Source organism: Mya arenaria, chromosome 1 (genome assembly GCF_026914265.1).
Source record: "Mya arenaria isolate MELC-2E11 chromosome 1, ASM2691426v1".
In the NCBI taxonomy this organism is placed as follows: Eukaryota; Metazoa; Mollusca; class Bivalvia; order Myida; family Myidae; genus Mya; species Mya arenaria.
In genome coordinates this window covers 8,064,220-8,122,560 of record NC_069122.1, presented here as the reverse complement: position 1 = coordinate 8,122,560, position 58,341 = coordinate 8,064,220, and the positions used below count along the sequence as shown (strand labels likewise).

General features: G+C 34.4%; 1 protein-coding gene and 1 pseudogene across 2 annotated transcripts; one reads left to right on the top strand and one right to left on the bottom strand.

Annotated features, from left to right (window-relative positions):
* Positions 1–6,656: 6,656 nt before the first annotated feature.
* On the bottom strand, positions 6,657–28,868 carry LOC128231674 (uncharacterized). Of its 2 annotated transcripts, XM_052944738.1 has the most exons (28): positions 28,689–28,868; positions 26,027–26,134; positions 25,496–25,593; positions 25,011–25,106; positions 24,319–24,426; positions 23,992–24,133; positions 23,393–23,544; positions 22,962–23,103; positions 22,136–22,250; positions 20,861–20,959; positions 20,438–20,643; positions 17,387–17,556; positions 16,555–16,696; positions 15,831–16,184; positions 15,506–15,629; positions 14,696–14,881; positions 14,383–14,419; positions 13,893–14,017; positions 13,395–13,560; positions 13,082–13,141; positions 12,039–12,229; positions 10,724–10,895; positions 10,319–10,438; positions 9,504–9,658; positions 9,090–9,215; positions 8,355–8,469; positions 8,060–8,150; positions 6,657–7,800 (listed from the first exon to the last, which is right to left on the bottom strand). In XM_052944738.1, the coding sequence occupies exons 1-28, from the start codon at positions 28,769–28,771 to the stop codon at positions 7,668–7,670; spliced, it is 3,816 nt and encodes a 1,271-aa protein (XP_052800698.1). In that variant the 5' UTR covers positions 28,772–28,868; the 3' UTR covers positions 6,657–7,667. The 2 variants fall into 2 exon arrangements, with proteins under 2 accessions (XP_052800698.1, XP_052800709.1); XM_052944749.1 differs by lacking the exons at positions 25,011–25,106; positions 25,496–25,593; positions 26,027–26,134 and having other exon boundaries at positions 28,689–28,802.
* A 13,706-nt stretch (positions 28,869–42,574) lies between these two features.
* LOC128236198 (uncharacterized) lies at positions 42,575–56,927 on the top strand (annotated as a pseudogene).
* Positions 56,928–58,341: the final 1,414 nt, after the last annotated feature.

Below are 58,341 nucleotides of genomic sequence, written 5' to 3'. Positions count from 1 at the left end.
ATACTTTTTTATTTCAATTTTAAAGTTAGATACTTTTTGTTTGAAAATGTTTCATAGTTTTCACGTCGACCTGTTTTATATAGGTATTGAGTTACTTAAGATACACAATAGTTAAATTGGTATATCATCGTAGAATTATTTTGTATTAACTCCCATTTAGATATCATAATAAAAGCGTCATTATAATGATACTTAAAATGTAATTCATGCAAAAATAGCTGAATGGTTTTAAGATAAAGATTTAATAGCGATATACCATCGATGTAGGAATCATGTACTAACTCAGCTTTGCATTCTAATGATGGATAGTTTACCTTAAATTGTTTTAATAAATGAACATGTTTCTTAGACAATTTCATGGCGGTCTCCCAAACATTTATTTAAAAAATATTATGATTTTTAAAGATGAAGCATTGTAAAGGCTATACTTTGTTTTTAACTGTTTGGGGTTTGATTAAGATTTAGCCGAACTGAATTGATGGTCTGTTAAGCTGTGTTGAAAATGTGCCACTGCTGCCTGGTGCTGTGGTATCCACGGGTTTTGCGGTATGGCTCTTGTGTCGACTCTCATTTGATTTCTAAACCTGTAAATGCAGCTTGATGAGAATCTTCTTCTCGTTTTACTTTGAGTGTCCAGTTAGTGGTGTTACTCCTCGCGCGACTTGAACTTACCATCTAACGAATGCTCATTTTGTTATATCAGAAAATTCAGAGGCATTGGCCTTGAAGTTAAAACCCGACTTCACTTCCAGTCCAACTTGGTGGTAAGGCAAGGCACCTGTTGTAAAAGGTAAGTTATGGCGATTGTTGTGACTCATATAAATTTGGGTTTTTACGTGATTTCCAATGTTGATAGTAAATGACTTTTGATGTCAGATAACTTAAGGATAATTTGTCGAAAAGAACCTAACATACGAACAAGGCAGTCTCGTTGTTTATTAACGCTCGTTAAACTAATTATCAACACTGTTCAACACAAGTTTGTTTGTTTGTTATATCTATGTTGTTTGTACGTGTATGGGTATATGTAAAGTCAATGTCAACTCCTTAGGCTTAGAATGACATTAACGTAACAATATACCCATACACGAACAGGGGATTCGTGTATTCGTTGACTCCTGGGCTTGTCCCTGTTGCCCCCATTTATGTATTTGTTTAAGGGTCAGATAAATGAGATGGCACCTTTTAACTGAAACAGTAGTTCCCCTTACTTCAAATTATCAGTTACTGTTAGGACAGTCTGGGTTTTTTAGTGACGATATAAATAATAAATTCTTATTCGAATATTTATTTACATCAATGTTTAAATTATTTCATTATCTTGAAAATTGTATTGAGCAGACGCATCAGCGATTTATCTTAAAAAGGAATAATAAGAGTGCAAACAATAATATAATTTACAAAAGCTTAACAATTCTCAATGGTTTATTAAATGTCAAAGTGCACGAAAACAATTTTAAAATAAAACACATGCCAAGCGAGCTGTAAATTGTTAACACAACACGAATATATTTTGCCAGATACTTTACTGAAGACGTTCACTGAATCACATATGAAATCTATTGTGGAAGTTTATTTTCCTCCAAGCATACCGACTCTCTCTTGACACGTGAACACCAGTAATAAATAGGAAAAAAAAGACGAAACAGGCAAAAAGAAATTCCATAGATCGAATAATAAGTAGATGGTTAGATGCATATTCACATGTGTATTCACAAATCAAAAATCTAGAGTGCCCGAATAGGCAACTATACCGAAAAGGCTGTTTCATATCTAGCGACCTGTTGGCAAGTCTGTGGCAAACATACGACGCTCTGATAATCAAATGCAGTTTATGTTTAATATGGCCAGGATATATAAACCTTTTAACTATAATATTACAGACCATTGTGTAAAAAAATAACATTCTCGGTTTGACTGGGACCTTTCATTCACATAAAGCGCGATAAACCTATCTAACTTAAATGATAGTGTGTTGAAACAGTTGTGTACCAGTTCGTACAGCTTATCGTACAATAAAAAGAATGGTCTTAAAATAATACTGTAACACCTTATCTCCACGTTCTAAATTGCACAGGACGAGCTCTGCCTTCTGGTTTCAATTCTTGTAGGATAATAATTAAATAGACGAAAAAACTATAAATTGATGGAACAAGACTTACATGTGGACATACAGTCGTTACATCGACTGGCACATTGAAACCAACAATTTTGTTTGTCTATTAAGATAAAGTTATTTTGGAGTGCAAATCATTATTTGCCAAGGATCAGCAGTAGAGAATGACACTTGTGAAATCAACGATGAAAAGGTTGAACCTTTCATATTTGAACAACGCACAGGGTGCAATAGGAATGTTAATGCGGTCTGCATTAACGCTTAAAATGCTTTATGTATATTTATTTGTTTTATGTTTATTTTCTTGAAAGTGCTTTAACAATTAGTACAATTTTGAAAGAAATACCGGTCAAGCTAGTTTAATTGTCCAATATTCACACAAGGAAAACGTTTTTGCGTCCATTGGCAACCCAAAACCACCAGTTAGTACTGTACATTCATTACGATAATTTTCTTTCAGAGTGCCGAGCATCAACAGTAGAGAACGACACTTGTGAAATCAACGATGAAAGAGTTGCAACTTTCTTATTTGAACAACGTAAAGTGTGCAATAGAAATGTTTTGTATTCTGTATTCACGCTTAAGAATCTGGTTTTGTATATTGCTTGTTTATTTTCAATATTAAGTTTATATGCTAAAACAACTGGTACAATATTGAAAGACAGACCGAGTGTACAATATATACACACATAAAAAGTTGTTGCGTCAACCGGCAACTAGAGACTAACAAATGTGTACATTTATTAAATAATTTTCTTTCAGAGTGCAAAATCATTATTTGCCAAGCGTCAGCAGTAGAGAATGACACTTGTGAAATCAACGATGAAAGTTATGCAACTTTTATATTTGAACAACGTACAGTGTGCAATATGAATGGATTGCATTCTGCATTAACGCTTAATAATTTGTTTTAATTTATTTTTATTTGTTGATATATATTTCTTGAAATTGCTAAAACAATTGGTACAATATTTCCAAACAGACTGGTCTAATTAGTTTGATTGTACAATATGTACACATGGAAAGGTTGTTGCGTTTATTGGCAACTTGAGACCACCAAATTTGTACGTTCATTACGATAATTTTCTTTCAGAGTGCAAAATCATTATTTGCCAAGCGTCAGCAGTAGAGAATGACACTTGTGAAATCAACGATGAAAAAAATGCAATTTTCATAATTATTTGAATAACGCTCTGGCTGCAATATGAATGTTTTGCGTTCTGCATTAACGCCTAAGAATGTTTTTTATATATATATACTTATTTGTTTAATGTTTATTTTCTTGAAATTGCTATAATAATTGGTACAATATTTGAAGAAACACTGGTCAAACTAGGAAAAAGTTTTTGCGTCCATTGGCAACTAGAGACCAACAATTTATACATACATTACGCTAATTTTCTTTCAGAGTGCAAACTTATTATTTGCCAAGCATCAGCCGTAGAGAATGACACTTGAGAAATCATCGATGAAATATTTGCAACTTTTATATTCGGTCAATTTACAGGGTACAATATGAATGTTTTGCAGTTCGCATGTACACTTAGGAATCTGGATTTAAATTTTACTGTTTATACCTATAATTTCAATTAGGTCTGGTACTTGTTTCCGGGCTTTTGAGAATAAATGAAATGACGAAAAAAAATAGCGCTTTCGTATACGGTATACGATATCAAGAAAGACAGGCCTAGCTAGTTTGATTGTACAAGAGTGCACATGGAAAAAGGCCATTGACACACGAGACAACCTAGTTGTTATGTTCTTTAAAGCTTTTGTTTAAAAATCATTATTTGCCAAGCATCAGCAGTAGAGAAAGACACTTGTGAAATCAACGATGAACACGTTGCAACCTTCATATTTGGGCAGGAGGTAATAAGAATGTTTTGTATTTTGCATGTACGGTTAAAATGTGCTTTAACATATATATCATTTTTTATATTTAAAATTTAAAAGCGCTAAATCCAATGGTACAATATATAAGGACCGTTCTAGCTAACTGTTTTGTTATCTATAACATATGAAAAAGAGACGTTGCGTCCACTGGCAACTCGAGACCAAATGAAAAAAAGACGTTGCGTTAACTGGCAACTCGAGACCAAATGAAAAAAGACGTTGCGTCAACTGGCAACTCGAGACCAAATAAAAACAAAACGTTGCGTCCACTGGCAACTCGAGACCAAATGAAAAAAAGACGTTGCGTCAACTGGCAACTCGAGACCAAATGAAAAAAGACGTGGCGTCAACTGGCAACTCGAGACCAAATGAAAAAAAACGTTGCGTCCACTGGCAACTCGAGACCAAATGAAAAAAAGACGTTGCGTCAACTGGCAACTCGAGACCAAATGAAAAAAAGACGTTGCGTCAACTGGCAACTCGAGACAAAATGAAAAAAAAAACGTTGCGTCCACTGGCAACTCGAGACCAAATGAAAAAAGACGTTGCGTCCACTGGCAACTCGATACCAAATGAAAAAAAAGACGTTGCGTCAACTGGCAACTCGAGACCAAATAAAAAAAACGTTGCGTCAACTGGCAACTCGAGACCAAATGAAAAAAAGACGTTGCGTCAACTGGCAACTCGAGACCAAATGAAAAAAAAAAACGTTGCGTCAACTGGCAACTCGAGACCAAATAAAAAAAACGTTGCGTCCACTGGCAACTCGAGACCAAATGAAAAAAAGACGTTGCGTCAACTGGCAACTCGAGACCAAATGAAAAAAAGACGTTGCGTCAACTGGCAACTCGAGACCAAATGAAAAAAAAAAACGTTGCGTCCACTGGCAACTCGAGACCAAATGAAAAAAGACGTTGCGTCAACTGGCAACTCGAGACCAAATGAAAAAAAGACGTTGCGTCCACTGGCAACTCGATACCAAATGAAAAAAAAGACGTTGCGTCCACTGGCAACTCAAGACCAAATGAAAAGAAGACGTTGCGTCAACTGGCAACTCGAGACCAAATGAAAAAAAAAACGTTGCGTCCACTGGCAACTCGAGACCAAATGAAAAAAGACGTTGCGTCAACTGGCAACTCGAGACCAAATGAAAAAAGACGTTGCGTCCACTGGCAACTCGATACCAAATGAAAAAAAAGACGTTGCGTCCACTGGCAACTCAAGACCAAATGAAAAGAAGACGTTGCGTCAACTGGCAACTCGAGACCAAATGAAAAAAAGACGTTGCGTCAACTGGCAACTCCAGACCAAATAAAAAAAAAGACGTTGCGTCAACTGGCAACTCGAGACCAAATAATGTGTATGTTCAATAAAAGAATGAATATTTCGGAGTGCAAAATCAGTATCTGCCAAGCATAAGCAGTAGAAAAAGACACTTGTGAAATCAACGATGAAAACATTCCAACGCTGATATTTGGACAACACACAGGCTGCGATAGTATTTGTGTTGCTTTTTGCATGTACGCTTAAGAATGTGTTCCAAGATGTATGTGATGTTTCATTTGTATTATTAAAAAGTGCCCAAATTCAGATCTTTGAAAATCGAGGCATCACCGAACATGTCACGAACAAAGATAAAATGTTCGATTTACTTGTTTGCAAAAACGTAGGTCAACATTCAGGAAACACTATTAGTCAAGCCTCATAACATATGCATACACTGTTTCAGCTACTATGTTTAAATTAAAACGTTTATGATTAATAATGTCAAATAGTTAATATGATTTGTATATCTTAGTGCTTGAACAAAAACAATAATAACAATGCCTATATAAAAAGGAGAAAGTATTTTAACAACCAGTTAAAACAAGCAATTGTAGTAAAAACCTAAATATTTTGCGTTCATCTTGGTAGTCTGTCAAACAGTTCTTTATACAGAGGCTAAAATTAAATATAAACAATGATATTTCGAAAGAAGTAAGCGCTTTTTGATACGCCAATTAAAGATTAATGTTGCGTGCCATGATAATTTGGACACGGACAACAAAAATACGGACTTGAACTAATAAATAAATAAAAAACATAACGTATTCTATGACCGGGTGAAGAAACCAATGCATAAAAAATCAAGAATCTACGTTAGCTTATAAGAAACAACAACATAAAAACGTTTAACCGGTGCAACTTATCTCAGAGATGATACACTGCGGTTAAAGACTAGCAAAAAAAAAGGAAATGCATTCGAAACTATTCGAGTTCGATGCATTCGATAGTAGAAACGGAATTTATTAGGACATCATCTATAGATACAATACTTATTGTATTGTGAAACCATATGTCTCCCAATAGAACCGAACTTAAAACAGAGGCAAGGATCATGAGGATCAGGAAACTCAATTGTCTGAATCATTTTAGTGCGTTTTCCGCTTTGCAAAGACACCTGTAGCTTCTTCAAAACTTTAACAACTAACCAAACGTGTACAATTCGCCAAACGTTTCACATGTTACGATAAAGGAACGCGTCTAGGATTCACGTTACGAGCAATAAAGGAAACGCATACAACCTTTGACTAAATTGGGATTCACATGATACAAACTAATATGGGACAGGCAAACAAAAAACCACAAAGAAAAAGCATTTTTTTTTTTCAATGTTAAATGATATGTTTAATATAGAAACGAAATGATGGACTGGAATGATTAGATATGAACATGTAAGCAAACTACAAGTCTAACAGTAATCGAACGTTAAGTTATGTTTCTATAAAGGCCCAGGTCGAACTATTGAACAAGATCTAATGAAATTTAAAAAAAAAGCATTCTGTAATATTCAGTATGGCAACGGTTTTAAAGGATACTTACTTTGAAAGTACAACTTATAGAATATATTAAATTAATTCACGCTCTTTGTTATTTATAAAGTAGAATTACTGTTGAGAACGGAATGAATCCGGTTACATACCGCAATTAACTCACAATTAAAATGAGTTTTCACGTAGTGCAGACTGAAGAAAATAAGTAACCCATGTATTGAAATAGAGAGTATTAGCAATGACGCGGTACTATATCAACAAAACCAGTATAATATACAAATATTAACTTCGTCAGGACCATTGGTACATTCGCATTTTGACATTATGCTTTCTAACACTGACATTTTGTTCATAACATAAATATGAAGTAACTTGAGCATGAAATGCTCGTGAACATAGAACAAGATGTATAGTATATAATATTTTTGCAAGTTAGTGTTTGAAGAAGTAAAAGCTATCAAAAGAAGAAGAGACACTTTTTGATCAATAATTATATGCCATCTCTCAACAGAACTTAAATACTTCAGTTTTTTATTCAAAATGCGTTTCATTTTGAGATGGGTGGCGTTTGTAGCTTTAATTCCAAGATTGCTCCAATAATGCAAAGCATATCGATAATTTTAGCGTTTTGAATATAACTGCAGCAGCGACGAGGAATATGATGAATTTGAGTACAGTTAATCGGATGATTAAGCGTTTGTATTCATACATCTTATAGTCTTTCCTACGACTCCCAAGGATTGTAGAGTCTTTCGCGAGATTCAGTGTTTTAAATAATAAATAAAAACGTCTTTTCTTCGACCCTCTAGAAATTATCTTTACAAATGTAGAGTTCTTTGCGTAATCTACCGTTTGTAGTAATAGAAGTCGTCCCCTGGAGAATTCACGAAGAGTACCTCCAGTTGTTCGCGGACTTCAGCAAAGCATGGTCGTTTCTTTGAGTCAAATTCCCAACATTTCTGCATTACTTTGTACCATCTGAAATGTTATATATTATTCAATGACTTAAAGCCTTTATTTCTTTAACGTTTCAGTTGACACCACAAGACCTCAATGTCACTCCCTTTACGAGTGTGTATCAAGTGTGTACCAAGGGAAATGGTATTACCTAGATGTGATTGTATTGCTAACAAAATAAACTAAAGAACCTGCACGTTTTGATTGGACAAAAGGAAAACATGTTTTTTAAGGTAATTATTAATTCTTTATGAAGAGCATTGTAAAGTTTCGAACGTACGTCTCATCACACAGCTCCGGTTTCCCGAGACGTTCACCTTTCTTTAGGCGCTGGGGAAGATCACGGCTTTTACCTGTGTACGGCGTCTCACCTAGACATTGCAGAAGTTTTTCTTCAGTAAAGTATACATTATTTGGCAAATTTATTTAATATCCAGATTTTGGGTGAAATTTGGACCAGCATCGGTTTAAAGCTAAACTTTGCTACAGGCAGTACATTTAAAATTAAATTATGTGATTCTTTTTCGAAAAGTATATTATGTTCGAATCAAATGGCTCAGAATTTCAGTAATTACCGAGCGAGAAGAGTTCCCAAAGAACTACAGCATACGACCAGACATCGCTCCTCTCGTTGGCCTTCTTTGTTGATTCCATACACTCAGGCGCCACCCATTTGATTGGGATACGTTCCTACATAAACAATTAAAATTGAAGCAATCCAAACGAAGTGTATTACAATAATGTACAATAATTCAAAACAAATTATTAATCGTTGATTGAATTTTGCAACGACAATTATATTGCTGTCGTAAAGGTCTAAATTTCATTTCAACTATAAGAAAAATAGCAGGACACTTATCCCTGGAGTTTCCAATGTACTATCAATGTTAGCAAATGTCTGTACGATATACCTTCATTAAATCTGAGTGAAAGAGTAGCACTCCCCTTTAACCACGGTTTGAGTAACTTTACACATCGTTTTCGGAGGCACCAACTAATTACAGCCGGCCAATCCACTTTGGGTGACATTTGGTAATCACGTTTATCTTAACCTTGTTTTGTTGAAACAGATTAAAGTAGGGAGCTTAAAGGTGTTGGAAATAATACATCTATTGACTTCGAAATTGAAAATCACTTACACAACACATCAGCAGTAAGTTTAACCAACTACACACGTATTCTTTGTGCATCTGCTACGGATCGAGCCTGCGACCCCTTGCTTTGCATGCATAATTTCAAAAGTTTATTCAACAGTATAAGGGCCACGATACATGTATATCCAATACCCAAATAGATAATCATAAAATAACCTTCTTTCCAGTTTCCGCGTCTCCTCCATCCTCTTCATCAGCCGACTGGGGTCCAAATCCTGCAATCTTCGCCTCGTTCATGAAATTGAGGAGAATGTTTCGGGCAGCAAGACGTCGGTGTGTCACCTGACGATGAAACGTTAAGGGAAGAAGAGTATAGCACGTTTATAAGAATACAAATACAGCAGCAAGGCGTCATTGTATTACCCGATGATATTAATTTAAGGGAAGAAAGGACGTTGTTTTACTTTAGAATTAAAGCTCTTTAACTATCTCTGTATTGCTCTTTAAGTTAAACAATTGTCTGAAAGGGAATGCAATAACTCCATAAATGTTTCACCAAATGCACTTTGATATTCAGTCAAGTCCGTAAGAGAAGTAAGAACACCTATTAAGTAAACTACGCGTGCTTACCCCTCTAGAGGCAAGAAACTCCATGCCTTTGGCGATATCTAGTCCAAAGCGGAAGAGGTTTTCTTGCATTTCAACGTTCATGTTGGATTTGTTTTTCTCGAGGTAATCCTTCAGTGTTCCGTTTTCGCAAAACTCATAAATAATCATTGGACCCACTGAATTGAGAGAACAATTGAGTGCACAATTTGAGTCGACTTAAAAGTGATCACAACAAAAACTCACATTAAACAAGGTTATGATTCAAAACGTAGGAACATCTGATAGTTAAGCATTATTAAAGATAGAGTTATGTTTCTCCAAATTCTACAATGACTGCGTCTACAAATATTGCAATGAAAACTGCAGGGATCCGTATCCAATTTCTTTCAAGCGGCATTAACTGCAGCAAAGGTCTGATGAGTGTTCATGAACTATTCATCCGGCAAAACCCCTCATTATTTAATAAAACAATGGAATATACAGGGACAAGCCCAGTAGCCATTGTTTTATAAAAAAAAAACGTAAAGAGGCACATGGCCAAGCAAACGGCTAATTGTAATATCGTAGTATTGTTTCCGCCATTAACACATATATACGCATGTCTTTAAACAACATATCAATGTCTGCTTCTACCATCATTCATTGATAAAGCTATTTTGATGGGTGTTTGGTCTGTGTGTAGTGTATGTACGTGTGTGTCTCTCATTCAATTTTGTTTGGGCCCTTGCCTTGTCACTTTAAAAAGGTTTTATAGTTGAATATTTGACTACTGTGTTTGTCCCTGTAGTGTGTTATTGTATGTTTTCATCTAAACACAAATACTTTAAGAGTCGTACTTGTCACGTCATCTACTATCGCGCCGACAAACTTAATCACGTTCGGATGGTCGCCAACTCTGTCGGAAGAGAAGTTTACCTTTGCCTTCATTAATAGTTCGTCATCCTTCGTGAAGTGCTCTGAAATTTCATCGAAGTAATGTTCAAGTGTTTATTAAATCGATGTATAATTATATATAAAATTTATTATTTTATATCGAACCATACATATCAGGTGACTGCAGTGAAAATACTATCATACCCAAATTATGCTAATGTTAATGTGTCAGTAGAGTACTAAAGATGTGTATTCATCAATCTTAAATAACTTGTTGTCCAGCTTGTATTATTGGATTTATTTCAACAAAAGTGCATAGGTATTATAAAATTATAACGTACTAACATTTACAGAATGAATATCAGTACCTTTCAGAGTCTTCGCCACGACGTTTTGTCCATTGTAACGTGCTCGGTATATGTTTGCAAAATGTCCACTCTTCAAGAGCACGTCAAATGTAATCTGATCCCTACTAATGTAGCCTTTGCTAGATGTATTGAAGTCCATTCCTCCGTATAAGTACAACTCATTCTGTCGATTCTGTATAATGGGCAAGCACGGCAATCTTTTATTTAGGATTTTCTTCAGATAGTGTTGAATTTGATGTTGCATTCTTAATTTCGTTACATATAGCAATTGGCATTACTGTAGCAAACACCAATTCATCCAACCAAACTGCGTGTATACTCATGCGTATAATAATTATCATGCTGTGAAATGATTCCGATCTTAAAAAATAACTTTTTGATATAAACTAGAACTCCGCGGATGTGTCGCCTGACTATTTACTGTCGACATTATAGCTGTTAGATTGGCATATTATTCATTTATAGACAATGATGTTGCCATTTAACTTTTAAGTGTAGGTGGCATTTGAACTGAAGGAAACAACGTAAAGCCGGACAAAAATTAACAACGAAAAATAACAAAGGGCGTTAACTCTTAAATATATGGAAGCAAGAGTTACAGTTCTTGTGCAGTGCACTTGCCCTCAATGAGATTTATCCACCTATTACGTTTCAGATTGATACCTCTTATAGTTTACGATAAATGACCCTGACAAAATTTAAGCTTGAAAATTAACAAAGGGCAATAACTCTAAAAGTATAGATGCAAGAGTTACGTATCTTGTGCAGTGCACTTGCCCGCAATAAGATCTATTTAGCTATGAAGTTTAAAGTTGATACCTCTTATATTCTTCAAGATATGCTCCGGACAAAACTTTACGCATGAAAATTAACAAAGTGCAATTACTCTTAAACTAAGAGAGCAAGAGTTACTATTATTGTGCACTGCACTTGTCCCCTAGGTGATCTATCTACATGTAAAGTTTTAAGTTGATAAATCTTATATTCTGCAAGATATGCTCCGGACAAAACTTTAAGCATTAACATTAACAAAGGGCAATTACTCTAAAATTATGGAAGCAAGGGTAACAGTTCTTGTGCACTGCACTTACCTTCAATGAGATCTATCTACATATAAAATTTCAAGTTTATACCACTAATAGTTTACGAGATATGCCCCGGACAAGTGAAAACGGGACGCGACCGTTGCCGCCAACGCTGCCACCGCCGCCGACAAAAGTAACCCCTATATGTCGCCTAGTCAGGCGACACAAAAAGGACAAAAGGCTAGTTTACAAGAAGAGATATTCAAGATAAGAATTATGACAACACTCACATCATACGCATAGACCTTGTTCTCGTGTAGGTGTCCCTGAGTCTCAGGCGCAAACATTCTAGATTGACGTACACGCTTCGTAACGGCTCGACGTATCTCGACCATTCTGCGTTGCGGTTGAACGTTGATGATTCCACGACGGGTGAGGAAGAAGAAAACGAGAACAACCAAAGCGCACAGCAAAAGTAAACCTGCATTTAATGTAGAATCGTATATTTGTTAAAAGTTAAAATGTATGGATTTTTAAAAAAGAGCCATATATACAGATATGCACGATTTCTTGAACTGAGCAATTTAATGCATCGTAAAAGGCGCTCAAGAGACACGTGCAAGAACAAATGCAGATAAATAAGTGTAAATGCAATGACTTAATCTCACATACAATAAAAACAAGTTAAATAATAGTAAAATATCACGAACAATAATTGTCTCTTTTTACAGCAATTAATAAGAAAAAGAATGTTTAGATTTTGTAAACTTTAACAATATCTGTTACTTCTTTGCTAGGTCGTTCGCGTAGACGGAATGTTTAGTATGACGTCAGATAATATACAGTTTCCGGTCATTGTCAAGTTGTTCTATTCAACGAATGGTTGAGAAAGAATTACTCTAAAGTTTTTTTAACCAAAATCAATTACTTTTTAAAAACTCTGGAAATAAATATAAAACTCTTTGTATATATATATATATATGTAAAGCACTGCGTGTTTGATGTCAATATATTGGGCATATGAACGCAGTAAGGCTGGTAAAAGTACGCATAATGTCCGTTGGACTCCACGCTCTTTGACTGGCTTAACTGCTTCATATCCCGATAATGAAACCAATCACAAAATCCATTCCTTAAATGAACAGTGATACGAGGAAAAAAGTGACCGTCTTTATAAGTTTAGTTTGCTTAAAAAAAACGTTGAATAGCGACCATCAACAATGGTTTGTGCTTTATGCTTTTTGTACAATAACCTAATGTCTTAAACTCCTGTTCAGATGGCAAGTGTACTCATTGTTGTTCTATATTGCTCACTATTCAATTGTGCACATACCAACTATCATTCCAGCCACAGCGCCAGCAGAAACCCCTGCAGATGCGTTTACTTGTTTAGCTGAAATATACAATTGTTTTCAGTGCATGGGAAGGTCAATGCCTTTTCCTGAAAGCGAAAACTTGCTCGGAGTGTTAACATTTAAATTTAATGATACTAATAGTACATCGGAGCCAAAATCAACGCAACCACAACTATTATTTGTTTCACTCTTAAGTTCATAATATCAATAATACACTTTTTTAGCATAGACAGACTTAAGAAGCATCTAATTGAAGACATAATAATCGCAATAAGCTTAATGCGTACGTACGAGTTACAACAGAAAGGTATTCTCCGAATTGTTGGGCCGTTTCACCATCGGCCTTTATCTGTAGCCCTAGATTGTATTCAACTTCAGGGTCCAGTCCGAGAAAATCGAAAAAGCTTGCAGTACTTGGAGTTTCAAAAGACTTAATTTGGATTTCGCCAGTTGAGTCCTAAAGTTATGAAGATAATCAGTATATATTTTCTTTTGATTTTATTAAAACACATATTAATGAAAATGGGTAAAGTTCTTACTTAGAATAAATGACCGTCATTATATTAAAATTAAATAATAACATTTAATACAATATCATGTATTTTTGTTTTAGTTTATTTTGAGAGTTGGCTTTATTGAAATAATTAAAGGCCAAAAAGGTTGTCGGTAGTATATAAGTATATACTTTGGTATAATTATTTTATATTGTTTCAATTCACATAAATCTTTAACATGATATAAAAATGGAACACCAGGCGTCTCAAATTTACATAATTAAGTTCCAAATACCTTAAACGTTAAAATAATAACAATGTCTGCTTTCCCGTAGCAAGATTCAGTTTCTGGCAGGTCCCATGCAAGCCGGAAGCCAGTGGGTGACTTGTTTTCAATTCTCATTTTCGTTGGACCATTATCTGTAGATTTAGTACACTACTGTCAACTGGTATGTTTTACTTTAACTTTATGCACTAGGATAGAAACGCGTCTTGAGGTTACCTATGGTCTGCCAAAAGCACAAATTACATTCAAAGTATGACATAATAAGACAGAGTTGGACTGAGACTGTCCACAGTATAAACATTATTCATTTGGTAAGAAAACACCACTAACGCCTTCAAGTTTCGGCTAAGGCTATTTAATAATTAAAAAAGGACCAGAATGTAAACTATTCTATGTCTATCTCGGGTTAAATGGAACAAAATTGTAGCAAACGAGACATTCGTAATCCTTAATTTTGAAAAAACAAAACGGATGCATTTAAAATATTAAATAAACTTACATTTTTCTAAACCTTGGAGCTTTGTCAATGGACCCATCTGAAGTTATTCGAGACAATTTATTCTTCATGGCGTTATGATATTTAGTATCTGTCAAACTTCCTATATTGTATAACCTGCGACTCGTTTTAATAGCAGCTTAGCAAAGTTGGTTCCGATGCTGAATTTTGTTTTGTTGGTAGTGACGAAGCCGTGCAAATTCGAACGTTATTTCAACTGCCGTTATTGTGATAAAGTTGCAATGTCTTATTTTGCACTTTTGAAATGAGTAAGTCTAAAACGATTAAACTACTTTAAATAAGTAACAAATCGTACATCAAATACGGCGGTTGCTGTAAGCATTGCTTGATTGTATGCTGTAATCTCTAGCTCGCCTGAAGCTGACACCAGGTCTTCCTTGCTAACAGTCAGCCAGCAGTTGTCAATATCCACTTTCTGTGTAGGCAGGAGACACACTCCGTTCTGATCTAAACCGATACACCTTGGGTCTTCGTTGTTTTCCTGAATAGGAAAAAAGCCCATATAACTGACATTAAAAAAGAAACATTAAAACGAGTTTCGCATTCACGCCTTGAAAAGAAAAGTTGTCACTGTTGATTAAATTGAAATATGTTTGTTGGCCGATTTTTACCATATCTTTAACTGTGATTTGCATGTATGATTTATATTGAGGTAAAATGGACTGATTGATCTGTCTAGGAAAACTTTATACTTCTATAATTCATAATAATGTTGTTTATAAACACACTTAACGACAGTAATTTATATACATGTGTACCCAAAATTGTTTGTAGGTTTCGACGTGTTAATTACCAACATGCATATGATTTGCTGGCTTCTTTAAAGAATCGACGAAACAAAGCTTGAACTTTGCTACTCGAATATTCACTGGCATCATAATTGAATCGAAAGTACAAAAACTGCCTAAGAGTCTAAATCTTTCTGTAATCCTGTTAAATATTTTACCCATGCAGTAAGGTTTTGGAGAGTAAGCTTTACATGTTGCTCAATGAAACGCATTATGGAGACAATGTGAACATTTGATATGATATGATGCAAGTGGAAACATTCCGTTGAGATTGCTAGAAAAAAATAACTATTAAAAGAGCAATGAACTCGAATTACCCCTCTACTCGCTTCTGTAAAATTTTGATATGTGACAATATCATCCTTCCCAGGCGATTTCACTGTTAACTTTATTCCAATCTGGTGAACTCCACTATGAAGATCAGCCGCCAAAAACATTGCCCTGAAATTAAATACTGTGCTTCTAATTCGATAAATTAAAGTCATGATTTGAATGGACTGTTTGTTTACAATAATTGTGTGTTTGCTATGTAAAAAGAGTTACTAAATGCAGAAATTAGCATTTTTTATATCAGTATCATATAAAATATAACCGACTCACAATTACACTAGCTAATAACAAAAATGAAAGAATATAAATTACCTTGAAGAATGACTGTATGGTCCATCAGCAACATTTAACTGAAGTTGATGATCAGAGCTATTTTCACTTGAAATGGTTGGCGGAGATCCATCAATTCTCATGAACGTCGAATCCGTCTTTGTATTTCCCATAACGTCAGTAGCTCTGACCCATACGCGCAAGCGGTCGCCATCAACAAGGATTCTTTCCGTAGATGTTTGTTCACTAAGATTAACTTGTGACCATCCAATGGTAGGCACCTGTTCCGATGCGAATATATCGTAAGCAACTTCAAAATTGACGATGCCATTAAAGTTGGGAATTGCTTGACGTGTACGTTTACCCTCGTTGTCATCAAGAGCATCCGCTACAAACCTGAACGTGAATTCGTTAGTTAACAATTGGTATTCATTATTTCGTGTCATTACGTTCAATTGCTTGTAACATGTTTTTTAAACTAAATACATATAGAGTGATTTGTTTAAAACAAAATACGCCTTTAGTCTGCAAATACCCTGTTTAAATAAACATACATGTAGTAATAAGATACACTAAATTAAAGATACGCAACATGTAAGACCAATATCGACTATGTTTCTTGTTCGCGATATTACGTTCTATGTCTTTGTGGCGTTTACCCAGTGCCACTATACCGGGTTTACGTTTAACGTTTTTGCTACTGAGCTTGTTTCTGTAGCTTTTTGCATAAATATTAACGTAAACAGTTCATATTTTAAAAACTCACTTTTGGCTCATCAATATGCCGTCGTCTTCGAGTTCTTTAAATTGAATAGGATACTTCTCGATTTTAGCAAGGAATTTCCGGTCTTCATGTACTTGATTAGCAAAATGTCCAATCCATCTTACATTCACTATTACTTTGTCTTCTATCGAAAATAGTTGTATTAAACCGAATAATTAGTCCATATTCAAACAGGAATAGGTATTAAAATCTCATATTATAAATTAAAGATTTGTATAAACTAACTTCAACACATGTTATCAATTTCAAGTATGGTTTACTATTTTTGTTCAAATTCCAAATGGAAATTCCAGTCTGAGTATTAGAAAGCATGAAATATACAATGTTTTCCTGTTTTTAAGTTATATTATGGAAGTACACAATGTTTTCAAAGTATTGAAGCAGGCGGTCTCGGCAAAATTGAGACTGTTCATGGTAAAAAGGTGACACACTATATACGGCCTTTATCACATACTTTAGTGACATTTATATTTCCATAGAATACTACAGTATGTTGTTATTTAAATTACCCTGATAAAACGTTAAGTCGTACTCAATCATTCTAAAAGTACTATGGAGAAAGAAACAACAATCAATGGAAAATAAAGGGACAAGCCCAGTAGCCAAACTTTTAACCATGATCAAAAGGCATAGCGATCGAACCCAAGCCAGCACCGAAAAGTAACAGCGCCATAAGTGTTATATTTTTAGTAACTTTCATTATTGATAATATGTTTGACCCCCCACGGTGTGTAAAAGCTTAATAATGACTTAAAGGGTGTCACACTAACCTAAACCTTTATCAAATTATTATAGAATTTAATTAGTAGCGTACCACCGACTGAAGGCGTTTGCCAGGCGTATCCAGTCTCCTTTACAGCACTTGATATGTACAGCTTCTTGTCCGGCTCAGAACTGATTGTTATTTCAGATGTGGCATCGAACAAAACAAAGCGCCGAGCAATACGAGAATTATTGGCCAAATCAGAAACTTTTAGCAGAACACTGAAACGAAATTGTGCTCGAGATTATTCTTTATCTGCCTTAACTCTCCATACATAAAACAATCATTGTTATTATTTAAAATGCATATAAATATTTCATTCATAAAATGTCCGTTTTTACCCCCATTTAATTTACATTTTGCTGACGGTTCCGAGGCGTTACCTAACAATCCTTAATAAATATACGTAGTTTTTTATATATAGTATGTATGCACTGTGCTGTTTGAGTATTGTGCTGTTCTTCCATGTTTCTTGTTTGTGGTGCTTTGTTTTTATGTTATGGTTGGCGTTTATCCAGTGCCATTAAACTGGGTAAATGTTAAACATTTTGCTACTGAACTTGTTTCTGTAGTTTTTCGCATAAATATTATAGGGGGACCTCATATTGAAAGTTCATGCAAACAAATAATACATACACAAAAACACACATACTTTAAACACATACACACATCACAAAACGTCCATGCTGAGGCATTTTCTTTTAGCAACAATCTTTCTCTTGGCACATGCAGATAAAAATCTACGGCGCCAAATAAGATGTCCAGATTGGCAGGCTTTCAGTACATAACTTCAATAGTTATGGTAACTGCTCCCTAACCGCCTTAATGGGAGCAAGTTCCCTCACCTAAACACCTGCTGTTTTCCTAAACAAAAACTACAGCGCCAAACAAAAGGTTCCGACCAGAAATCTTTCAGAAAAAAAAGTTCATGTACCTTTACCTTGCCTCTATAATGGTAGGAACTGCCTTACTTAAACGCATGCTTTGTCTCAGCACTACGCAAAGCCCAAATCCAAAATACACCTTCTGAATTACTTTCAACCCCTAAAAGCATTAATAACAGAACACCGCAGCTTAAAAAACCTAACGCCAAATGCGTTCACTATGGTACAGGTACAAAACTCTTCTCTTTGTTTTAAACATTATATTTTTTAGAATGATTGTGAAGAAAGTTATGATAACTAATACTTTGTCACTCTCGTTGGCACGATGTGGCGCGAGAATGTGGTCTTGTGTTGTGGTGGAAACCGCAGTACCCGGAGAAAACCCACTTGTCCGGCTTGGTGACCACTAACGAAACTCACATGCGCCCAGGCCGGGATTTGAACCCGGGTCGCCTTGGTGAGAAGCGAGTGCACTAACCACTGCGCTTACCGGATAACCCACAACTATTCTATTTTTGAAAGAACTGAGTTAAGTTTTCAGTAACTGGCTTCAAACGCCGACAGAAAGGATACGCCAGAAACCCACAAGATAAGTAGATAGAGTATCTACTTTTAAAATGAATATCACTTTAATCCAATCAATGTGAATAAAGTTATGTTTCCTTTGACAGCACACATCAACCCTCAACGCTAACACATCGAATATAGCATTAAGCGACCCCAAGGAAGAACAAAATAACTAAATAAGTGAATGTCGCTTTTATCAAGTCAATATGAACTGTTTGCTGTTAAATCACAGACTACCACCTAGTAAAACTAAGCTTAACTTTGAATTATAAGTGCAAGTAGTCATGAGTAATTGAATTATAGGACTGGAACTTAAGAATTTGCGACTCACGCATGGCTTTATCAATCACCTTTAAGGAGTGGTTTTTGTTTAATCCTCCGATGTAAGCAAACGTTTGTTTTTCGCAAAATCTCTTAAAATCAAACTGTATAACTAATGTAAATCATTAAAGGTTATCTCCATCTTTATGTTGAATACTTAGTTTTATTTCAATAAGTAATTAAACTTATATTAATATATTTTATAAATAGTGTTCGACTGCAAAAGAGTGACCCGTTTTTACTGCAAAATTTAAGTTTAGGGAAATAAAAACCTCAATGTTTCATCTATTTGATGTTTGTGTAACAGGAACAAATACATTATATTCAACCTCTCAATAGATGGAACATATCTTCCTGTTTATAACTCATAACACAAAGGGAGACAATCGTGACGTGGACACAATTATTATACGAACACCTAAAATTGTCACATTTGTAAAGGCATGACCTATAATATGATATTTAAGAATAGCGGTCCAATTCATTGAGCTTTGATTAATACCATATACAATATCAACCAACGAAAGAATTATTTTGCTGTATTTTATTTATTGTTTTTGTATCTGTTAGATACGATTGCAGAAGGTCGGAAGCAGGTTCAATAGAGGAATAGTTTGTTGTTGAACATATTTGAGAGAAATGGCTTTACCGTTTCCTAGATATCTGCTGATCCGGCCCCCCATTTTATCGTTCTTGAAACAAGTTATTCAAAGATGTTTTCTTAAGTTGTTTTACAAGATTTCTTTGGTGTCTATACTTTTCCCAGTTTGTTGATGTCTTGAACCTTTTAATTTGTTGAAATACATTTTTTTGTTATATACTGCTTTTTAATTTCCTATTCATGTAAGGAAGATTATGATTTTTTTTTGGGACATGTTTGTCAAATACTTCCGCTTCGAGTTTGTATTATATCTCATTGTCTTAATAATTATTGCTAATGTTATCTTCATGTAGAGGAAAATGATTAAAGCAATAACTATGATAAAAGGATATTTTTCTAGTTTCCGTAAGCGTCTATATACTTATTTGACATATTTGAGGATCGGTATTGAATTGACATTCAAATCCCGTTAGAGCTTTCGGAGTTATGGTCCAGGAAAGTAGGTTTCTTATTAATGCACACCATAAACCATTGTGGGTTTATATCAGCAATTACTGAATCTAGGATTATGGCATTTGTGCATATTTTCTATGCTCAAAAGTTTATTGAAATTTCGTCTCGTATTTCTAGTTAATTGCCCCAAAAATAAGATATGGGCGGACGGAAGGACGGACAAAAAGGCGAATGTCCTCTCTTCCTTCCCTTAGGAAGTATAATAAATGTTCTTACCTGTACATTCCAGGTTCGTCAGGGGTATACTGAGTAGACATAATACCAGCGGTATGATTCATTGTGATATGATATACGGGATCGATGGGTGTGGCTTCTACTAGCCTATCATCTCTGTTGGGTGTAAGTTTGAAAATTTCCACATAGTACTGCCACATGCCAGCCAACGCATCAGTCCAACCATCCCACGTGATGAAAATATGATCCTTGAAATAAAGCTGAATTTGCAATAAATTATAACACACTTTGAGGAATTCAACGATTTAGAATTAAGATTTCTTTCGCAAGTTATCATTGTATTTATTAAAACGTCAGTGAAATGACAGTTCGTATAACGTACATGTCTGTGTTCATGTAAGTTTGATGGGCTCTCGTCTATTTCGGGACGTTTGTCCCTGAATAGTACATATTGATAACACTTACACTAGTAAACTCGTTTGCCACGTGAAGCAGCCTCTTCGAACAGTGTATTGGCTCGTCAGAACAATGAGTTGGTGCTACGAAGTCGAATCGAAACTCCAACTGCAAAACAATTATTATGGGAGATCAACTATACAATGACAGCTACAGCGATAAGCCAAAACGTCAACATTCGCTCGCTCGCACGCACGCACGCACGCACCCAGACACGCACACACAGAAATAGTGGCCGCCAAATCAGTCTTACAAAATAACTTGCAATGTTATTATAGAGGCTTCATAGATTACAGAAACGTTGCTTTCTTTTAGGATGATAAATCATGGATTGACCTGGCTGTTTTTCGAAAGGAACTCATAGATATCTTACTTCTGTCCAAGATTGGTGAGTATCAAATAAAAACCGGTGGCTCTTTGGTATTTACACGCTCAATTAGAGCAATTTTGTCAATTAAAGGGGCCAAAAACTAAGTCATGCATCGGCGGATCTGTCTTATTTTTAAAACGCGTCGTGAATAAGTTAAGGTTTAACTTCAGCTTAAGTACGGTAAAAATCGGTTAATAATGGGAGGCTCTATTGTGTCCACAACCTCAGTTATAGCAATTTTAAAACATTCAAGGGCCATAATACAGTCATGCGTGGTCGCATGGTTTTCGAAAGAAACCGTGGTCTCATCTATGTTTAACTACTCGATAATTTTGTGACCCTCAAAAACGAAATTGGAGCTTTATGGTGTTCACAAGCTAAACAAAATGTAATAACATTTTTGACGATTTAAGGGCCATAATCTATTCATGCTTTTATGGCTGTGACTGTGAACAAAAGTAACTGAGCTCTAACGGATATTTAAATTAATGTACTCTATGAGTTTGATTGATATACAATAACATCTGGAGGATTTTTTGTGTTCACAAGCAACTGAATACGGATACAAGAACAGACAGATGGACCGACAACGGCCACACTGCAAGTGCTTTTGGCCTGTAAAGCTGAAATCACAATTGACGGCGTGACACCTAAATGCTTTTATTACGCTTTCATATTGAATGTAAGCAGTCAAGTTGCTTTTACCTTTAAAGAAACACGAAAAGAACACTACTTTAAAACATTACAAAAATATATTGCTTAATTGTATATTACATTTTGTCAGATATTACAGACTACATGAAGACTTCAAAGTTTATTTGAACTGACATCAATAATACTTGAGTCATTTATCTATCATTTACACATTACACGAACGAGTTTTTTTATATTTGACAGGGCTTCCAAACACTCACGATTTCCTCCGCCTTAAGACCAGTGTAATACTTAGTCGTAAACAGTCTGCCGCCATCATCCACATTAGATATCTTCTGATACCCGCCACTGAGTGATTGGAACTTGATTTGAAGACTGAAAAAAAGGTTCAGTGTTTTAAGTATAAAGATTCGTTTCAAAAAAACAAACTGGAATCAATTGAGTTATATAAAATGTGATTACATCTATTGGTCTGGTTTGATTAAACATGAATCAAATAAAGGTACACTTTACCAGATCGTTCGAGATCTTTATATGTAATGTAATTGTTTACTTGCATCGTTTTTATTAAAATAGCATGTTCAATTTCGATGATCAGTTCTATAACAAATCAGTGCGATTCCTTTATATCTTCGACATGTTTTATATAAAAGAGTAAAACTAATAAATGATTCATTTATTTGTCATGGAGTTTATCCTACCGTTTGTATCGCGATGAGGTATGTCATGGAGTTTATCCTACCGTTTGTATCGCGATGAGGTATGTTTTTGCATAACTCAAGAAAATTTTCGCTGCAGTTCCGGATCGAATAAGAATATTCATTTACATTAATGTCAGTTGCTAAATCATAAACGTCCTCAATATATATATGCAAAAAGCTACAGCAACATGCACAGTAGCAAAAAGTTTAAACATTGACTCAAATACTTAAACGTCCCCATGTGAAAACAAATGCCCAGGAAATATATTCATAACGTTATTGAAATAATAATACCTGTGTGTCAGCCTTACACATCCCCACGCTATAAATATAACAAAAAAATGTATAAAGTTATTTAAATAATAGAACTATGTTTCATTCTTACATATCCCCATGTTCGATCAGTGTGACAAAGTTTTCGTCGTAAAGGGTGCATGTGTCTTGCCCAACTTTGGGATTATCTGGTGATATTCCAGTCTCACACTCGTAGGTTTTGTTAAAGGCAACGAGTCGCTCCTTCAAATATCCTTAACGAACAATAAAAATGCAAAATCAGTGTTAATCAAAAGCAGACTAAATGTATTGAAAAGTGAATTTGCTTCTTTACTACCTATACTTTTTGCACAAAACGATTACTTTTCAATTGCTTGAACTGAATGGACTAAAACGTTTCAAAAATTCACTACACGCTATAATTCACCTAACATTATGGTTTATCACTAGATTGCTTAAATGTTAGCAACCGGTGGAGTTTAACTGCTTTGTTAATATGACCGACTACGACTTGTGAACAAATTTATAAATAATTAAACTTGCCATAACGTGGAATTTTAGTAAGATTTGCTGTTATACTACTGCCCACGACGCCGATTTTACCATCATGCACATACACAGGTCTTAATGGCAGGCCAGGAGTCAAAATCAATACATCAAACTCAAAATGTATGTAGTTGAAGCGCGTTTGGTCGCTAAAACAATGTAAAAGGGAAAATAAAAATATATTTCCTTTAACCAACTATATTCAAGCTGAGTAAAAAACAAATGGAAATCACAAGGACCATTTGCAAATGTTCGAATAACTACCTTGGTGCGAAAACTGTAAATTAAATAAAGATAAAAAACAACACTGGGGCTTGAAACCGGTTTGTGGGCATCCGACCTCACACTAGCCTCAACATGCATTTAATAATTATTAGAGTCCTTTAAAGATTGATAGCCAAGTTTTATCACCCCTTAACGGATTAATAATGCGTGTAGCTCATCGTCTGAATTGTTGGACCAAATTTAACTTAACATCCTCAATGTTTTGGTTTATATAATGCATGTGCACCGAGATAACATTTTGGGATTCTTTATTTTGGCTTTTTACAGAAACCTTGTTGTTATTAAATAAATACACATTGAATGTGACTTACATCCAAATATGATTGTAATTGTTCGCATCTCTTCCAAGAACTGTAAACATGTATTGCGTCTTACTGTCTTCTCTTCTGATATGAGCAAGCGATGCATTGCTTCTTGTGATGACTGGCCGGAGTTCTTCCGCAGTATTGTTTACTTCAATGTAGCAAAATAAAATGATGTAGATGATTTTAGGATATCAAAAAGATTATGAATGATGTAAAATATCTTAAACAAGTAGTAAATATGTAAACGGAAGAAAACAGTTAAATTTCTTCATTGTTTTGTCCTTTCGTTGTAATAGATGCAAATGTCGAGTGGATTTTTTTAAAGCTACTTACTATGTATACAGCCGTCGCTTGAATTTGTCATGTAGAAGCCGGTTTCGCATGCGCACGTATCATTTTTACAATCGCCAGGATAGCATGGACGTTGGTAAGAACAAGACTCTGCAATAAGAACCATACTTGAATGTGTTTTCTTGATGAATATAATGTTAGATTACTTACCACTGGAGAAATGCTGTTATCGGTAAGTTAACCGCCCGTACCAAGTATCTGGGGCAAATACATCACTTAGAATCCCATTAAATGTCCTTGTTTCCTTTAATTTATCATCAACAAACAATATGTTCAAGACTTTTTGAAGCAAGTTATTGCTAACCCTAAGCTAAAAAGTTATACTGATTCAGTACTTAAACAGTATCTTTAGTTGTGCCTGTAGCTGTTTGGTATTAATTCTCCCTCTGAATAAAATTGAAAGAACTGCAGTTCGCAAAAGCGTCTAAACAATTAAAAACGAGATTATGCTGACTCCAATTTGTGTTTGTTTGACTATTACTGTTATTCGACACCTTAGTTATTAACCGAAAATACAATAGGAAATACTTTTCCGTGCTGTTGTTAACCATAAAACAAGCAACCGAAAAATAGTCCGTTCATGAAATCATATTAAGTCGTGTATAGGTCCGCATTCCATCATAACTTATTTTGTTTGAGAAACAGCCTCAGCTTTAAGTAAAACACATTCTTACGTGTCTGGCATGTTGATCCTATAGGCACACTCCCACAGTCACACTCATAGGGTTTAACGCAAACACCACCATGCTCACAACTTGGTCGACAGATTGCTGAATAAGATTTCACGAACAAAAGATTGTGAAAATAGTTTTTTCTTTAGGAAATAATTGCCTGAACCAAATATAAAACAGCAGTCTATGTTCAGACATTTTGAAATATCAGATGATATTATTTAGTTTTGTTGCTAGCCTGCCCACTCGAAATGATATCATTGATTCGGAATTCATCTCGTTTTATATGTGATTAATTAAACATCAATTCTTTCCCTGGAGGTTTCTCCACATTATGGTTTAAAGAACAAATACAGCAATGGTGTGTTTTTATTTAAATCAAATTCGTAGTTTTGTTTGTTGCACAACACAGTTCATTCAGCGCACATAAATAAAACTCCGCCCTAATACATTCTTATGAGTCTTCCTTACAGGAATTAAACGCTCACGTTTATCACAATTCCGAGGTGCACTAGTGGTCCATCCCTGTTGACAGGAGTATGACAAAACATTTACCGCCTTATCATAATGACCGGATAATGAACACCTGGAATATGCAAAATTTGAACACTGTTTTTTTTCCAAACAATCATAAGGGCTTTTGCGTTTTAAAGTAAAATTCTCCAAATGACGGTAGTAGTAGAGTATAAGTATATTGCATGCGTTTCTGGTCCGACCTCTCACCAAAGCTAACTTATTCGAGCCTCCTGGAAACACATTCACCTTGGCAGTAATTAGTACTCTATGTACAATACTTGTTCGGATGCGGAAAGTCCAGTTATCAAACTCGTTTTAAGAAATGAATGTTTTAGTACTGCGGTTTATTGGTTTATGAAAACATTTGATCAGTTACATTGAGTGGAGTACAAAGTCCAAATATGTTCGTACACAGATGAACCATAGTTATATCATATTCACATTCACAAGGAGTAAGAAAGAAAAAAAGAAATGAAGTGATCTTTAAAAGTCTGAAGGCTCACGAATATATCTGTTTACATCCACTTGGTCCGCATTCATCGTGATAAGTATACCAGGAGCGACAAAACCAGGTTCTTGTGTAATTCATTACATACTGAGAAAAGTAGTTCCTGAAATGAAATATAATGGTATATTCAAAATAAAAATGAACTTGTCGTAGCTTGTGTAACGTAGATTATATGTTTCTGTATGTGTTTTGTAACTGCCCATTCGTATAAATACCTTCCAACCAGTGAATGTGTTCTTTTTTCAGCAACAACCGTTACAACTATCATGAATTAAACAGGGTAGACACAATGCCATGAATGCATAAAAAGTATAATAGCTCGACGGGAATGATGACAAGTTGTATATTTACAGGATATGCAATGTCGAATAATTTGCTTGCCAAACAAAGTTGACGTAGTGTTGGAGAATGTAATAATCTGACTTTTTTCCCTTGCCCGTATGAAGGTCATATACTAGTTAGTTAATGCATCAAGGGTTATAACCAAACTGATGTTCTATTTTTCTAAATGCTGTATATTATATTTCAGTGTGTTAAACCCAACTATTACTGGACTATGTGTAATGATTGAACAGTAAATCATCGAAAAAAGCTTGTTTCCTTGTGCACACTCCGACATAGAACGAAATACGACCAGTTTGGTTTTAACCCTTAATACATTATCAATTTTATGACCTTCAAAGGGATCAGGGGAAAGTCAGATTATGACAGATATAAAAAAGCTCGTCCAATGTCTAACTGGTCAGTTCTTGTAAAGAAGTTTAAGATGACGACGTTTTGTTTCAAATATAAAAACATAACTATCGTTAATTTCAAAATAGTTCTTATGTCTGCACCTCTGCACAGTATATTGATCGGACGAAAAGTTTGGCGGTCTATTGCAAAAGGATTGTGAAGCTAACTTCTCTAGCAGCACACAAACACGCACGCACGCACGCACGCACGCACGCATGCACATGCACGCACGCACACACACACACGCGCGCACACACACGCACACTTGGTACACATTGACGGAAATCATGTGCCTGAGGTATTTTTCGTTAGATGCCTTCTTGTCTAAGAGTTAAATTCACTTGAGTATGACTTTTACACGTTTTGCTATGCAGAACTTTGAACACCAATCGAACTAATTAATCGAGCAGTATTAAAAATTTCAATTGATACTTTTAATTATTGGGCAGTATTGCAGATTTTAGATTGATTGCGAGTTATGCCGCATTTCATTCGTGTTTATTCTTCATAGTTCCGTTAAGTTAAAAAAATTCACAGTTGAAGAAGATTGCAGTAATTTTTTTTATGTAGTCAAAACTTAGTCCTAAATTACCTCAGGTAAACACTAACACATTTAATAAATATTTTTAAAATATCATCAAATGTCCTTCTACGTTTTGAGTACTGATTCAAACGTGAGCAGTGTTCTTTTTGTTTCTTCTTTAGTGAATACATACGCTAACATTTTATACTGTGAATGTTTTTTTCTCAGTATTAACAGTTCCAAAGGATATATGCAAGATACTGTTATAAATGCGTATGCATGTACTGACCTTCTACCAAGACAATGGAATCTTTAATCTGTCAGCTTTCGATACAATTGAGATCTAAGAAATGAGTATACTTAAATCTTGGGACTTTTTCATGAAAAGATCTAAGTTGTGACAACAATAATCTTAAATCTCCTTAAACGTCCCAAAGTGTTACAATATTATTTCATTTAATAATCCGTGTGTTCATTTGTAATACCGGCGTTCGTTAAATTCACATAATTATGTAGCAAAATAGCGGAATTATGACACATAGATAATAACAATTTACGACTAAGATCTAATATAATATTGTAATGGGCCCTTGGGGCTCATGGAAGTTTAGAAAGAAATGCCCGTATTTAAACGAAACCAGTATTCCAGTACGATCAGAAAGTTAAGCAAAGATTCGATTTAATGTTGCACTTAAGATGCAGTATAACTTTAATATACTTAAATAATATAATTTTAACTTATATCATAATTATTTAGTCACTATTTGATGATGCAATCCTAAAATAAAGAACTAAGAAGTAACTATATTTGATACTCCGTATTGGGGTTGTTCGTTTTGTAGCAACAAGCGATTGCACGGTACAGATTCAGTAATATTAAGTATGCAATTACCATTTTTAATTTGTTTATATTTAAAGCGGACGTGACAAAACACAATATTCATGAAACCAATACTTAGTTAACACATGCAGTCAAAAAGGCGGGATATCGAAATATCCCCACTAGGAAGTCGACACAATCATTATGAAAAACTAACGAGTCAATTTTCTTCAGGTTGAAGGAGGCGCTTTTTAAACATGATTCATCGCCCATATTTGTTTTGGTAATTTGAAATCATTTAGTATGTACTAACGACACATACAAATAGCAAACGAGCTATGACTATAATATTTCGTCAACCCAAAAAGTTGCATAATTCAATGATGTACATCAAATAAATAAACTTGCGACAAAGAACAAAGCGTTGCGTTAATAACTAAAACTTTAATTTTGCATTCATGCTATGTGCACGTGGAAGGCTAAACAATTATTAGAAAATAATACATTTAAATGTAAAGCGGTTAGAGCAAAATATGATCAACTAACATGCTTATAATTTATAAATAATATAACACCTACCCACTCCAGTCCACCTTTGATGTTACCAACGTTACAGTCAACGCAGCAAACACAACAAGTCCTAAACACAACCCGCGCAACATTTTCAGTTTGTAACAATTTGTTCACATTAACAAAACATATTCAGAAGTATTCGAAAAGGTAGTTTTCATCCAACCAGAGAACGAGAGCGATTGCGACTCAAACTAGCTCTTTGGGCGGAAGAACGGACTGAATTTATACATATGGATGAGGAAGTTTTGTAAGAAGGTCAACAATACGGGAATTTTGATTTGCAAAGGCGGAGCATGTCTCTGCAAAGATGCAAACGATATTTTTGCATAAGCCTGATTGGTTACGTATAGTTTTACGATGTAATCTTAGATTAAACGATATGAAAAGAGAGGGTAAGGCTTGGCTGACTTCCGTCTTCATGCGCAAGGCATGAGAGAGTGAAATACCATTAACTCAGAACAAAAAGGATTAAATATATTTGGTGTTAAACTACATAGAAACATATATAAGAATCATTATATCATCATTTTATTCACATTGGAAACGGCAGTCTGCGACGAAACCATTTTTTAGAGTTTGCTGCTTTATGCAAATCATCTAAAAATGTTATATGCCCGAACATGATTCCTTGCCTGAATAAAAGCATTGATTTTACGGGGAAAGTTCTAATATAAAATGTAAATCTTGTATTTTATAATTATATTTAGTTCTGGTGCATCTAAGCAATACAGGTTACTAACAAAGACAAGTATGGTCAACTTTCCAAACACCTGGACGATTTTAGATTGGGCGCGACTCCTCTTTACACGCTAGTGCCGACTTGTAGGGGATTAACTGTTGCCCGATGCCGATAGGCCGTATTTAAAATAAACCAGAAACTTACAAATGTGCTAAAACATAGTTTGAATAGACTTAACGTTCGCCGTTTTATTCGTTAATAATTTCGAAAATGCAGTTTCTCCTCCAGAAATGTATTTCTATAACTGATAACGTTGGTAAAGGTATGGTGAAGTAATATAAAACATGAACGTGTATGTTTATTTATGCTCTTTAAGTCAAATGATTTTTTTTCTTGAAATCGGCAGGTTATTTGGCTATAAGGCGAACACCATCAAGAAGGGAAATAAACATGTATATATAATTATATCAACAATCTGAAACTGCCTTATACTTCTACCTAAGTTTTTTTTACATTATTTTATCAAACTGTGTCTCTTAATAATCCGTGTAGAGCTTAATCTGATAATTTAATATTTGTAGAAATTTAATCAAATTTAGATATGGGCGGTTCTGTCAAAATAGTGCGAATCGGTAGGATTCTATCTATGTCTAAAGCACCAGACCAAAACACAAATACGTGTATTGAAGATATCAATAAGGAAGCAAAGATGAAAATAAGTCGAAATCTCTCCACTATGACATTGACTCTTTTAAAAAGTCTGCAAAATCTTATAAGGAAATTACTAAGGACTTCTAGAGTACTTTGTTCATTCGACATGACCTACCATTAATTATTCAATGGCAATCAAGAACAAGGAAAATATGTATTCCATACGTCTTTTTTAACGGAAAGCTGTAATAGGAGTTAAAAGGAAACTATATAGCCCATACGTCTTTATAAAACCGAAAGCTGTAATAGAAGTTAAAGGAAATAAAAGAGTTATAAACAACCCAGTTAGTTTCAGTGAGCTTGTTTTACAAAGCACATGACCGACAATAATATGCTTGTTTCCACACAATATCCCGTTAATATATAGCAATATTACTTTAGAGGTATTTTTTTTATTTTCTTCCGCAAGACATAGGGTCAGGGTTAGCGGCAGTCAGAAATCCGTATTATTTTCCTTAAATATATTGTTTAAGTAATAATTTTTGTCATCACTGTCCACAGATAATGTATTATTGTCATTCAATTGAGATATGCCCAAATTTGAAACTTATTCTGAAACCTCGGGTTTTCAACTCATACCAACGAATCACATAATGTATTTAGTACTTTAACATTGTGAATGATGAATTTTGCAGTGGGATATTATATTAATGGGAGAGAAGCGCCCCAATGCTTACAAAAACACCTTGTTAACAATAAGATAACATTTGTCAAAAGGAAACTTAATACCGAAAGAAAAAACAGAATCACAATGAATATGTATTTATCAAAGCTGCGGTAAAGGATTATGAGAATACTATTGGTATCAATTTGGTTACTCTTGCGTAAATTAGAAGTTTTGCTCGTGCATCTATAGTATTGATTTGGTCATTTGACGCTCAGACGGGATAACATAAACTTCTTTTAAATTGTCATTTTTTTATTTATAACGAATGAATTGACTTAGAGTATGTATTGCGAATGTCATTTTTGAATACTGTCTCATGCAAATTCATATTTTCAGTTTGGTAATTTTCTATCACCATGGCAGTGACGTTGAGTCTGAGAGTGGGTGGAGCAATGGTTCCAGACTCTTTACGACTGCTCTTTAGCATTGTGTTTTTTTTTTTCAATTTAATGTAGTTGAAGGTGTAGAAGGACATTGAAGCCAGGTGTGTTATGCAGGCGAATGCTGTTTTTCCTTGGTTCCATTTGTTTTGATTGAGAATATATGTTTGATTCAAGTATCCCGTCTTTGGCATATCTATATTTTTCTTCTTAATATATTATTAGTTTTGTCCTTTAGGAAAATATTATTTTCTGCGTTTGAGTGAAACAAATTAGAAGAAAATTATTTTCCTTTGGAATGGATTAACCGCCAGGTGGCGTTTTATATGCACGAGGGGTTCAACTGCACGAGTATTTCGCGCGCATATGAATGTAAAGGCATTCAGCGCTGGGAAGTCGATACGGTCACATCGATACAATTGATTGTAAAAATTTACAAACAAATGTTTAAGGCGAGTTTTCTGTTATTATGCAATTTCACCATATGGATGATCTTTTTTGTTCTCGCTTGTTTGTTTACATAGCGTTGTAATTGACACTTGTATAACTTGATATAGTACGTGTTCATGAACCATATAAATGATATGTATTTTATACCTAATTCTTAAGGAGCAAGTCTGTAAGCTCCATTTTTGTCAGGCATATTGTTAATAAGACATACTTTGCTCATGTTGCAAGTTCATGCTGTATATGTTTGTCGGTTTCCAAAATCGCTTCACTGAGACTTCAAAAATAATACCATTGAAAAGTATTGATTTTGTTGTATTTTATAGGATACGAGGTTATAGAATTGTATTAAGGGAAAAGTATAATACTAATGTTTGGCATGCAATGTAATACAAAAGAAAACATCAGACAAGTCAATTGGCAACTTCAAGCAATGAGAAGCATGTTTCATAAAACTGAAATTAGAAGGTGGTCTCTAACTAGGTGACATAAATATTTACCATGAGTGAAAAGAGTGTTTGTTTATTCGAGTTGATAAAGGCCTGTCCGTGAATAATGGCTACATTCCGCCGTGACGCCATCACCACTAAAACCGTGTTAACATGCCTTATGTGAAATAAAAAATAGAAGTGACTGCAATTTCCAGTCAAATCTAGATAGTACAGGCCTTGAAGAAACAGGGAGAGATACAAAAGATCCCGATTGGTAATATCATTGGACTATTTTAATATCATTTTATAGTACTCGTGAAAATAAAAGTTAAACTTCTTAATGCTTTAATAATATTTTAAGGTCACATCATTTATTTAGGTAGACCACATACTTGTTTTTAGATAAATGCGGAGGAAACATGGCTAATGCTTAATTTGAGTAAAATATCGATTGGTCTAAAAGTAAATATATATCGCATATATAAGAAAAAACATAATTATACTTATTAGTTGAATTGAGCTTACAGTTCGAAGTTTTGATTGGTTTGGACGTTACGACAATAGTTCAAAATGTCTTCTGTATTTATACAGAAACGCACGAGTTTCCTCGTTGTGGACGGTTTGAAAGAAAAAAACAACAACATACAAATAGAACTACGTATGAAAAAAAAACAGGACATGTAAAAAATGCATCGATATGGGAGTTTATTTGGGGTTAAAGGGCTTGCCCTTGTAGTTTTCATTGTATTAAAGCTGCACTCTCACAGATTGTACGTTTTGACAACTTTTTTTTATTTTTTGTCATGGAACGAGCCAAATTTTGCGAGAATCCATGGAAACCAGTTATACAAGACTGACAAAAAATCAGATCGCAGATTTTTATAGAAGTTCAAAAATATATGTTTTATGCATTTTTTAACAGTTAGTAACGGTTTAAGCCATTAAACATTAATTTTCGAACGGAAATATGAAAAACTACGATCTGATTTTTTGTCAGCAATCTTTTATCATTGGTTTGCAGATATTTTCGCAAAAATTTGCCCTTTCCAAGACAAAAAATAAAATAGTTGTTAAAATGATCAATCTGTGGGAATGCAGCTTAAAAAGCTAGTGTACTCATTCTTAAGCTTATCCAGACATTTACCAAAAGCAAATATTGCATGATTTTAAATATACGCCAGGGGTCCTACAACAGCCTTATCGGAGCTTACCTCAACGCGAATACAATGAAAGGTATATTAAATCAAATTTCAAATATTTAACTAACTTTAAGCACTGAACTATTAAATACAGACATCATCAACAACATTATGATTTGGTATGATGAAGAGTCGGAGCATCAGTGCCAACTTCTCAAAGGTATAGTACAGTCATACAAAGAAAACACGACAAGTTGGTACGATATGGTATGATTTGAAATGACATATATACGTACGGTATAGGTGCGACTCAAACCGTTATCATGCGAGTCTTAAGCATCTGCACAAACAATCGTGGACATGTCAGACTTATTATTGTAAATATTATCGGTACACTCTCTGCATTCTTGGAAAAGATCAGGCTTTACGTACATACGGTAGATGCCACGTGAAAACGTCGAACTAGAATGTTGCTCGTAAAAATCGCGTATTATCGTAAAGTCACCGTGACAACAGTCTGCAAGTACGTCTACGGCAGGTACACGACACTATAAAAGTTGGTTAAGATATAAATAGTAAATACATTTGCTGGCATTGTTTTAATTTGCATAGGTCCTTCCAAAGTTCAACCCCCCTGTGAGCTATTGTTACGCTGACCGTTCAAAAGCAGTAATTCCAAATATTGTAGATAAAATAATATGCTTATGCATGTGTGGTATGTCTGTGTTTATGTATGTTGTGTGCCTATCGTTCAATGTCCGTTGAGCCTTAACAATTTTCCTTTTTGTTTGGTTACAGGACTTGTCCCCGTAGTTTTTATAGAATTATGAAAGATATTTGGTAAAACTCCCAACTTTGGCCGCTGTTAACTGTTGGAAATACAACATGACGATAAAACTAAGACATCTGTTTTCATTAATTATTAAAGGCAATACCTGTATACATTTCAAGGTAAAAAAGTATCGCCACTCAAGCAGGATGTAATCTGTGTTATCGAAGCTTAAAGGATATTTTCCTCATCTACTTTCAACTATTTCAATTCAGGTTATTTACGTTAAGTTGAACTTTCATTGCATCTCAAAAGGTTTTCCTGTTTTAAAACCAAAATTAGAATTTGAACAAACAACAAATGGATTGTAATAACACGCTATCTTGAAATGATATGCTTTTTCTGACTAGAAAAGCAAAGACAGAACAAAGAGAATAACTGCTCTAAAACGCGATTACCTATCAAAGTACATAAGGTCATCTGTACTTTAAATCCATATAAGGAAAAACAACCAAACGTTATTTATACTCCTCATATTTAATGCGTACGTGAACAAGTGGTTTTTAGATATACGTTGTTTTTACAAAAGCACGCACATAAATAGCAAAAATGCAAACAAATTAATAACACCAGTGGCCTTAATTTGTCTACAAAAGCGGTTCGTTTATTAGAAAAAGACCTTAATGATGTAACAGCTTTAGTCTTTATAGCAAATGAAAGACAACTGTTGTTAGAGCAGGCTATTAAAAACAGTTGCAAATAATTATTAATTTTAAATGTCAATTTTTAAAACCAACTAACTGCGATGATGCGAGGAATATTTGTTGGACTTGCTGTGTTTGCTGCTTTGGCTATAACGTTGATAACATCACAGAGCTGGTCTGGGTAGGTGCTATATTTTGTTTTCCCAAAATGGAAGCCAAATTATTGTACAAATATACATTCATTTATACTACAGTGGCATTTCTATGAACCATATTATTACAACGTATAATTGATAATCATTAATGCAATTCAAACATGCTACAAATTGCGTAAAATAATATTGATAAACAATGCTTCGAGCGATTGATGATGATGTTGACGATGATGCTGCTGACGATAATGATAGTGACGATGACTATGCTGCTGATGCTACTGATGACGATAATGATGAGAATGACGATGAGGACGATGATGATGACAGCACTTGAGTTACACCAATTTTAACATTGAAATATATTTATGATAATTAAGTAACACCAATTGTAACATTGATATATATATATATATATATATATATATATATATATATATATATATATATATATATATATATATATGCCAATTAAGTTATGCAAAACGCATATAAGTCATTATAATCTTATTATAATATTATGAATACGCCCCTAATACGTGCGACCCAAGGTGAAAACCATTGTGGATTACTAAAAGATGCATTCCATAAATAAGTTTGTTCATTTGAGGACGAAAAACACCTTTTTACGCATGCATGGAATCATCATACTACAAAATATAGATAAGCTAACCAAGTTCGCTATGTGCGCTAAACTCTTAACAGATACAATTGTCGCGAGAGAAACCTAACCCGTTTCAAAACACACACTCCCCGAATGGGTTATCTACTTACAAAGTCTTCCTCAAACAGATGTATAAAAGCTAGCTGAATCTTCGGCACAAATAGTCTGTCTGGTGTACAAATGCTTTGTTCTGGGTCGAGGATAGAATATTAAATACCGTTTCAATTAACTGCAAGTTGTAATTGAAGGTGTCGATACATTTAAAATAAAGTCATGTTGCGGGGGATGTCTTTTGGACTTATTATGTTTGCTGCTTTTGCTGTAACGGTGGTACAGAATTGGTCTGGGTAGGTCTTTTTTACAAAATAAGAAAGAAAGTATATTTATATATCTTTTTGAATTAATAGCTAATGATAACTTGTTTTTATTTTGTTTCATGTTTTCCGCGCATATGTGTTAAAGATAAAACTATAAACGCATTGAACTGCAAAGGTTATACAATTGATATATGACGATGATAAGTTTACCGCCCAAAATAAATGACATAAAAACCTATGGAACATATAGGGCAAAAGGTCGGATTGTTCCGTTGTCATATTCTACCATAAACAAAATCATATTATAAAGCAGCTTTGAAGGAACTCTCAGCAAAATTCGACAAATTGCATTTTGTATCAAATTAACATTAAACATATAAGCGTAATCTAACTTTAAGGAAAATACATTTTCGCAAACTCTTTCACATTACTACAATGACATTAGCAATGATTCGAAATACAATAAAACAATGGTTTGAACGCGCCTGAAGGATCCGGTTGCAAAGTTTGTAACATTATATGCTTCGTAGGCACTGCAACTGCAAGTATTACGCAGGCCAAAAACAAAAAGGGACCCGTTGACGGTTTTCCTCAAAACCCAGCCTCATAAAAATCATAGGGCTATGCTTCCTAAAGATCAGAATCTGGTGCACAAGAGGCGTCGCTATACGTTGGTTTTGTTTTTCATGAAAACAATGATAAACATATAAAAAAACACTTACTTAAAGGTGTTATTAATTATCGTTAAATTACTGTAGCAAGTTAAGTTGATGTTGTATGTTTTATAGTTTAATTTGTTTTGCTTGCCGCCTTGTCTGTTACTGTTATCGTCTCCCGTTCTTTTAAAATTTTGGATATTTTTCAGGTGTTTTTTGAAAACATGATCCGTTTTATCCGTTGTAAGTTAGCGTTGACAGTGTGACACATACGATTGCTTAATAAATTGAATAACATAAAAATGATTTTGGTGCTTAAATTACCAAAACCCTAACCCTAACCATTAACCTTAGAACAAACAAGTTTTTATTGGATAAACCGTATCCATTTCATGAACAAGATCAAATATAATTATCGGATCTTTAATTTCAGCTGATACTATTTTTTAAAGTATTGTTATTATAAACGATCTATTAGAGGTCAAGTTCTGGTTCACAGACAATGCAATGCATATCTGCCTTACATTTTAAGAATATTATATATCAATGAATGCCGACCAAAACTGTTCAATGGATTTGAAGAAGTTTAAGCGATTCGTAAAAGCACATCGAATTAAAATTTAATTAGGAAGCACACACTACAAATGGCTCTCTTGTAAAGACGCCTTTATGCTTAATATATATTTTGAAAAAAAATAGTTAAACGTCCATTCTTGCGTTTAGTTGTTGTATTTGCCCACTCGGGGAAATTCGCCCCTGGAGTATTTTTGGTCGCGTTTATATGGCTTTTAAGGAAAATGAGTAGTTTTGATAAAATGAAAAAAACTTTGCGTTAAAATGTACATTAGAAATAACGATGAAGCTAATATTACTAAAGAATGATAGTCATAGCTGCATTTGATACTTCTCTTATTCACTAAGCGGTATTATGTTGCAGTAATTTCTTGAAAGTAATAATGAAATATTTGTGTCTTTCACAGAAATGTTTTCAAACTGTCAGAGAGCATTCAAACTAGACGTGTTGATGTTTATCTCAAAAACAACTCAAGGGTCAAGCATGTGTTTAAAACGGTGCTTTTAATTACATGTATTTAAAGGTTAAGCACAAGAGTTTGATAGAAAATGAGTCATAAAGAAATTAGCCAATAACTTGAAAACAAACAGTTAAATCATAAAAAACATAGTAGCTAAAGAATGTCAGTCCTTTGTAGAAACCGTCTGACGAGGAATTTCAAAAACAAGTTTGAAAGAATGAATAATACGTTATTTAGATAAATTTGTCAAATATTTACTAAACATACTACCATAATCAAAATACACTTAGGGGGCAAATTAATAACTGCGTTTACATGACATAAAATACCCATGTCAGACAACTTTACTTCACCTCCAGACTAGTGGCAAATCTCCCCCGAAATAAATAATTTGTCCCGATGATTAATCCCGCGACATAAATAGTTTGCCTCGAGGATTAATCCCGCGACATAAATAGTTTGCCTCGAGTATTAATCCCGCGACATAAATAGTTTGCCTCGAGGATTAATCCCGCGACATAAATAGTTTGCCTCGAGGATTAATCCCGCGACATAAATAGTTTGCCTCGAGGATTAATCCCGCGACAAAAATAGTTTGCCTCGAGGATTAATCCCGCGACATAAATAGTTTGCCTCGAGGATTAATCCCGCGACATAAATAGTTTGCCTCGAGGATTAATCCCGCGACATAAACGGCGTATTTGAAAGGAAACCTAATTGTAATACACAGTACTTGTATATTACCATGACTTTGCGTGCCAGGTTTGAGCATTAAGATTGCCACCTAGGCAAATATATGTTGCCTGTTTCCTCGAGACGATATGGTAAAACACATTTTAAGGGGATGCAACTGATTGTTAACAGTGTTGAACCTACAAGTGCGGCCAATATTCAATCGTTTAAACCGAAACGTTTTCACATTGATTTGAGTGATTACTAAATATTCTTTATCACTAGCAAATAGTTGTAGGTGTGTCGGAGTAGCGTAATTTTGCAGCCTTTTGTTTACTCCAGATGTTGCTCTTTTCATACGTTTCCGTCCGAGTGGGGTGGGAGTTACTTTTCCAAGTCACTTATTGAGAATGTAATTTCTGATTATCGCATTTTTCATACGTTCCCGACCGAAAGAGTGGGAATTTCTTTTCCAAAAGGCCTATTTAGAATGTTTATCCGAATGTGACACGTTCCTGACCGAGCGGTTTGGGGTTGGCTTTTCCAGGTGACTTATTGAGAATGTTATTTCTGACTGTTGCACTTTTCATACGCTCCCGACCGAGTGGGATGAGCCTTTATTGTCAAGGTCTTTTATTGAGAATTTTATCTACGATAGTTGCAATTTTCAAACGTTTCCGACCAAGAGGGGTTGGAGTTGCTTTTCCAAGAGACATTTTCAGAATGTCATCTCCGGATGTTGCACTTTTCATACCTTCCGGACCAAGGGGGAAGGGAAATGCTTTTCCCAGGGTCCTATTCAGAATGTGATCTCAGAATTGTGCTTCTCTTACGTCCCCGACCGAAACGGTTGGGGATTGCCTTTTCAAAATACGTATTAAGAATATATATCCGAATGCAGCACCTTGCATAAGTTCCCGAACAAACGAGAGAGAAGAGAATTACTTTTAACAGACCTTCTGAGATACTTGAAATAACTTTTATAACCTGATATGTTTGCTGTTATTTCTTATAAAAACATGATCGTTAGATCAATTTCTTCATTAATGATTAATGTGTCATTTTGCACAAAATCATAGCTTAAGTGGCATTAACACTCACGTTTCTTGAACACTTCCCTCTCATGTTTAGCTTAACGACAAACCTTATCCTTTGGTTTTACCTCTGTAGTTTGCGTATAACTAAACAAAAAACGTCTATGCAGCTGAACTGTATCTACTTTCTTTTACTTTCAGTTTGGTCACAGGTATAAACGTGAGATCGTTTGTTTTTCGTTGTTTCTACCTTTTCGAAAAAAAGTATGGCGATCTGCTAAATATTCGGCTGATTTTTATTCACATCCATCAATTTTCATTTCTAGAGCATGCTTATACTGCATTCAGGTGTAGGTAAATGGACACTTGTCTTTTCTTGGACCCTGTTGTCGATCTACAGCGTATGATTCAGGAGAGGAAGATCGCTAAATCAATTTCCGTTCCTTAATTAGAAAATGAATTAAAATTGTTTTCTAAAAAAAATCATTCAAATATGTTTATAGTTGGTTGCCTCCAAACTTCTTTCTTGGGTTAATTAATAGTCATACACTGTACTTGTACATTGCCTGGATTCAGTTTTTCGTGTCATGTTTATAAACAAAAAATGTCACCGAAACAACTATTTATTGTTTGTCTCTTCGGGTTCATTCAATATGGCTTCTTAAAAGTAGTATATGCGATTATATTTAATGATACAAAGTCAGAAACCAAAAATTTAAGGCTTTTTGCTAAGGCTTGGAATTCACTGATCGAGAGGAAAAAACCTTGTTAACAACTTTTACCGAAACAACACTCGCATTAACGTATCTTGTTTTTATAAGTGTGTGGGACATCGCATTGGAACGGTCAGCGAAAATGTAGTTGACAGGACTTGGTGTTTGAATAGTTCATATGCAATTAGCCTTAAATCTAATCGATTATAACATATATCAGAAGGCAACAGAAACAACATGGTGCAATACGCCGCATAATTTAATCTATTGCAGCATGCAGTTTTCCGTCACGCGAACCTACTGACGATAATACATTGCAATAATCATGATATCTTAAATACGCAATGTCCAATGCATAAACACTTTAAAATGTTCATAATCACCAAAAGTAGGAATTAGAACGATCGTTACTCGAAATACTTGTAGTAGAATTATTTTAAGACAATTTTCACCATCTCTTTGCAGTATTTTGCGAAATGCATAGATTGCAAGCAAACGGGGGCTTGTTTGAACATCCATGCATTTCAAATCCGATGAAACTTGCTCGGTATAAAATGCCTTATCACAAAGTTAGGGTTAAGATGTGATTTGTATAGCTGATTACCAAAACTGCTAAAAGTCAAATTAAAATCATATGGGTATTTCATGTAATCAAGTTTATTTAGCTCTGCAACTCGAAGTTAGGGAAGATAACTGAATTGTTTTCCTTCGTCTGCAGGTAGAGTCGGGATCCCTAATCATAAAAGTACTTTGTGTTTACCTATTAGATTATTATTATTTGTTTTATTATTAAGTTTCCTCAACTTTATGTATACCTTGATAAGATTTACCATTTACGTGTTTACTTTATTCGGGATTGTTGGGATAAAGATGAGGAAGTGCACACAAACCCCAGTAAATTTACGTTTAACTGACCGTCACAAGGCGGTGCCTAACACTCCTAGATAAACACCTATTTTTTATAAAGTATATAAGTACTGTGTTGTTTGATGATATATTGTGCTGTTAATCAATGTTTTAAGTTTGTGATTGTTTGTTTTTGTGTTCTATGTCTTTGGCGTCTATCCTGTGCCATTAATCGGGGTTCTTGTTCAAACTTTCGGCTATTCTATGGGAGCATGTATTTATAATAACATTAACAAAATATCATACACTATGATGCTGTCACACGTGCGCGCTTTTAAATGTATTCTGCATATTTAATAACAAGTGAGTAAGAATAAATGTTAATTATGAATGCGGCAAAACCTGTGATCTAAATCACCGAAGTCATTAAAATATGTTGTTGTTGTTATTGAAATGAGTTATTTGAGGAAGTCGTGCATTTGCCGGTCACCAAACTTTAAATGCATACATTCGACTTTGACAAAAGTTTTTCTCATCGATTTTGACCACTGTAGCTTAAAAGTTGTTTATTTTAGAATATTACATGAATGTTCATAGTTGGCACAAATTATGAAAGAAGGCGCAAATCTGAGTTTCAAAATATCAGAGACGGCGTTGCTGGTGCAATTCATTGTAATGTGTGAATACATCAATTGGCGACAGCTTTGCAAGGTGACGGCAGGTGTTTTTGGAATTGTATACAATGATTTAAGTCATTGGTTTCAAACCATCAGTGTTCAGCCTTGAGAAGGATCTTTAATATGATAATAGGACTGAACCTTTATAAAAACATGTACACTTTAAAAAGCGTGATCTTGTAAAATTACTTTTTCTTTAAAACTACTAATTTCGTTCTAATGGATCGCCTGGGGGCTCGAAAACATTTGCTCGCTAAGTTACACATGACATATGCATTTTGGCCCTTTTAAACACATACAATTTGATAAGAAATAATAAGGTATATATAATAATTTAGGTATCAAATATTGTGTTATTTGAAATGGATACGGCTAGAGCTAAAGAGTCCAATATATTAAAAATCAATTGTTAGTAATTCTTGGTCCTGAACGCAAGTAGGTGGGATGTATGTATTTCTTTAGACCTTGCGGTCAAGGATAACCCGTGAAAGTGCAAGCACTTATTTCCAACGGGGTCCTTTGTTTTTTCTGAAGGGACAGCACGCGGTGGTGGGATACAAGGAAGTCCGGGTGCGATACCCTAGCTCTTTTTCGAAGAGACCCCTTGGTTCTTTTACGCGCTCGGTGTAAAGCACCGAAACACGGGGTACAACTTTCCTGGGTTAAACCAGTACTCAGCACACCACTTTTCCAAGCACTACCCTTTAAATGCCGAGCGCCAGGCAAGGGAGCTACTTGTACCAACTTTTAACGTCTTTTGGTATGACGCGGCCAGGGATCGAACCCACGACCTCCCGCTCCGTAGGCGGACGCTTAACCACTAGGCCACGGAGACGGATGTCAAATGGTGTACAATCCGCTTCGAACAAAACCGTAAAATGTAACGTTAAGAAGCTATATTGACACAATAAATCAAAACGTTGTTGGCAATAAACTTTGAATGTAATGTGGACGTAAAAAGTTAGTAAATAACACAGACAAATATAAAGGACAAAAAATATTATAATGTAAGTACATCTATTGATCTAAGCATTTTTATGAGCTATAGTTGATACTTTCAATATGGCGTTGTTAGACAAATCTATAGCACACTTTCATACAAAAGTGATAACAGTACCTTTAAATTAATCACATAATTATGTTCAATGTTTAATTAAAGAAGTTGAAGAATGTTTATCGAAGTCATTTTTTTCAGAAACTACCAGAGACGTTATGGGGTGATACGCTACGAAACGGTCTGGTATTGTCGATGCCGTTACTGGTACAGGTGGTGGTGGGGATTCGGATGGTATAGGCGATGGTGGTAAGTATGTTATTGAACCAATGACCTGAGAGACGCAGAAATGTCTTAATATATGTTTCTTGTACATTAACAGTTGTCGGCATCGTGTCAGATGACTTTTTCTTAAAAGGAAACAAGTAAGTGTTGCAAAACCCATAACTGTAAAACATATCAATACATAGGCGCCAAAATTTTATTGTCAGTCAGATACAATATATTTTCCTGCTTTTGTCAAGCGTTTGTGAGTATCTTTCCAATCATGTGAGGAATTGAATAACTCACGGTGTCATAAACAGGAAGCAAAGCGCAATAACTTTCCGATAATGGTAGAGCTATTTTGCCGTACTGTTGCTTTTATTGTTTTAATGCGTATTTCGCTATGTAATTTTTCAAAAGGCAGTTCTCATGAAATGGTTTTGGAATTAAAATTAAGAAAGTTATTAAAGGTTAAATGTGTGGGTTTTTTTTTTTGTTTTTTCGGCGATAAACGGCAAAAAAGCTAGAAATCTTCAAACATTACCGATAGATAGGAGTTTCTGTTTATTTGACGTACAATTGCATTGTATGGTTGTATTGGGTATTTCAATAAAATGACATTTAAGAAAGCAATACTGTAATTTTCTAACCTTGCGCTAGATATATGTTTATAGACATGACTAAGCAATGCTCATTTTGAACACTTAATTTGACGTCACACATTATGGAAATGACATGCATTATTAACGTATAAATTATCTTACTAGCTTTTAATGAAAGTTTTAATCCTAATATGGAATCTTTATGGAACAAAAAAAGGAGAAAGTATTTTTTTATATAAAGAGATACATGTACTATAAAGCCATCGAAAATGTCGGTATGGAAACATGGGTTAAGAAGTTGTCATAAATCATCACGAAAAGGATGCGACAAAGATGATCTATTTACAGTCCCAAGAATTTGCGATCAGATTAGTATTAGTGAGAATAGTCTGTTGTGTTGTTGTTGTTGTTGTTGTTGTTATTATTGTTCATGTGTAATCTTTAATGGCATTCCACAGTGCAAACGTGGATAGGGAAGGCCAAAATCTAAAACGTTTTCTGTTTAGCTTTGAGGAACGATCTTTTTCGGGAGTAAATCATACATTCTTTGTGACATGTTATGGGGTAGTAAGGAGTTGACACAATTTTAAGAAAGAAGATTTCATCAGATGTTGGATCAAAAAGCATTCGCATGTTTTCGAAAAGTCTGTCGATATTATAACTTTGTTTTTGTGTCCAAATGCCCAAGACTACCCCAGCAATGTATTGTGTGTTATGGTGATATCTTTTCAGATAAGATATATATTCAATAAAATAATGAAAAAGTGGATTAAATTCATTTCCTGGTTACAAAAATGCAAATATCTTTCTTAATGTAGCTGCAATCACCGCAAAGCATCAACACATTGTTGATAAGATAGTACTGACAATTTTGACACAAAACATTGTACTTATTTTGTATATAGTTATTTCCTGTAAAATGTAAATGCTTTCTGATTGGAAATCTGATCAAATCTTCTTTCGTAAAATTTGCTCAACTCCTAATTACATTTTTACATGTTGCAACGTATATGTGAATACTGCTCGCTAAACATTAAACCTCAAAACTAATAAACATTTAGTTTTGAAAACATTTTAAATTTTCGTCCTTCTTATGACTTTTGCGCTGTCGAAGGCCCTTTTGTATATTATATTTCTACATTTTGATTATATATTTTGCCAGGTGTCCCGCTTCCAGCTATTACCGCCGTCCTGTGTATGGTTATATTTACTCTTGTAAACCTGGATGGACAACGAGTACCTATCAGAACTGCAATAGAGGTGAGGGATATACATATGCTACACTTGTCGGAGGTGTATTATTTAAGAAATCCTCTGTTTATGAACATAGCAATAACTATTTCCTACAGCAATGAAGCATTGCCTAAACAAGAACTCTCAATTAAACACTGGTAAAGACCGAAGGCGTGGCTCCGTAAGAGGCGTATGTTGCGCTTTGTTTAATTTAAAATGGTGAAGAAATTAGAAAGTTATCTTTGTTTAAAGTTTAGGAGCAGCTTAGCTTAATAAAATGTAATCATTTCCCCCCCGTGCAGAAATGTCTGACCCGCGGGCACGTGTCATAGCCAGTTACAGATATCCCTTGTTTTATATTTATAACAAGTCCATGTGTATCTTTTAGGAGTGATTTCAACGCACGATTAGTACGAAATATAACACGACGTAAAATACTAGATGGGTACCCATGCATATCGATGGGTATCGTTTCTGTTTCATGTCGCATCATATCTCGATTATAACGAACATTTGTTTCAAATTTCAGCTATTTGTCGGCCATCATGTCAGACTGGTGGGAATTGTACACTTCCAAATCAGTGTGTTTGCCCTAGTACGTCAACTGGTGGATCATGTCAGACACGTGAGTATAGAATTGGTTTGATATCAGATATTTAGACACGTTAGTATATAATGGTTTTGATATTAGATATGCCTGACACGTTAGTATAGACTTGTTGTGATATCAGATATGTAAGAGACGTTAGTATATAATGGTTTTGATATCCGATATGCCTGATACGTGTGTATAGAATTTTCTTTGTTTTCAGATTCTTAAAGGGTATTAACTAGTAATTGATATTTAGATAAAAGCATATAGCTTATTTGATACACGATAGGGGAGTATATTTGTCTTTTAAATAAAGTTCATGTATATAATTGATATAAACTATTTCATACATCGACTTCAGCAACATAAAAAGTTCAAAAACATTGATGCAGTATTGCTTAAATAAAATTTCAAATGAAGCACAGGTATTCGCAATGTTATGACTATGATAATTATTTAAGTTTTTTTTTATAATTAACTAAGGTTTTTTAATGCAAAAAGTACAACTATATATACTCATATATTTACAGCTGATTGATTGTAATTAACTATCTATCTAAATACAACCATGGACACCACTGTTTTAGAAACGTCTTAAACATCTATAATTACCTTGGATTGTTATTGCAGTCACGTGTTCCTATAAACGCCCCTGCTATCCTGGGGACTGTGAAGCGAATTCATGCACGTGTGAGCCATCGTTTTATTCCACGAGCAAATCAGATGGATGCATTAACAGTAAGAATAACTGATTAATGAAATCAGCAAATTGATTCATGAAAATCTGTGAATATTTCAATGATAAATACAATAAATGACATTTAATTTAAATTGTTGTCTAAAACCAATTAATGCATGAATGCCTGAACGGTAAAGACAAACTTGCGAATGGTCAAACAAACATACAATCGGACGAAGGAACGAACAACATCGCACTAAACAAACAAACAAACGAACAAACGGACAAACAAAAGAATGAAAAAAAAATCAAATAATGAATAAAAATGAATGGAATACAATTTTTTTTACTGAAAAAAGCAGTAGGGAAAACGGGTTAAATAGTGTTTAAACTTCTTTTTATTTTAAGTTAGAAGCACTGCGGAGGAGTTTCGTCCAGAAATCGTCCAAAGCAACGTTACACTGGCACACATTCGGCGCTCTGATAATGAGACGCAATTTATGTTCACTGTGGTCGGGAAAGATGAAAATAACTTTACGCTTGTGTGGAGGTACGTTTCATAGTTTCGAAAATAGTGGTATTAAAGATGATATGATATTAACAATCAATTATGATTAAATATATAAAGAAACACGTGTTTTTAACATACGGCTTGGTGGAACTTTTTTACTGATTAACAATGTTGAAAGTTTCAATGACGGTAAAATATTACATGCATATGTTTATTGCGTTACGGGATGGAATCCATAAATAAAGTAACGAGTACAGGGAAGGCCCAGTTATATTATTATAAGGACCGGCCAGTCCGCCCCCAAAAGTGTTTTACCTTCGGGGACTGACTGGCCGGTCCTTACAATGCCATATGGCCCGAAGGGGTGTGTTCTATTGCTTATATATTACCAAACACTTTTAACCATGAAATAATCGTAAAGCGCTTTGATGTGTTTGACTGAACAAATATAATAATGTATTAATATACATTGATATACGGACCGATCAACTTTATATACACAAAGAAGAAACACATTTGTGTAAGGTATAATAATATAGAGTATATCACAGGTTAATGTTGGCGGGTGTTGGCTTCTGTTTTTTTCCCGGAATAAAAGTGAAATAAATGTATATTGTGTTGGAAATTGTTTGAAAATTGAATCCGGTTATCCATATTTTATGTTTATAGAATTAGAAGTGTAATTATATTGCCAGCAATCAAAAGCGTTTCAACAACCTGAGGTTCGAGTTTGATACGCTGATTGACACCCCTGAAATCCCAGAAAAGCCTAATTATGTCCATGACGCTAAAATTGGAATAGTCGCAAGCAGTATAGAGGCATCTATAAGCAAAATACCACGTGATGGTAAGTGCATCTGTTAAGAGATTTATATATGCTTGCCAGTGTATGTAAATCATGTTGTCAACACTTCCAGTAACGGTATAAATGTCATAGATCAAGCATCACTCTTGTAAGTGTACTTAAAACTGAATATCTTATTTTAGCATATTCTATAAATGCAGCTGTATCCTTCGAAAGCATAAAAACACGACAAAGTGAAAACAGTAGATTTCGCCCGATTTGATTCCTTTACGGCAATTACAAGTGGAACATTGTTAATGATGTGTTTTAGTTTATTGCTATCATAACAGTAATTTATGATGTGTTTCTATTTTGCTAGGAGGCAGCAAAAGATTCATTGCTTTCAACAAAACCTACAACTGTGAGACTGGAATAAGCAATGATAATCCTGCAGTAGAGAAAGACACTTGTGAAATCAACGATGAAAACTTTGCGACCCTGATTGAACATGGAGATATGTACGTCGTTACCAATTATGATAATGATCGATTGTTGCGATAAATAACTTGTGTCACAGTTGCACAGCGTGTAATTGATACGTTATTTCGTTGCAGCTATATCATTTCCCAAATAAATCAAAATAAATTAAACAAAACACACAACAAACCAACAAAACTTTCAGTATCAGATAGAAAATGCCCTTAGAATTTTAGCATAAACTGTTTTGTTTGCAGCCTTCTTCTTAAATTCCGATCGCGTAGCGGTGGCTTTCAAAAGCTAATCAACATAGATAACCAGGGGAAACCGTATGCGACCAAGCATTACAATGGCCTTCAAGGCGAGGAAAATGTAAGTTTCTATGTTCTTTAACATTAATTGTGCATATTGTGTCTTTACACAATGGTTTATGTACATTTGATGTATATACTTTTAAATATTATGCAATGGGTATGTGTCTTTTACAGCTGGAGTTCCGATTCGACTTTGTTGTACCCGAGCACTGTTCTTTAAATCCCGGGTCGTGCCTTCCAAAACCACTTCACATAGACAATGAATTTACCAGAGTAAGTACTTCAAAACTGTGTTATAATGGAATAAAAAGACTAGACAATAAGACATTTGTCTAAAGTTGAATGTTTATCAAATAAAGTTCTGAAAACGTCCAAGGCAGGGAATATGGTGTTCAAAGTTCTGGATTAACTGCTGGTTAAATTATGCAACTTTATTAATAAGTAAGTATTACCTAGCACGTTATAATCCTATATATTGGGTCCTTATTTTAGACTAACATCCGAGCCAGCTGGTCGGATTGGACAGATGCGATGGCTGGCATGTGGCAGTATTATATGGAGGTGTTTAAACTCGCACCCAACAGAGACGAAAGACTAGTAGAGGCCACGCCCATTGATCCAGTTTACAATATAACACACCAACGGGGAAATGTCTAGTTCATATACGCCCGACGAACCTGGAATGTACAGGTATTTTCGATTCATAACGCTTTTGTAAATGAGACCGAAATGCGAGACATTAATTAACTGGTTTTAAAATTCATCTACTGGAGTTTTACAATTAATTATTTAATTGACAAAATACAAATGAGTTTTCAAAGTTATTAACATACACGTTTTTAATAACACAAAACGATCTGATATGTGCAAACGAGATATAAAGGCACTACACATAATTTCAGTTTCCTGTTGTACGCCCGAATCCAATCGAAATACAATAACTTATTTTATGTCTAAGATTTTCGAAACCCATAGACGGAAATATCTGTTTCAGTGTGCTCTTGAAAGTGTCCGATATGGCCAACAATTCTCGAATCGCTCGGCGCTTTGTTCTTTACGATGATACATCCGTGATATCTGTGAGTAACGAAATGGACAAGAAGCTGTACATCTCGAGTGCTGTCGAGGAAACTGGATACGCTTGGCAAACGCCTTCGAACAGTGACGGTAAGATGCCCAATGTAAAGGCTACTATGACAATGTCGTCGGTCCGGGATTGACCAATATATAATTTACTTGTATGGTACGTGGTTAACCGAGTAGACTAACCAGTACCAGACCGGGAACGCACATGCTTTACAATTTGTGCGGGTTCATTGATTCATTCATAGTCAGTGAACATGTATATCTTTATAAGTACTGGTATTGTTGCAATAAAGGCATAAACGTGGTCACATGAAATAGTAAATCTGATGAAAACTTTATTGGATACTATTTAAAAACGTTGTTCATCATACGTTTGCGGTCAGTGACGTTATGAAGTGAAGTGATCTTCTGATCTTCCGATATCATTGAATGTATCTTAATGATTCAACGAAGTTGAATACTGCTTAAGATTATATTGTTCACTAATCATTACCGTCGCCGAACAGTTAAAACAACCAGAGACCGCGGCTTTTGTACTAGAAATTCATTTTCGGATTTGTATTTCACATTTCTTTTCTTGTAAGGTGTTTGATTGTTTACGTAAATTGCGCTTGAAACAACATTTCGATGTTATGTTGAAACAGATAACATTGTTACTGTGAACGTGAGATGGGATGGACACTTTGCAAACAAATTGCATGAAGACGGGAAATTTCTGGCTGAAATCGAGAAGTACCCAACTCAGTTCAAAGAGATAGAAGATGATGGAATATTGATGAGTTTAAAGTAAGTATTGATTGGTATATGCTTTGTTTATTACCACCCTGTTTTCGCACGAGAGGTTGTCATTTAAATAATGGCGATTTGTAGCGTGATAATGGTATCAAATAAAGCGTCGATATAAAGTTCATTTTAGCTACTTAAGGTATTGAGCTATTTGTTATTGACATTGATAATTGAAACTAAAGGGACAAACGGATAATAAAAGAAAAGCTAACAAAATAATTAGCAGATTTATAAATAAAGGTTACCGCATTGAAATCAAATGGGTTCACTGAATTTAAGAAGCTAAAATAAATGAGGTAAATCCATGGGTTTCATGTTCAGGTTTGTTGCCGACACTCTTGATGACGACGAAGGTAAACGTACACGGAAAGCCATTACTAACTACCATGGTATCATCAAATTTGAGGTAGCATATGACCAATCCCCATCAGAGGAAGTGCCAACAACAGGATGGACAGTTATCCCACTTCAAGAAAGTGTATCCACACAAAGAATCCTTGAAGATGGCGACCGTTTGCGCGTATGGGTCCGAGCTACTGACGTAATGGGAAATACAAATACAGACTCGACGTTCATGAGAATTGACGGATCACCTCCGTTCATTTCAAGTGGAAATGGCTCTGAACATCAAGTCGTATTAAATATTGAAGGTGAAGAATTCAAACATGCGTCAAGGTTTGTGATATGTTTGAACAATAGTTGCTTCTTATTCATACACTTTTATATGTGCGAGTCAGTAATACGATTTATGATTTTGGTATTGAAATTACTTTTCATTTTCTACAGTAATTTGTTTACATTTTCGTTCCTATTAAAACTCAAACAATCGTTTACAATGTTGCAGTTTCTTTAATCATAAAGGAACAGTCCGAATCACACCAGGGCTGTCTTTTAATTTCTCAAATGACAGAAAAGGTTATTTTTCGTTTTCAGAGCGAGCTTTCTGGCTTCTGATCTGCAAAGTGGTGTTCACAAGATCGAAATAAAACTAACAGTGAAATCGCCTGGCAAGGAAGACATGGTCACATATCGTAATTTCACAGAAGCTAGAAGAGGGGTACTCTAATTTATCTTATGATATATGTGCTTGTTTTAACGGAGTATTTCGCATGTGTATTGACTCTTGAATACATACATTATAAGGTCTTTACCTGTAAAATAAACTTAATATATTGATCATAAGGCGAATTACCAAGGCTGGTTCTTGGAATTTCCTTTCCATTATTGTATCAATAAGACTGCAATGAAAGCTACAAGGTCAAGCAAAACATTTCAGAAAAAACATCAACATAAAATAGCACGTAGCAAACGCAGAAAACGTCCAAGCTCCAATTTAGACGATTTTTAATGAGCTAGTGAAACCTTGAGCATATTGTTACATGATTGATCAAATGGTTTAATATTATTCGACAGTTTATGTATTTAAGGGCTTGTGGTTGCATATACCATTAAACACCATCGCAAAAGATCTACATACAAACCCAGCAGTTGGATTTTTATTTTACCCTGTATATGGTCAACACGACAATAAACTAGAGACTTAACGTATTAACGCCACCTACACAGCACAGACAGACAAAACGGATAACATATATGTTTTAGTTTAATATCCAATAGCACTTGTTCTATATGTCACTCGTAACTTAATTTGAATACAATGTTCACTATAGGGACAAGCCTAGTAATTGAAAAAAAACACACACAAAAACACCTTGTTTAGCGGCAAAAGTTAAGGGCCAAAACGGCAATGAAATAGAGCAAACTTATGAACACCACCTACACTTATGCAAACTCCACAAACAGACCACACACGGATGTTTTCGTTAACAGAATTAATACTTCTTTTTTACGATAAGTCGTTTTTCATTTATAATGTCGCTATCGATTTCGGGTGTTTTTTTTTCAGAATGACATCACAGATCCGCGGTGTATCGGTTTCGACAAGATCGGGATGTGTCTCCTGCCAACACAGATTGTGGAAATTGACAACTGCTGGCTAACTGTAAGCAAGGAAGACCTTGAGACGGCTTCAGGCGAGCTAGAGCTCACAGCTTACAACCAAGCGATGCTTACAGCAACCACTACATTTGATGTAAGATTCCCTTTTTATGCAGATTATTTTAATATCAGCATTTTCATTCATAACTAGTCATAATAACGCTTTTAAACGTTTACCGGGATTGTGGTATTAAGCTTAATGGGGAAACTCGGAACATGTAACGCAAAGATCAACTTCAATCAAGTTTCTAGCATCATAAATGCCTCAGAAATTTCATTCAACGTTAAAGTCGGTTTTTAACCTTTTTATTATTGGATAGATAATTTCAAAAGTTAAAAAAATAATATTGAAAACGACTCAAGGCAATTTAGGATTTACTCATTTGTCCCAAGAGGTAATTGTTCAATCCTTCTCATGACCACCTAATTAGACAGCTAGCAAAATGATACAAGAATTTACAATGTTTACTAATGTCTTCATAATAGGTCCATAATAAATTGACATAATTTATATCAAAGCATAATACCGTGTAATTTTTTAAACAACCATTCCATTTTAGTCAATATAATGAAATAAATTATAAACACAACATGATAAATTGTTTTGTTAAATACTACGTCTTGTCGCTTTTTCTTTCAGATGGGTCTATTGACAAACCTTCAAGGCTTGGAAAAATGTAGGTAGAATCATTTTATGACAGCAATTTCTATGTTCCCCAAATGGTACAACTATATGCCTTTTGCTACATTTCTGTTTCATTAGACACTTAACAAAACTGTTTTGAGTCATATGATAGTTCCGTATACCCTAGTCCTTTGGATGCATTTAACATTTAATAACTATTTGGAAAAATAGTTCCGGTTTTAGGAGGCTTCGATGAAGATCGTTTTACCAGATGTTAAATGCCCTTTAAGGGCATTGTTTACATATTAAATATTGGCAAATATTTACGGTCTTTGTTAAAATTCATTTATTACACAGTAACTGTCGGATACGCATTTACATTTTTTTTTTTATTTTAAGCAGCATAAAATTGATAGTTTTACTAATTCTATCAAGAGTTAAGATCACATTTCACACGGAATTCATTTGTTCGATACCTAGCCATATAAAACGTGAACAAGTCCCTTTAGTAGTATCTTTCAAATTGAGACTATTCTTATATTTGTTTATGTACTTTGTGCAACCGGATGAAGCCTGAATATTTTTGTGAATTTCCTAGTTAGAGTGAGTTTCCGCCTATCACCCAAGAGGATGTGAGTCCGAGCCCCACTAAGGATATTTTCTCATGACCTCTCAAAATGGACTCTAGTACTTATTTCTACACAGAAAACGAACTTGAGCGTTATATAATCTGCTACTAGACATTGATTTCCTACTTAAAACCCAATATTTCAAATATATAATCCAAGTTTACGACAATTTTTTATCTATAGACAATGGCCCAACGAACATGAGAATTGAAAACAAATCACCAACTGGCTTCAGACTTGCATGGGACCTGCCTGAATCGGATTCCTGTTATGGAGCATCAGACATCGTCATTATCCTTACAAACAGGGTACGACAAAGCTATTGCCCAGGTGTTAAGAAGTTTATACTAACAAGTAAACTTTTTACTCATCAAAAGGGAAACAACCGACAACAATAGCATTTAATCGAAAATGGCTATTTTAATATTTGGAATGTCAAAATTTAACAACAATGACACGTTGACTCTTTTTAAAAATATGACACCTTAACGTATGTTTTTAATATATCTTTATTTCCTGTGGTTGTATAAATTTAGTATCAACAACTTCAAACTCAATTCGGTTTATTTATGGCATTAAGCCACCGGCCCAGAACAAATTCTACATATATAACAAATTAAGACATAAGGATGAATATGGTGTCCTTACATAACTAAACTTTAAGTGCTTTGATTTTATGAACATATTGCGGAGTCATTTTTATCTTTAAAACCGCGTTTTTTTCTGCTTGGTAGGGACGTTCTTGTGCGTAACGTTATTTTTCGTGATATTTTACTTGGATATTAAATCTCTTTCAATAAACTTTTAGCTAATACATGTCGTTTTAGTTTGTGAAAATGTTTTCTTTGTTTGTTTCCAGTTTTAGTACAATGATGCTTTTTATTATGAAACTCTTTGATCACACATTTTAAACCTTTTATTTGCTAAGGCAGACTGTGTGTGTAACTTATAGTTTCAACTGCAATAACTAAAGATTATTATTATTTGTTTTATTTTAAGTTTCCTCAAGTTAATGCATACGTTTATAATATTTACCTTTCGCGTTTTTACTTTATTCAGGATTGTTGGGTTAAGAGTGAGGTTGTGCACGCAAACTGGTTTAAACCCACAGTGAATTTATTAAACTAACCGTTCCAAGGCGGTACTTAACAGTCCTTGATAAACACACCTAGTTTTCACATAGCTTATCTGCACTGTGTTCTTTATGTGATTTTTTTTGTGTTCTATGTCTTTGGCGTTTACCCTGATCCATTAAATGGTGTTTATGTTTAAACCTTTGGCTACTGAACTTGTTTCTGTAGCTTTTCTTATCAATATAAAACTTTTGATAAAATGTCTTACAAAATGCACACGTAATAAGGAAAAAAGATGAAGCATATTTATATTTTGACAAAGATATGCAAATGTTTAAATGATAGTTCATGCTATATCGACATGATATGAAAAGCACTACTTAACACAAACAACCCAACTATAGTATATGAAATTATATATGAATTTACTAATATCTAATATTTGTATGTTGTTATGTTTGTAATAGCAATAGACATTCATTTGTGTGTAAAAATAAACTTTAAAGCTTGCAATTTGTTTTATATATAACTATTATAAAATATAGCGTAGTTATTTTTTTCTTACAGGAATCAAATGGCGAAATTGAACTTAAATCGTTTGAATTTCCAAGTACGTCTACCTACTTGGATTTTCTCGGACTGAACCCTGCGATGAAATACCACTTAGGGCTTCAGATAAAGGCCGAAGGTGGAATGGCTCAGGCATTTGGGCAAGACTTGTCCGTTGTTACTCGTAAGTACGCTATTGTCATATTATATTTTTAATAAAATGTAGTTAATTACAATAGGGAATTATGCACAATTGGAAAAAAACAGGATTCATTTTCTATTGTTTACCAAATACCCCGTGCACAAACAAATATTTTGTTTAACATTATTCAGGAAAAAGAGTTGAAATTTGGCATAAATTGATAGCAATATATATTTGAACCCATTTGTATAAACATTACTCTGTGATCATTATTCCCACATTCGTTTGATGTAACTTTGATTTAAGATGGCTATGTCAACTTGTTCACACTCAAAAACAATTGAGTGTTTTTTTAGCACAATTGTCATCCTGAAAAATACATGTGTTTTGATAATCAAATCTCCTTTATTAATCTTATCACACACAGCGGCGGATCCAAGACTTTCTAAATGAAATGGGGGGGGGGGGGGGGCACAACTAATTATAAACATATCAAACATTTTTTGAATGCATTATTTTAATTATATAATGACATGGAATTAACATTTGACTTCACTGTCAATAATGTTTTGCAAAACAATTGAATTGAAAAGATACCATTTACTGAGATGATCCTTTAAAAAACAACAACAAATATATCTAGCAGATTTTGGGAATCGAACCAGAGTCGACGGATAAACAGGCTAAGTCGTTAACCACTCGTCCACCTGAGACACACATATTTATCTTTAAAATTAGTGCTATATAAATCTACACTACAATATATTGATTGCACTTAACGATACTGTAGGTACTTCGGATGTCATTGTTATAAATTTAAAATAACTGGGGTAAGAACAACTTGAACAACATTTTTTTGTATTTTATGGTTATAGATTTATCAAAATCGAAGGGTTTCAAATAACTTGACCCTGTGCAATATACGACTATGATGGAAATGTGTCTCCTCTTTTGTATAATAGCCCAATTCTCGCCGATAGTTGCATGATCGTTCATAAATGTTCATTTATGTGGTACGATTTCAAACATTTATCAACAAATTGAAAATAAGAATACAAACTGAATCGAGCGATTTCATTGTCATTACATTATCTAGTAATGTGTCAGACATCAATACGATATGTTTTGTTGTTGCGGAGATATTCATTTGTGGATACGGTAGATAAGCATTAACACGGCAAGATCTTTCCTCTGGTAAAGAAAAACAACTGCATAATTGTTTGTTTACATATCACTTTTTGAGCTATATCCGGTGTCCGTTCCCACACAGTGAGTCTACTGCATGACAAATAATTGCATGGTAACATGTTTATCGTGCTTGAACTATTACTTGTTTTCAAATGGCACCCAATCAAATATATGCTATCATTTAAAGTCCTTATAACACCCTGAAATGGATCTAGTAAACCTTAGCTTACGCCACATCTCAGGGAGTGTTGTTATTAAAAATCATTGGTAGTGGTGTCATTTAAATACATTTCGAACTTTTTTCAGATAATAGTTGTACACTCAGTATAAATTTAAGTATAATTTATATTTTGTGATTAAATCCAGATATTAAATATATAAATCTTTGTCATTTTTGCTTAGTTTGAAATAGCTGATGTCCAGATATACTAGGACAACCCATGTTATTTCCCATTCATTTACCGTTTTTCTTATGTACAGTGACATCGCTTACATTAAGGATATTGTGTTTAGTCCAATTATATTCCCTTGTATTGTTACTATTAACGTACTTTTTAAATGTAAAAACATGCATCATTTTCACTTTTTCGGAAGACATTTGCGTCGGTTTCCGTGCACTTTTACAAAATACATGATAATATTCATGGGTCTTTTTCAGCGAAAGAAGAATCACTTGGAGGAGTTTCTACTAGCACCGTTGTCGGAATAGTATTTGGTATGTACGGAACAATAACGTTAAGTCGTAACTTGAAAATACCAAGGTAAAACGAATTTGGATATCTTTTACCCGGAACTTATAGTCTTAAAATCTTCTTTTAATCTATAACCTATATACATAATATATTTTGAAAAATATAAACATATTTCAGGTCTTTTGTTGTTGTTGGTTTTGGTTGTAATCGTTCTCTTCTGCCTCACACGTCTTGGAATTATCAACATTCAACCACAACGCAGGATGGGCGAGATATGTCAAGCCGTTGCGAAGCGTGTACGTCAATTGAGAACGTGGGCGATTGGGACGCCCTAAGAACAATAAAAAGGGAACAAGACTTTTGCCAGTGATGTGAAATTCTTCAGTCTGTTCACACGTGTCTGTGACAGCTCTTGTTTGCCCCGTGGTTGTTCACCTCATGTAGTGCCTTTTTGTTTTTCCTTGTGTTTTGTATGACTCATTTATTTGGCCAATCATGGAATGCTACTAGTTGTTATTTAATTTTCAAGTTTGTTTTCAGTTTTTTAATTATATTTGATTATCCCTGTTGTCCGTGGTTTTCACATTTTTTCTTAGCTTGAAACTTCATTGGCGGATAACTGATATATTCTTTTTATGACAAACTCAAAGTTTTTATTTACTTTCAACTTTTATTGAAATGCCCGAAAACAAGGAACTACATGTACGTGAAATATTTGCATTCTCAATACGATATTAATAAGTTCACTACAATAAATCTCTATTCACACATATTGTGGCACACTGTATTTTGTATTCCACTTCAGTGCAATACGTTCGTATTTCACTTTTCTGATGTCACCACATAACAACGAAATCATAACACGTTGTTTAAATGACGTCATAAAACAAAACAGTGCGTCAGTTAAGTACATTTGATTATGTTTTATCACATATCAGTAACGTTTATAATAAATTTGTTATTCGTACTGCGTTTTGATCCGGGTCATATTCTTCTCTCGAAAACATCAACAAGGATCAACATGATGTAGAAATTACACCCATTTTATTAGGTAGTCTTTAAATTTAAGTTTTTCTCTCAGCTGTAGAATAAAATGTTGCCTTTTAACTTTGAAATTAGGTGAGACATACAAAATATTTGATTATGTATATAAACATGTTATTCTAAGATCATATGTCGTGCAAGTGATACCTTTATTAGTACTGAACCTTACCTTGACAGATATATTCCTTTTACTACTAAACAATTGTTTCAATAATCAACACATACGTTTAAATTTTTATTTATTTTAAAATTATCTTCCGTCTTTTATGAAAATATCAAACCTTTATTCTTGTTTAATTTTATTTTCATTTTTTGGCTATGCCGCAAACTGAAATGTTCTTGATATCGCTAAATGTTGTATTATTTCTTTGAATAATAAAAATAAGAAGATAGTATGTACATATATTTGAAATAAATAACTAGCAACAGCACGTCTTTCAGCGAAAATGCAATATACAAAATGTGTCCAAATTGAAAGCTATTAAAAGGCATACATAAACAAGGGTGTCTTGAGTTGACAGTTGACCAATCGACTTCAATTTGAAAGTTTGTTCAATCAAAACTGGTCTTTCCTTCATATCTATTACCGTCGGTAGTGAAAAGCTTTTCTCTTCGTTTGTCGTTATTTTACACATAAGAAGGGTCAGTATAGAGCGTGCGGATAAAATTGTGCGATATTCACCTAAACACACGCTATTTATTGCA

Bases quoted from the DNA above. Each gene is read 5' to 3' on its own strand.
- LOC128231674 (XM_052944738.1), bottom strand. From the start codon at position 28,771: ATGTTGCGCGGGTTGTGTTTAGGACTTGTTGTGTTTGCTGCGTTGACT. The intron at 24,427-25,010 runs GTAAGAATGTGT...TTCTTATTGCAG, and splicing joins AGGATCAACATGCCAGACAC to AGTCTTGTTCTTACCAACGT. The intron at 9,216-9,503 runs GTAAGCACGCGT...TTTCATCGTCAG, and splicing joins AGTTTCTTGCCTCTAGAGGG to GTGACACACCGACGTCTTGC.